General features: G+C 37.4%; 1 protein-coding gene and 2 non-coding genes across 3 annotated transcripts in view; 1 reads left to right on the top strand and 2 right to left on the bottom strand.

Moving 5' to 3' along the window:
• LOC120539818 (islet amyloid polypeptide) overlaps positions 1 to 5,161 on the bottom strand; it is a 6,367-nt gene extending 1,206 nt beyond the window's left edge. Inside the window, exons 1-3 of the mRNA XM_039770195.1 lie at positions 5,056 to 5,161; positions 3,735 to 3,847; positions 3,359 to 3,493 (exon numbers count right to left, since the gene is read on the bottom strand). Coding sequence (XP_039626129.1) covers positions 3,359 to 3,493; positions 3,735 to 3,814 — 215 coding nt within the window. The 5' untranslated portion in view covers positions 3,815 to 3,847; positions 5,056 to 5,161. The remainder of the gene's footprint in view (positions 1 to 3,358; positions 3,494 to 3,734; positions 3,848 to 5,055) is intronic.
• A 42,043-nt stretch (positions 5,162 to 47,204) lies between these two features.
• Positions 47,205 to 47,346, bottom strand: LOC120539851. The gene has a single exon (XR_005635707.1). It is a non-coding gene; the product is annotated as a U4 spliceosomal RNA (small nuclear RNA).
• Positions 47,347 to 71,685: 24,339 nt separating this feature from the next.
• LOC120539850 lies at positions 71,686 to 71,827 on the top strand. Its single transcript, XR_005635706.1, has one exon. It is a non-coding gene; the product is annotated as a U4 spliceosomal RNA (small nuclear RNA).
• Positions 71,828 to 72,089: the final 262 nt, after the last annotated feature.

Here is a 72,089-nt window from a genome sequence, read left to right as displayed (position 1 = left end):
TCTAAGTGCAGACTTATGGTTTGTTTATAGGAGCAGCAGTGCTTTTTTTCAACAGGAAAACTGAGATTTGCTGCATTCAGGCAATAACAAGAATCACAACAGCAGTCCTAAGTATCAGAGGTGGACAGAAGGTATATAATGTGCTCAAGGCAGCCAGGACCCAATACTGTCAAGTGACGACAGATGTTTAATAGTGACTATTGACTCCAAATGTGTGTCAGTCGACAAGGCAGATGATTTGTTTACCAGGAGAAAAGGTGTCTAGTAATGCAAAGCAAAAAGGAGAGATCTGAGGAAGTTTCAGAGGAATGATAGTAACGTTATTGTGTTAGGTGGGGTGCAAACAGTTACATGATATGTGTCATCATCTTTTACAATGGCAACAGATAAGGCACGTCTTATTTCTAAACATCTATGCATGCAAGTGTGTCTGTCTGTCTGTCTATCCGGCCCGGAAGTGCGAGGGTACAGCATCAAGCTCAAAGAAATCGACTTTGTCACCAAAGAGAAACTTGCTTAGCTGCTAATACACAAGCGAGGCGAGCACATCAGCAAATTGAAACCTCCAAGGAGAGACAAACTCGCTTAGCTGCTGACAGACAACAGAGGCAAGCACGTCAGCAAAACAAAACCACCGAGGAAAGAGAATCTCACTTAGCCGCTAATACACAAGTGAGGTGAGCACGTCTGCATAACGAACCCTCCGAGGACAGAGAAACACACTTAGCTGCTAATGCACAATCGATGCAATTGATTGATTGAAGTGCCAGAATCCATGGTTTCTAGGAGCCCGGGCTTACACAGCTAGTAATAATATAATTAAAAAAGTAGGAATATCAGTGGGTGTATGCATGAATGGCCCATGTAATGGACTGGCACCCTGTCTAGGCTTGGTTCTTGCATTAGGCACAATGCTGCTGGAATAGGCTCCTGTTGCTTGCAATTCGATTAAAGGGGTCTGAGAATGGTATGTATGATACATTAGAATCAGGGAACTATTTCACATGGTTTCCAGCTACCTTGAATTTCAAGAACCACTTGAAAATGTAGCAGATGAGCTCAAATTTCTTAAACATTTTCAGTTGACTGTGAAATTGTGTCTACAGACAACAGACAGGCAAAAATAACATATGAACATATACATGTCCATCCTTCCATTTTTTTTTTATCTCATTTACCTAGTTAAGGCAGATCCATTGCTGTTCACTGGTCAATTTATAATAAGTAACACACAAGTTTTTGAATGTTGGAGGAAAGCCAATATAGACATGAGGAGAACATGAAAGCTCCACACAGACAGTGCCTAACAGCACAGATCACTACTATGCCAACATAATGTTTATATAAACACTCATAACATTATATTGCATGTTTAAAGTTTATGATTTTCATTTTCTAGTTCTAGTTAATCAAAGATTTACATTGTTCTGGCATTCTTAGAGTGATGAAACTGTTAATAATTTATTAACAGAATTGCATTTATAGATGAGACAATACAATACTTGTGAGTAAGGGGTGAAGGCAATGAAGCTCACCGTTCTCACTAAGTAAACCTGCCGACTGTGCCTGCCTGCCTGCCTGCACTGTTTTCAGCATCTTCTACACCTACGTGAAATGTAGCACACTTGAACCATTCTGCTGGGTAGAGTGTCTCTTGTCTGCTTAAAGATTTTATACTTGGAGTGCAGTTCAGAACTAGACAATAATCATTTTACAATATAATATAACTTTTTCAAGCTGTACAAACTAATTCACATTCTTGGAAGAGCTGCAGCAGTAGCCATGAGGCAGGATAGGTCATACACAGGGTGTTTTATTTGATTTTATTAACTTATATATATTCATTAATTAATATATATAAATTAAAAAAAACACATTGAGCTTCTTAGAGAGAGAAAGAGAGATAATTGGGCGAGTGCTTAAAAGTTTTTATCATTATCATTTAGCTTTAAAGTATCAATGATATTGTTCTTAAAAACTACATAGTGTGACTTTAATCAAGTTTAAATAAAAGGTGGTTAAAAGTAAAAAGACTCAACAAGAAAAAAAGGTCTTATGGCAATATGACCAAATCAGATTCAAACAAATCAGATTTTATTGTCATGTGCAGTATGCACTGAAATGCTTAATAAAGTACTTAATTGCCCAACTCCAATGACTAAATAAAGAAACAATAATAATATATAACTTTATAGACTCAAAAATCCTAAATGTAATAATAATAATAATAATAATAATAATAAATAAATAAATTAATGTCCAGCTAGACTGAAAAGATAAAATGATTTTGATGCAAATCAAATGGGTTTGCATCTCAGGTCCTCCCTGTGTGGAGAGCGCTTTTGAGTAGTGAGAATAGCGCTATATAAATGTACAGAATTATTATTTTTTATTATTAAATTTCATTTATGATAATCTAAAACTAATAAATTGGTAACAGACAACTACAGGCAATGGAAGTATTTCATGAAGTAAAAACCACAGACAAAGGGATAAGTTGGCAATTTTTAATGCATAAAATAAAGCAGCAAGGAAGTAAAAATAAATGTTTTATTTGAGCATGCGTCTACTTATAGATCAGCTGTGAGTTAATAAGAGAGGGCAAGAAAAAATCTATTTTTATTTTAAGGTAATTTTAGTAATAATTAAAGCAGGCTCAGTAAGGCTATTGAGAATGACTATGTGTACGATAAACCTTGTTAGAGAAGGCTAGAGGAAGCATTTATCTTTTAATTAGAAACAACCACAGCAGATAAAGCTCATTAGGGAAATTATTATTTACATTTTTCTAGTGAAGGTAAATGAAAAGTATAAAACAACAAGATAAAAAACTGGCAAAAATAGCCATCCGTTATTGCAGAGGAAATGTATAATAGGCTGACCTTGTTAGAGAGGAATAGAGGAAATTAATCTCTTTCCATGAAAATACAAACTAAAAGATATATATACAGTATTTATTAAATTAAAGCACAAATTAAAAAGCTAAATATTTTTTATCGATTTAAAAACAACATATTAATCAAAGAAGTACAGTTACTTCACATTATAAATGTATTATTGTTATTTGATAAATTGATATTAAAACTAATATTAATATTATTAAAAACCGGTCACTGCCTTATTAAGGTAAAGTTTAGCTTTGTAATATGAACACATCACTTAATCTCCAAACCTTTTTATCCTAAAGTACATCATTACTAAGCTAAAGGAGATTGGCAAAGCAGTGAAATGATGCTAATTGAGTTCAATAAGCATTTCAATTAGTTACATCTAAGATATGCTATAGATCTGCTTTGGCATACAAAGAAGCCAGTAATTTTTGAGAATTAACAGAGAGGTAACAGTCAAGCTAACATACCTGGTTTCTGTGAATGGTTCCTTTACTGGAAATGCAGCAGAAAAACTGAGAAATGAATTTTTGGAAAAGCCAGGAAACAACCAGTTCTCCCTCTGTGGGTCTATATCCAATTGTTCCCTAGAAACAGTGGAGTATCTATAAAATGAGATAAAGAGAACCTATTATCTTCAAAAACAAGTGTGAAAAATTAAACCAGATGATAATACATTTTTGCTGACATTGTCTCAGCCAATCAAGTGAAGAGAGGATTAGTAGTTTTCTCTGTTTTCCACTGCAACCTACCTTTAACCAGACACTTGAATAGAACTTCACTGAATAAAGAAAGAAAGAAAGAAAGAAAGAAAGAAAGAAAGAAAGAAAGAAAGAACAAACTGACCTGTTTGTTGGTGCGGTGTTAAGACAGTTCAAAGCTACAGAGAGTAACATCAACAAAGTAGGGAGCTTCAAGCAGTACATTGTCTACTGAGTGTCCAGAGTAATTCTGCAGCTCTGCAAAGTAAAAGAAATGTAAAATAGAATATTTTTTGCAATACAATGTCATTCAGAGGTGCTTGTCCATTTTAGGGTTGTGGAGCATATACATTATCTATCTATCTATTATTTTAACCTTTGCAATATTAACTTAAATCAAGTTTCTAAATGATTTTAAGAAAAGATGCACAAAAGCTTGATTAAATACAAACACACCAAAAAATAATATAAATTCCAAAATAAACAAAAATATGAATTTACAAAATACTAAAAGCTTTAATATGTGATAGTATATATTTATAGTAGCATTGATGTACAACTGTAGCCCTCATCAGGACAAAAGGAATTAGAATGTCGTGATAATAAGAGAATTTTTCAAGAAAGCAAACATTCTGAGAAAGGTTCCTGCAAATATATTTTTCGTCAATTTTCTGTGCATGTTTTATCTATTGCACTGTTTCAGGGAGCTGGAGCTAATTTCAACAGTTAGAGGCACAAGGCAGGAACCAACCTTTGCTGAATGCCAGTGCATCATAGAGTAATTTATATATATATATATATATAAATATATATATATTTTCAGTTATTCTACTTAAATATTTCCTTTTTTCAGTCTTTAATCTTTTTTGCAGTTTTGCTGGAGATCAAATTATAGCTCAAATTTAGAGACATCATTTATTAATTTATGAAAATCATTTAACCAATTAATATTAAAAGGTTTAGTGTACTTAACTGCCAAAATGTTAGACATTCTTATTTTATTTTTTTAAGATCTATGTACACGTACATATTCCACTTTTATGTATATACCAATATGCATTTTGCATAGATTTCATGATTGTTTTTATATACAGTCACCAAGGTTTTACATGCACAATTTTAATCTTACTTTTTTTTACTCAGGTATGATGGCAAAAAAGAGAATTAGGACCAAAAAGGTTATTTTTAAAGGTGTATTATTTTAATTAACTTTTCAAATACATTGATCCATTTGTTTCATCTACAGTTAATAAATATATGTACATAATAAGAGACCCATGTTATTAATATAAATATTTGAACAGTTTATTTTCTTTCTCCTGATTTCAGTTTCCTATCCTCCCACCCCTTCTTTACAGATATATGAACACAGTAATGAAATGAGAAAGCAGGCAGCTGAGCAGTTTTGGCATGCATGTCTGCTCCAGCACAGAAGCAGATCCTCTCCAGATTCTTTCTTTACTTACTTGTTGTACTTCTGTGTGGAAGTGCAGCCAGACAGCTGATTCAGTTTGATTCTGCTGCAGGTCCCCCTGTGATGCTGCACTTGGCTCTGAATCTCATGTCTGGATATCAGTGTTGGTCTTATATATCTTTCACACTTTGAGCATTGGTGACATCACCCATTCCAAATATAGCTTGTTATTTGGATTTATATTGGTGGAGGTTGTGGCGAGAAGCAGGAGCCACATGGCAGGTCAATGCACATGTCACATTATCATGATTGCACATTAATATATCATCTCAAATGAGTGTGCGTGGAGGTGTTGTGCTTCCTCTTTCTGTCACTGAGTGACTGAGTGCTGACGACCACTGTGACGGACATGAGACTACCAGCAGAAGCTCTGAAACTGCTGCTTAATAGGTGAAATACAGTTTTTACTTTTAAATTTTCTGTGTTAACCCAAATGCCAGCAGTATACTTCTGTGATGGGGCCAAGGACTTTCATTTAAATGCAGTACACCATGACCAATGTTAAAATGTCTCTGTATAGCTATGTTTCCAGCTTCATTGTAAAGTTGAAGGATGGCACAGCAGTGCAATGAATACCACTGCAGTATTACAGCAGAAATGTTCATCATCCACCTGTTCTATGTGGATTTATGATGTCTTTTCAATGTTCTTGAGAGCTTTGTGCCTTAATCAAAACACAAGTTGTCAGGTTAAGGTGGAACCCTAAATGTGTATGTGGTGAGTGAGTGAGGGTGCATGCCTCAGTACAATTTAAGATGTAGTGTAACATCATGGTCTGTTCCTGATTTCTTTCTGTTGGGATAGTGTTTAGTCCTCTGCAAAACTGCACTGCAAAACGCAAACTCTGAAAATAGGTGGTTGGATGTATGTCAATATTAACATCTGGCTTTAAGCATTCTTACTGGCTTGCATTTTGAATACAATGATCTAAACCAGCGTTTCTCAGCCTTTAAGTATTTGCAACCCGAGTTCTTATAACAGTTTTAATCGCACCCCCGCTAACATTTTTTTGAAATGTAGATGAATATTTTATTATACCTACTTAACTTTTATCGACATTTATCTAACTCTATATTTATTGTTCTAGTATCAGAATGTAGTTTAAGTTAATTTGTTTTGGTTTCAACAGACTTTTTTTCATATTTTTGATTCTTGTTTTCTTTTTTTCACATCTTCGTGCCCCCCATTTTGTTACTTCGCGCCCCTCTAGGGGGGCCGCCCCACAGGTTGAGAACCACTGATCTAAACTATACGACATGTCACATAGCATACACACCTTTATTTCAATTCTTGTGTAGCATGTCTCTGTTTGGGATACAATGTGGAAAACCACACACCTCAGAACAAAAACTATATTTTGGATTTTGCTTTTCATTTCATGGACATTTCTCAGGCTATTTCAGTTCATAGACTTTTCACTGATTTTGATCATTGCTGTTCTTACGACTGTCTCAAGGGGTGAGCTCAGCTTAGGGTGGGAAAGGTGCCATTAAGTGATATGTGTTTGTTGTAAGAATGATAGAGCATTGTTCTGCAGAGTGATGGTGGCAGGGGGTGATGAAATAGCTACCCAACTGGTCTGCATGATTGTTGGTAAGGCTTGCTATTGGTACCCTTAGACTTAACACTAGCATCCTTAACATCGACTTTACCACCCGTATCCTCTTTATCTTTATAGTTATTAAGGGTGTTGAACTGGTGTCATATTTTGAGTAATGCATTTGGTCTTTCATTAATAAAAAAAAAGAATAATAATAATAAATTATTATTATTATTATTGTTACTATTATTATTATGTTTTACTTATATAGCACCTTTTCCATGCTCAAAGTGGTTCACAGAAATTCAGTATGAACAGCCGGGCATATGCAATAATACTTAAATAATACATAAATTTTGTGGAAAGTTTGAGTTGATACCGATGATAGCCAGGCAGTCTATATATATATATATATATATATATATATATATATATATATATATATATATATATATATATAGTTATGCCATGGATGACCTCAAGTCAAACTGACAGACCTCAAACTGGCAACTGGAAGGGTTACTGCAATCCAGAAGATTTGCTTTACATTTACTTTTTTGGCTAACACCTTTATCCAGGCCAGCTTATAACATTTATGATACAGGTGGTTACATTTCTTTTGGTTTTCCAACGGGCGCACAGGCAGGTCAAGTGATTTAACTCATAGCCAAACAGTGTCAGTAGCAGGATTTGAACCCACAACCTCAGGGTTTGAAGGCCAAAGCCTTATTCACTACACTGCACTGCCAGACTTTGACAGTGTTTAATGGAAATGGTATACCAATTGAATTGTTTCCTTTATTAATGAGGTATAATTACTAATAAAAACAATAATGGTCCACTGTATCAATGTACTGTTACTCTTTGTTACTTAATATCCCCAACAGTATCACTTGTGACATCTGATACACAAACAACAAAAACAACAATTTTAATAATTCTACTACTACTAATAATAATATATGAAATACTACTGCTCCTACTACCACTACTACTACTAACAATAATAAAAGTAATGTAAAATACACCAAAAACTACTACTACTGAATGTGCTTAATTAACTTATGTAGTGCAGTAAATACTGGTTCAAAATGAAGCTGAATATTTAGATACTTAAAAATTAATATCTGAATGTACCATGTAACCTTATGAATTTATCAAAACTTCATTTTGTCCTTCCAACAACAGCAATCAGGCATTAACTAAATCAGTAACGTTAGCTACCAATAAAGTTAACCAACAATTGAATTTAACCTGAGGTAATTGCTCTTTTTGTATGTTAGACTTGCTTGCATGGTGCTCTTCCACAATTTAGCGAATAACTAACTAGTAAGAACAAGAGCCTGTGTGTTGGTGAAAAGTACAAACATGTCCTCAATGCAACAACACTCAGAGCACCACATATGTTGACTAATATTAGCAGACTTTCACAATGTGTAGAGGTCCAGGGGTCTTTATGATGGTAATTAGTATTCCACAGCCATGTGTCAGCTAAGATATGTAACATCAGATAATATCTTGACATCAAAACTATAACACACAATGCTATTGTTTCTACACTTTTACTCCAGTAAACAGCTTTAGTGTAGTGGCACGGATGTAACGTCAGCTAGCTTACTGGAAAGTTGGAGAAATTTAGATTTCTAAACATAACTACATGCATGCGCTGCTTCTTCATGCTTTCATTTTTTTTTGTCTTTTCTGGGCTCCTGACTGTTGTTGACTTAAAACATTATGTGACAGGTGTCTGGTCACACTTACAGGTAATCTAACTTGGACACCATTTAAATATCCGACTATGCCACCCAGTTTTATTAAGAGACTGGGAACTCCTGAAATTTACTAATAATAGCACACAGGTTTCTTTAAATTGGGCGGTGAGTAAACACACAATGAACGACACAACAGTAATTTCAGGAAAAGCAACAGTAACTTCTCTTACACTAGACAATAATAAGTACATGAAAAAGATAAACTAACATAAACAAAATCTAACAATATCAAGAACTATTTCCTTTTTTTAAAAGGAAAACACACAGTCCACACTCTAAAAGTCTGTCAAGAACAGAATTGGAGGATACAACCTTTAGTGGTGCAGAGTCCAGTTTGTGCACTGTGTTACCCCAACACTTAATCGTTCAACTGTCCATGGATGCACTCTGTTCACCAGACACTCGTTTCATAACAGAAGTTTTGTCAAATCACTGAATTCCTGTCAGCGTCTCTTCGTTGTTCCTTTTTTTCTACTTTGGGCTCTTTGTGTTGCTGTGATCTAGGCATGCCTCATTTCTCGTCTGCCAGCTTTGTTCGGTCCTTTCATGCGGCTTCCCTCTCTCGTTGGACCAACAACTGGCCTCTCCTTGTGGAGCTGTCTCTTCCTCCCTGGAAGTAAGTGTTGCCATCCTTGTGCCTCACATCGTGCCAGCCACGTACCCTTGTCAGCCAGCGAGCCCCTGTGCTCTGTCCGAGTATCTTGGCAGTGTCCTCAGTAGACCGTCCCTCTCCTTGCCTTCTCCTGCCCAGAAGCTTAAATCTCCTTCAGTCCCTGCAATTATCAGTTCTAGACAATCAGATTAAACAATGGCACATCTAAATTTCCTGGGTTTAACAAAACTGAAAACACAAGTTAACAAAATGTATTGTTACCAACCATTAATTAGTACAGATCTGCTGATTAGCAACCAATATTGTCAGACATGCTAATTTCCAAGTCAGGTAAATACAGACATCCTCCAAGGAAGGAGCAGTTCTGTTATCACAACTTGGTATTGTTTGTAATCTCAACCAGCCAAAAACTTCAAAGTGGTGACTCCTTTGCATTACAGCAAATACCTACATCCTGCAGAAAGCCTTTTAACTTCTCACCCCCAGTCCCAATAATGGGTGCCTAATGGAACCCTCCAGTGTACAAAAAAAAGTCCCCCTCTGACAAATCTCTCTGCTTTTTAACAGAAAATTATCATAACAGCCGACTGTCAACAATGTAAATTTGATGATTCATGAAATATCAATAACTAATACATTCTAAGACTTCCAGAGCTCCACTCTAGTGAGGAGGTTGTTTTTGTACATTACACATCAGCAAGGTTATGCGATAAGAACTATGGTTTAAGACTGGGGTTAAGGGAGGGTTATCTGACTCAAATCAAGTAAACCAAGTGATAAAAACATGCAATCCAATTGGCTGTCCCATGAAGCTCCTGAACTGCAGTGGTGTGTGAAAAAATCGGTTTGATTATAGGCCTCATGCACAGTGCATGATGTGCATACAGGGCAGAGCAGCTCTGTTGTGATACAAACACAAATCATCTTGATCATTGGGACAGAGAGCGTAATCTAAGAAAAGGGCCAGAATGTCAGGGTGACTTAAATGCCATCATGAACAAATGGGTTTTAAGTTGTTTTTAGAAGAATGAATTGAATCAGCTGATCTCAATAACTTTGGGAGGTCATTCCTAAAGTTTGGGTACAATAGAGATGAAGGTTGTGTCTCCCACATAGCACAACAAGCATTTTGGGGCACAACAAGATTGCCAGAATCAGAGTACCTTAGTAGGTGAACAGGAGCACATTGAGAGAGGATGGTTCTGATGTAGTCCAATGTTTGACTATTTAAAGTTTTATGATTTATTAATCAAATTTTACATTTAATACTACAAGACGCAGGGAGCCAGTGAAGGTGGAGCAGGGTGGGTGATGATGCAGGTCTGTGTAAGCACTCTTACAGCAGTGTTTTAAACCAACTGAACCTGTGATAATAGACTGGAAAGGGCACCTGCCAGGAGGGAGTTACAGTAGTCGATGCAAGATGTAATAAAAGCACGGACAAGTTTCTTAGCATTTGAAAAGGAGATGAATGAGCGAACATGGGATATGTTACAGTGGTGGAAGTAAGAACTTTTTTAATGTGATGAATTAAAAATAACACCAAGATTTCTAGCGGAAGAAGAAAGTCTGATGACATTATCACTAAGAAGACTAAAAGCTCATGTTGTTAAGCGGAGCTTTAGTGCAAATAAGCCTGGCTTTGGCTTTGTTATAGATTAATTTTAAAGAGTTATTTTTCACCCTGGTTTAAATTTCACTGAGGCAAGTTGTGAGCTGTGAAAGCTCTAATGAACTTTCCCTTTTACCACTGAAATAGATCTAAGCATCTTCTACATAATAATAATAACCCAGTCTAAAGCTAGAAGTGATATGCTCAAGATGAAGCATGAAGATACAGAAGTGCAGCGGTCCGAGGACAGAGCCTTGAAATACTCCTTGTGTGGCTGGTGTTGAGGTGGACTTACTCTTGCCAAGACTAACAAACTTGCCTATCAGTGAGGTAGGACTTAAACCACTAGAGGGCAGTGCCCGAAATACCAGCATGTTCTCCATTCTAGACAGTAGATCATCATGCTTGACAGTATCAAATGCTGCTCTAAGATCTAACAGAATTAATATAGTGGTTTGTCTACATTCCGCTGCCATTAGCAAATCATTAGTTAGTCAAAACAGCAGGTTCACAACTGTGCAGTGCTCTGGAAGCAGATGGAAACAGCTTCATAAACTTATTACAAATTAAGTAATTGGTGAGTATGGAGGCCACAACACGCTCGACAACTGTAGACAAAAAAGGTAAGTGAAACAAAACCTAAAAATTGCTCAGATTGTCACCATCAAGACCAGACTTTGGGTTACAGAAGTGATTTTAAAAGTAGACGTCACAGAGCTTATGGCAAGGGGTATATTTATGATTGTCATAATACTGTAGTTGGGATTATGGCTTGAATGAAGGATTTGATAAGTGTAGTGGAGATGGGGTCCAGTGCAGACATATAGTAGGCCTCATCTTCTAAATTTTACCATGAGTGAAGAAACAGAGATCTGTGAGTCACTTTATTAAAATATTTTGACATGTATTTATTAATATTTTAATGCCTGTGTAAACAGGGATAGGAAACTGTAAAATTTGGGGTTTGGCCAGAACTGGTTGTTCTGCCTTTAATAAAAGTAACCAAAGAAGAATGGTGCAATCATGAACTTGATGTGAAAAAAAAAACAAAAAAAAACATTTCTTTCAGTCTCATAAATGCATGGGTATAATTCCACCATGGGGCGGAAAAAGAAATGGAGGTACTGAATGAAAGGGGGCTTATATGAGAAATAGTAAGGATTTCTGTTGAAATAGTTGAAACATGAAATGAGAATGTGATGAATTGAGAAATACTGAAGAAATGGAATGAAAAGAAAACATTATGACATGTGGCGGGCAACAGGTACATATTTTCCCGACATAAGGGCAGAACTAGTAACAGCTGAGGATGATGCATTTGCTACTTTACAATTTGTGGATAAAGTATTTGACGCCAGTGGGTATTGCCATAATGAACAAGTGTCAGAATATGCCGCACAGGTTAACAAGACAAGAAAAGGAAAGAAAATTTTGGGAAAATTATTGAAAGGGCATTTGATGTGTTATAAGAAACATCATGGAGGAAGGTACGATACAGTTTCAAAAAGAGAATAGTTGGTGAATCTATTAGTCAAATACTGCTATCTAATAAGATCTTAACAAATGAGTTATTTAGGCATAACAAAATTTGCAATGCACCAATGACACTTCAGAATAATGGCTTTTATATCTGTTTGTCATTTACTGAAATGTAAGAAGATACCAAGAACTGCTTGCTTCAGTATTAATAAGCAGCAAAGAATGCAGTTTAACATAGAAGTTGTCTATACGGCAGCTATCAGTCATCAACCATTGCTGAACTTGACCATAACAAAGGCTTAGTTTGTGTTGTCATAATAATAGATGTACTACGGTATAACAAACTCTTAAAATCTCTGGTCTCAAATGTTATCTAGGGTGGTCTGGAATTAAGTGATTATTATACAGTATATACTATCCTGTTTAGACATGTAGGGTAGAAATTAGTAGTTGGAGATGGTATTTCGGGCACTGCCTTCTAGTGGTTTAAACAAAAGTCTACCTTGTAGTAAGAAGAAACGGATAGAAAAATGTATGGGTGCTCAATGGAAATTAAGTGGGTCAAATTAAGTGATCTTTTGGTAAGAAGCATGAGGAAGAGTAAAAAGAAGCCTGTTTAGAAGCTAAAAACTTTGAAATTAAAACACAATAAAGCAGCTTTTCTCAACCTTTAAGTATTTGCGACCCGAGTTTTCATAACAGTTTTAATCGCGCCCCCCTAAGGTTTTTTTGAAAGGAGCCCACTAATACCAATTTGTTCTTTTTTTAATTAATGATATATCATAGATGCATATTTTATTATACCTACTTAACTTTTATCGACATTTATCTAACTCTATATTTATTTTTCTAGTATCAGAATGTAGTTTAAGTTAATTTGTTTTTGGTTTCAATAGATGTATTTTTCATATTTTTGATTCTTGTTTTCACATCTTCGTTGCCCCTCTTTATGTTACTTTGCGTCCCCCATAGTGGGACCTTTTTCTTAACTTTTATCGACATTTATTTAACTCTATATTTCTTTTACTAATATCAGAATGTAGTTTAAGTTAATTTGTTTTGGTGTCAATAGATGTATTTTTCATATTTTCGATTCTTGTTTTCTTTTTTTCACATTTTCGCACCCACCTTTTTGTTACTCCACGTCCCCCTAGGGGAGCCCGCCCCACAGGTTGAGAACCACTGATCTAAACTATACCACATGTCACATAGCATACACACCAAATAGATTGCTAGGATATATTAGAAGCATTGGTGAAACTGCATGGTGAACATGCTCAATATGGAGAACAAATGTGTTATAATTTGAGTAATTGAGAAAACTGAAGGACCTAACTGTTCTCACACATATTTATATAGGGGACAGGTTAAGGTTTCTGGTGATTGTATGTCCCTCAGGGGTTACCACTGTGTGCTAATACATTTTCTCTTCCTCCCTCTGTAGACCAGATGATTGGCAGCTATAACACCACTGACGTGACTTTCAGTGTCTGTCCACTTGGACCCACCTCTTCCTGCCAGAAAGACTTCAAACCTGACAATCTGCCATCTTGATGAAATTCTGTTATAAACTCATATCTGTGAAGATGTTTCTGCAATTGTGGAGTGTTTTCTTTGTTTAAAACCATTCAATCATATGGGGTTACCATGGTGATGCCCCTAAACTTTATCGCGACCTTTTCTATTCCCTTGTTACTGTGCACTCTCAAAATTGGAGAGGGAGTTGCAAAAACAGTGAATAAATCCATCACAATAAAAGCAAGGGACCCAACTGTACTTGTAAAGCAACAGTAAAAGGCTGACAGCTTCATTGTCAATGACAACTGAGGTGTTAATGAAGGAAACATTCTGCCAGAGAGCAACAGAGATATGCTCGATTCACATTACAAAAGTGCCAAGATTTGGGGGCTTCTGTCATTATACCTTTAATTTTTGTATCTTGAAGACGTATTCTTTTTCATTCTTCGAGTGTTATTAAAGTTGAAAGTTATATTAATTTGTATTTTCTCTGTCATTTCCTTTCCCACAGGTGCAACCATTTTAACTCCTCTGTTAGCAACGTGTCTTGTTTTCCCATCATCAAACGGGATTGAGCTTTTGAAATGGATTACCGCACCCATTCATTTGTTGGTCATTACATTTATGTTCATATCAATAAGCCACAGCTGGAGTACTTTGGGGATTTTCAATATTAGTTTGTGAAATTGCTATGAATTAACCTTCTGCATGTTAGTGAACCTCAGATATGAACAAATACAAGGCATACTTCCTCCCTAATATTGTTTTCACTTGCTTTTCTTTTCTTTTAATCTCAGAAATCTTCTATTGTCTTTCTTGAGTTTTAGTGAATACTTGATTCTTACCTTACAAATGTGTTAAAAAATCAGCCTGTTTTTCAGTCCTACCCCAACAAAGATACAGACTAAACTCTTTTGATGATTATGTGGTATCCTCCGATACTGGGAATATTAAAGTTGTTACATTCTGTGAAGGCAAATACAAACACACCCACACAGTCCTGTGTTCAAATAAAAAGTGTTTATTATAGACCTTGTTAACACAAGCACAAATTAAATTTTTTTCTCTCTTTCTTCTCTTCTCTCTACCACACTGCTCTCCTCCCATCAAATGTTGCCTTCCTTCCTCCCAGCTCCAACTCACCTGGACAGGGCAGCGCTGTTCCTTTTATTGAGGACCCGGGAGTTCTTCCGGTGTCATACAGAAGTTCCCAATAACAGGGAGTGCATCTTCCTGCAGCATCCTCTTGAGGCACCCATGGATCCCAGAAGGGCTGCATTACTGGATTACAATTCTTAACAATCCCTACTAGTGGCTGAATGGGCATCGATATCCAGGGCTACTGCCATCTAGTGTTATGGGGGAATTAACATCCCTTATAGACAATCCTTCCCTTTCATCCTGACTGGGGAAGGTAATACAAAAATGTCTGGTCAAGACATCTGTCCATCTGCCCTGGGCTTCCGTCCAGGTAAGGGATCTTCTTTTCGATTGGTTGGGATGTCAGTCCAGCCACTTGGGCAATCCCATTTGGGTATGGCACCTTTCTCTTTATTGGCTGGAATGCCTTTCTGTCCTCTTGAAGCCTCCCATATGGGTAAGGAACCATTCCCTCTCCTAGTTGGGATGCCCCGTCCATCCCTTGTGACACTTAACAACGTATAGTTTTAAGATTCATTCTACAATCCATACTTAAGAATGTAGTTAACTGGTATAGAAGATTACATTTCATACAAATAAATTACTTTAAATAAATGCTCAGATTCTTCTCATGACTCTGTTCTGCTTTTCTGTTTATTAGTTGCCATTACAATGTGGAATTCAGAAATATATCAAATTTTATTTGTATTTGTCACGTTCCAGACAAGTCGTTGAGAAAATAAGGGTCAACACCAGGCATGTACGATGGAGGAAACAAACATTCAGAGAACTGTTAAGATAAAAATTCATTATAAAACTTACAGCAATTTCCTTTTATTCACCTTCAAAATACTCTCCATGAGATGCAATCCACTCACCCCAGTGCTTCTTTTTGTTCCCCCAAATTAAAACTGAGACTAAAGAGAAGAACATTTTCTATCATGGAAGAATCCAAGACAAAATGCAGACATGTTAACAAAAGACAAAAAGAAGTGCTAGAAATGTTTTCAGGAATGGGAGAAGCGCTGGGGCTATATATATATATAGTGTAGCGGATGACTGGGGATCCTGCCCAGCCGGGACGCCTAGAAGCACTGGGAGAGGGACAATACCTCTTCTGGAGAATGAGAGGGCAGCCTCCCTGGTCTGCATTGGGGCCACGGGATCAGAGCTTAGAAGCTCAACCCTGTTGGGGCCCATGGCCACTGCCACGAGGCGCCTGAAGAACAATGGAGCTTTGGACTGCAGCATTTCTGCCAAACCAGGAAGTGCTGCCAGACCAGGAAACAGGTACACCCGGAGTGCTTCTGGGTGCCCATGCCGCACTTCTGCCATACCAGGAAGTGCTGCAAGAAGACCATCAGGGAGTGCCTGGAGCACATCTGGGTGCATTATAAAAGGGGCCTTCATTCGGGGAGCCGGAGTCTGGAGGCAGAGGACAGAGCTTGAGATTGGAGGAGTGAAGGTGGCAGAAGGAAAGAAAAGATAAGGAAAAAGATAGAAGGACTGTGAGCTGAGTTTATTGTGGTGGTTCGTGCACTGTGTGTTAAGAAGAAAGAAGGCAAAATAGGGTTGCGCTCCCACGCTCATGACCTGTGGCCCCACCGGAAACCAATGGGGCTGCCCTCTGTCAGCCTTGGGGAAAAACAGTCCTGAAAATACTCCCTCCCTCGGTCCTATCACACTCAGGGAGTCCCTGCCAGATAAGGGTTCTGGCCACCCACCACAATACATATATACATACACATACCTGTATATATACATTCAAACACACACACATATATATACAACAAAAAGGATAACAGTGATATGTCTTTCATTTCCTAGGAACATCTGAGTACTGAGGTGTTTTCTGAAGAAAGATTTTTAGTGAAGCATTATTTAGTTGTATGAAATTAAATCAGCTCTGAAAAACTATCTGTGCAAAAATTTGGGTACCCTTGTAATTTGCTGATTTGAATGCATGTAACTGCTCAATACTGATTACTTGCAACACCAAATTGGTTGGATTAGCTCGTTAAGCCTTGAACATCATAGACAGGTGTGTCCAATCATAAGAAAAGGTATTTAAGGTGGTCAATTGCAAGTTGTGCTTCCCTTTGACTCTCTTTGAAGAGTGGCAGCATGGGATCCTCAAAGCAACTCTCAAAAGATCTGAAAACAAAGATTATTCAGTATCATAGTTTAGGGGATGGCTACAAAAATCTATCTCAGAGGTTTAAACAGTCAGTTTCAACTGTAAGGAATGTAATCAGGAAATGGAAGGCCACAGGCACAGCTGCTGCTAAACCCAGGTCTGGCAGGCCAAGAAAAATACAGGAGCAGCATATGTGCAGGATTGTGAGAATGGTTACAGGCAACTCACAGATCACCTCCAAAGACCTGCAAAAACATCTTGCTGCAGATGGTGTATCTGCACATCATTCTACAATTCAGTGCAATTTGCACAAAGAACATCTGTATGGCAGGGTGATGAGAAAGAAGCCCTTTCTGCACTCACACCACAAACAGAGTCGCTTGTTGTATGCAAATACTCATTTAGACAAGCCAGATTCATTTTGGAACAAAGTGCTTTGGACTGATGAGACAAAAATTGAGTCATTTGGTCATAACACAAAGCACTTTGCATGCCGGAAGAAGAACACCGCATTCCAAGAAAAACACCTGCTGCCTAGTGTCAAATTTGGTGGAGGCTCCATCATGCTGTTGGGCTGTGTGGCTAGTTCAGGGACTGGGGGCCTTGTTAAAGTTGAGGGACGGATGAATTCAACCCAATATCAACAAATTCTTCAGGGTAATGTTCAAGCATCAGTCACAAAGTTGAAGTTACGCAGGGGTTGTATATTCCAATAAGACAATGACCCAAAAAAAAAGTTTGAAATCCACAAAGGCATTCATGCAGAGGGAGAAGTACAATGTTCTGGAATGGCCGTCACAGTCCCTGACTTGAATATTATCGAAAATCTATGGCATGATTTGTAGCAGGCCGTCCATGCTCGGCATCCATCAAATTTAACTGAACTGGAGAGATTTTGTATGAAGGAATGGTCAAAAATACCTCCATCCAGAATCCAGACACTCATCAAAGACTATAGGAGGCATCTAGAGGCTGTTATATTTGCAAAAGGAGGCTCAACTAAGGATTGATGTAATATCTCGGTTGGGGTGCCCAAATTTATGCTAATCCTATGTCTAATTTTGTTATGATGCATATTGCATATTTTCTGTTAATCCAATAAACTTAATGTCACTGCTGGAATACTACTGTTTCCATAAGGCATGTCATATATTAAAAAATGTAGATAGATAATAAATGTAGATAGATAATATGTCCCTCAAGTATCTGTGCCCAAGCAATTGCTTTTTTTAAATTATGCAAATTATCTAATTATCTAAATGATCCCTTGAACTCTGGGTCATCGATAGGCATGACCAGAATTACCTGTGCAATAAGGACACATCACAAAAGGAGGTACAGAGTAAAAGTGCTTAGTGCATTTATTTCTCAAAGTGTACAACGAACACAAAATGCAGTGCAGGTTGTCCATCCAAAATAAATCAATAAATAATCACAATAAAGCAGGAGTTGTTCCACTGAAGGTCAAAGTCAATAAATAAACAATAAAATGCCTATCTATTAAACAAGGTTAAAAACACTGCAGAATTTGTCCATTAAAATAACCACGAGCCACAGTGCTTCCACTCTAAAACCAGCACTTCTCTACTTACCCTTTAGGGGTCTCCATGGCCAGAGGGCTATGGAGCCACCAACGGGTTCAGTCAGCCTATAAAATGGGCTCGAGTTCCTGCCACCACCTCAGACATTCAGCAGTGAACCCCACTCCAAGCCTTGCTCCTCTCTCCTGCCACCAATCCTATTTGGAGCTGCAAGTTGCCCTTGCTCCTGTTGTGCTTGGTAGGAGTGACCTTTACCCCCAGAGTGCCAACTGCTTACTCCTTTTAGAACTGCATTCCTGATCACCTGCTTCCTCTACACAATAGCACTCATTCAGGAACGGGAAGAGGTCAAAACCAGAAAATCAAAAGAGGACCAAAATGTCAATAATTAAAGGGCAAATAAATAAAAGAACATTACGCTAGGCCTACTTGAAAGGAAACAAACTACCAATATGGAAGAGAAAAAATGTATATATTAGCATAAATAGCCATAAAAGTAATTAACAGCTTCTGAAACATTAGATTTAGCATAAAATAGAATGTCAAGCAAATAGTTATATACAAAAGCAGTCATATTGCATTATTTTTTAAGCTTGAAGCAGAATTACTAAATGTGAGAAAGGAAGGACAGGTAGAAAAAGACAATAATGCACAGAAACTGTCAAGGACAGGAGAAGGGGGGGTGTGTTCAACAAGTTAGGAATTTAAGAAACAGTGAAAAATGGCCTTGGTAGGCATGTAAGAAGCCAGCTGGAATAGTGAATCAGCAGAAGAACAGCAAAAGGCATTGCTATGAATGAGGTCAAGATGATGTAATGCATGAAAAATAAAATGAGTATATTCAGGCACTAGCATAAATAAATATAGAAAAATATATTAGAATTAACTTTAGTGCAGAAATTAAGGCAAGTCAAGCATGCCAAGCAAATGATTAAATAAGGGCATAAGCCATATTTCTTTTTAATTAAAGCTTAGCTTTGGGCATCAAATAAGCCAGCTTAAAGGCCTGAGAAAGAGGAAGTGATGAGAGGAAGCCCATAAATGGAAGAGAGGGAACGTCTGTACCGGCCTTGGTCAATAAAAAAATAAGGCAAAACAGAAACTGAAGATGGACAATAGACAGTAAAACACCGGAAGCCAACTGCAGGGAAAGTCAGGAGATAATGATGGTTCCCATGAGAACTCGAGGTATTGGCCAGACAGGTGCAGAAGGGAGTCAGAGAAAAACAGAAAATGAGCTAATTGAGCGAGGTCGGAGTGATAAGAAATTACTATATAAGTTTTGAATTCTGAACTGTTCGGGGCTCAATCTGATTTGGCCGAGTTGGGTTGAGTCCGTGTTGTTGTTTTATTGCAATAAAGCTATAAACTCTGTTTGCCTATCCTGAGTCCTAATAGCCTTTATTTTCAGGTAAGCCTCTTGGTGACAATTTTTCACTATGACACCGTTAATATGTTATTTGTTTTCAAAAAGGAATAGCCACTGAGAGATGCCAGCACACTGGTCATTGCCATATTTATAATGGAAGTACTGTAACATGACATCACGGCTGGCACCCAAAATTGACGGATGAGACATGAAAATATCAAAAATTACACATAGCAAAATCTGTTGAAAAAATAATACAGAAAAAATAATCTATAGAAACTAGTACTGCACGTTAGTATCTGCACATAATGCATTCAAACAAATATCACATTAAACAGGATAAAATTGATAACAAAGGACTTAAGAATCGTAATGGAGCCATGTCCACACCTAGACAGAGCACTGAATACATTAAAAATTTTAGGTTACATAGCCAAATGTGCAGAGTACAAGTTAAATAAAATTTGTTAAGCTATACAATGTATTAGTGAGTCTTCATCTGGAGTAGTGTGTGCAGTTTGGTATTTGTATAAAAATACACATACATGTACTAGAGAATATCCAGAGGATATTGTATGAACAACTTGACTAACTCTGGGACTACAGGGTATGAACCATGATCAAAAATTGAAATAATAGAATCTTTCAAAAAAATGTTTGACTGGATTAGTGTGGCATAGTGGTTAAGGTTTTGGACCTTAAGCCCTGATGTTGTGGGTTCAAATACTGCTGTGTGATCATGTGTAAGTCACTTGACTTGCCTGTGCATCACTTGGAAAAGCCTAAAGAACTGTAACCAAGTGTATCATATATTGTATAAATTGTATTGGATAAAGGCATCAGCCAAATAAGTAAATGTAAATAGGATCCAGCTATTACTTTAAAATGGGTCTTTCAACAAAAACACAGAAGTCCAGATGGTGGTTGGTTGGTTAAGGATACATTTTACACAAATATTACAATGTTTTTGTTGTAGAGAAAAGCCAAGCAAAATGACACCTTTTACTGGCTAACTAAAAAGATTACAATATGCAAGCTTTCGAGGCAACTCAGGCCCCTTCTTCAGGCAAGATGTAATGTTTTTGTTCAATCACAGAACCATAGATATGTGGAATAAATTACCAGGTATTGTGATATATAGTTGTACTTTGGGGACCTTGACTTGCTTGACTGTATGACATTTTGGAAAATTGAGGTGAATAGAGATTGATCTGCTTTGTTGGGCTGAATAGCCTATTCTCATCAAAACATGAAATATCATCCATTAAAAATCATCCCTACTGAAAAGCTTGGTTCAGCATTATTTTACACATGGTCCCCTGCTGCTTTTTATAGAAAAGAAACAGAACTGCCAAGGGTTTCTGACCCTTTAATTAGGACCTGCAGCTCAGGAACACACGAATAATGTGGACCACCAAAATGAAATCTTTTTAAAAATAAATTCAAATAACTGTTTACAAGTTGGAAGAAGAAGCTTTAATTTCATACCCATGGAGCCATGCAGTACAGGGAAGATAAATGCACAGTCTTTCAGATTCTTGTGAGTTACTGATAAAAGGGGCCTTAAGGCCAGGATGTTTCTATTCCTTGCTAGAGCCAGCAATTTTCTCTATGTACACATCAGCACAACTGAAACCTGGGCAAGCCTATGTCACAAATCAAACAGTCCTCCTTTACTCTTCACTTTGTATACCTCAGACTATAAATATAAAACCAGGTCATGTCACTTGCAAAAATTCTCAGATGATTCTGCACTTATGGAGTGTATTGATAAGGGGGGATGAAACAGAATATAAGATTCAGGTGGAAAACGTTATTTCTTGGTGCAAAGAGAATTGTCTGTAACTTATAATCAGCAAAAGCAAGGAAACAAGTTATTAAATGTTGCCGTACCAAAGGGCCTCTATGTCCAGCCACTATTTTTGGAATGGATGTAGAAGTAGTGCGCTCCCACAAGTACTTGGAGGTCCATATCAATGACAGGCTGGACTGATCTAGGAACACAGGGGAAGTATATAAGAAAGGGCATAGCAGGCTCTCCTTACTCAAGAGACTGTGTTCCTTTAGTGAGGGAACTGACATCCTTCACATCTTCTACAACTCTGTGATGGCCACTGTGATTTTCTGTGGTCTGGGCAGGTAACATCACTTCAAGAGAGGCCCACCAAATCAACAAGCTAATTAGGGCAGGTTTAGTTATGGGACACACTCTGGATGCCCTGGAGGTAGTAGCAGAGGAGTGAATTAAAACAAAAGAAACAAAACTGAGTGCCATTATTAACAATGCTGCACACACTCTCTCTGACACGCTAACACTGTGAACTTTCAGCCAAGACATCATTCAGCAGAAAAAACTTCTGGGGCTCCTTAATACCTTTAGTACTATGTCTGCATAATGCATCACTGTGACTTTGAATGTCAAATCAGAAGATTTCTGTTTAATTTTCCTTGTTTTTAGTCATTTTGGTGTGTGTTCAGACCAGTGTGTGTCTGTCTGTCTGTCTGTCTATCTATCTATCTACTGAGTAAAAAGTCTGTATTTTTCTTGTAAAAAGTCAAATTTCCCCCTTGGGACAAATAAAGTTCTATCTATCTATGCCCTAAACAAAATTGTATAAATTTCACTACTCCACACAAATTTTTTTCAACACTGCACATGCAAGACATTTTTTGTTTGCACACATATATGTTTTGTGTATCCAAATAAATTCAGAGGATAGGATTCTTAACTTGTTACCATCTAAGTTATAATACAAATTCAATAATTACGTGCTGTTATGATATGACATGACATACTGTACATTTTACTAACATTTACCAACAACCTTCTACCATTAGCACTCATTAAATAAGCCATAAGCACGGTAAGAATATATTGTAAAGCTTGGGTCACAAAGTTGCACAGAAGAGTTCAACAGGTTTTCCAAGGAAAAGAAACTTTGTATCTGGCAGAACAGCAATAAACACAATTCTTTTACAGAGGCGATCCGACCTTACAAGGGACAGCTGTCAAACTTGACGCATTGGCCTCGACTTCTGCTCAAAAGAACACAAAGCCTTCTTCATCAAGGGGGTCCAGTGGTCAGAGCAGAGGGAGTCTGGGAAATAGACAGTTAGACCTCAGGATGGCTGCAGCTCAGTGTTTTAAATGTTCATGGTCCTGCGCAAGGAGCATGTTGCGCGGCAAGCTGGCAGCTGATCCGGCAAAGAGGAGCTGTAAGAGCCATTGAAAAACTGTTTAAGAGGGGGTTACTGAAGGGCCACCACATCCCCCCGCAGCAGCGGTTACAATATGTAAATGATTTATATTATGTAAACATTAACACTGCTTTTATGAATACCATGCCAAATGATACATAATAAAAACAGATGCCTTGTATGATGCTCTGCAGATGTTAACACTTAGATCAACATTGAAAACTTACATTTCAACCCATCTTAAATGGGTAGCACTAGTAGTTAAATAAATAGTGTAGTTTTTTTCTCTGTAGGAGAGGGTTTCCAGCTGCTTAGTCTCACTGAAGACAGACATATAATTTAAACGTCTGTAGACAACCATGAATGAAGTTTACTTAAAACTGGGTGGGAACAATTATACAACTCACTGAGTGTTACATTTCTAAACCAATTCAGTGCTTCAATCCAGGGCCATAGTCTTTGTTGGACAACCACCGCAACAATGAAGACAAAAGAGCATTCTGTTGAAATGAGAAACAAAGGCATTAAAATGCACAAGACGGGAAATGGCTACCAAAAACATATCAAAGAGTTTGAATGTCCTGTTAGGCACTGTTGGATCCATCATCAGAAAGAGGAAGGTTCATCACAGCACCCAGACTCTTACAAGAACAGGCCTTCCATCAAAACTAAATATCATAGCAAGACGTTGACTAGAGAGAAAGGCTACTAAAAATCCAACCGTCACTCTCAGATGTCTGCAGTGCTCTTTGGCTGAAACTGGAGCGAAGGTGCATAGGTCGACAATTTCAACAACTCTCCATAAAACAGGCCTTTACAGGAGATTAGCAAGAAAGAAGCCATTCCTTAGAAAGTCCATATAAAAGCACGTACGGCATTTGCTACAAATACAGAGAAAGACCCAGTTAAGATAGGGAAGAGAGTTTTATGGTCAGATAGGACCAAAATAGAACTTTTTGTCCAGACTTTTAAGAGGTATGTGTGGCTTAAAACTAACATTGCCCATGCCTCAAGAAACACCATACCGAAAGTGGGAAATGGTTGTGGCAACATTGTGCTTTGGCAAATACTTTTCATTTGCTGGAACTGGAAATCTTATCTGAGTTGAAGGAACAATGGATGAACACAACTACTGTAAAATATTGCAGGAGAATTTGTTCCAGTCTGCTCTGAACTTACAGCTGAAGAGAAGATTATCTTTTAACATGACAATGACCTGACACTGGAATGGCTCAGAAACTGAGAGGTGAATGTTTTGGAGTGGTCAAGCAAAAGCCCTAATGTTAAACCTACTTAGAATCTGTGACACTGCTTGAAAACTGCTGTCTAGAGGTGCCATCCCACCAACCTATAGGATCTCTGTAAATTGTGCCAAGAAGAATGGGAAAAAATCACTTGTTAACAATGTGCAAAACTGGTACAAATTTACCCCAAAAAAATTAAGCCTGTTACTGCAGCAGAAGAGTTCTCAATAAAGTATTAATGTGTAGGGCTTGAATACTTATGCAAACACTAACTTTAAAGTTTTCAGTTAAATATATACAGAAATATGATTTATCCTGAATTTGGAAATGTCCTGATACAGTACAGTATAAGAGTTCACATTAAAAATACTGAATGAATAAATGTGTGAACAAACCTTTCGTAATGCAGAATATGATGAATTTCAAGTGCACTGAATATGTTTGCACGCCACAGTACTCAAGTGGGAGAAGAAGAAGGATAAAGGGAAAGAAAGTGAGTCAAAGAAGGTGAAAAGTTTGCATGTAAAATAGATATTAAACAGGATCCATGTATGCATTTTCTAAATCCACATTTTCCATTAAAGTGTTGGCAGTGAGCCAGTGTTATCCCAGTTGCATCATGTGCCAGGCAAGAACCAAACTTGTGTGGAATTCCAGACCCCCAAAGGCCACACCTAATGAGCTACTTGTACTGTTTCTTACACAATCAGTTCAGAGTTTGAATTCAATACACCCCAGTAGCCACCAGTAGCCAGGAAAATGTAACGCCTAAATACCAGATGTTGGCTGGTTTCTTCTCATCTGGGGAAAACTACAAGTGCATCATTAGCATAAAGAATTAATCCTTTAAGACTCTATTCTGCCCCAAAATTAGTAAAGGCAATTTGATCTAAATCACACACAAAATTAAAAAAACTAACTGGTTATTCAGTAGAGGTGGATTCAGTATAAAGCTTTGTCAGTCCCAAAACGATCAAATTGCACACATGCTAGAGTACAGTGACAAGCAGCCATTGATGATATCTTAGAGGAATGTGTGGTCTGCCATAATCAAAGATGGATGGTTCAAACAAATGAGCATCACATAGTGCAGCGTTTTTCAATCTTAAAGTATTTGCGACCAGAGTTTTCATAACAGTTTTAATCGCGCCCCCCCCTAACGTTTTTTGAAAGGAGCCCACTAATACCAATTTGTTCTTTTTTAATTAATGATATATCATAGATGGATATTTTTATTATACCTACTTAACTTTTATCGACATTTATCTAACTCTATATTTATTTTTCTAGTATCAGAATGTAGTTTAAGTTAATTTGTTTTGGTTTCAATAGATGTACTTTTCATATTTTTGATTCTTGTTTTCACATCTTCGTTGCCCCTCTTTATGTTACTTTGCGTCCCCCATAGTGGGGCCTTTTTCTTTTCTAAGGTTTTAAAATTCAAGCCAGTTGCATGACTAATTTTGGAATGCTTCCCATTTTAAGCACCTTAACATTATGTTTAAGTACAGCAGTCAAAAGCATTACATTTTTTAAACAAGAAAAAATGTTATTGTATGTATTAGAAATATGCAAATATCTAAACTTCAACATAAATACAGTAGAAAAAGTATAGTCTAGTGCCCACTGCTATACTGATGCACATTCAGCACATGTCCTGCATGTGACTTTTTTTGAAACAGTCACCAACACTCAGTCTGATGTTGCAGTCAGTAAAGTAAATGCATGTTTCTTTGCATACTTCTCCTATAATATTTTTCTGTTGCTTGGGCATAAGAGGGAAGAATGATGGTTTCTGATATGCACAATCAATGGATCCCATTAAATATTGTAGGCTACCACACCACAAGGCTTAGTGACTTCCAAATTTCATGAACGACAGTTGCTGCACTGTGAATGTGTTTCCTCACTGTATTTGATTATAATCATTCTGCCTTTTTGCCATGCACCTACTCGTACCATGGTGAACTTTCAGGAGACCATATTCACCAGGCATATCAATGCAGTTTGGTCATACAGTGCCATATACATCGGTTTAACTATCGATGCCAATATCTGATGACCAATTGTCATCATTATCACTTGAATCAACTAACAATTCACTTTCTGTTTATTCTAAAGCATGGATTTACAGCGTCTCAATTACATACCACCACTGTGATTTGGCTGAAGGATCCACCCTACACATAAATATTGATGATTTGATATAAATATTCATGATTTTTTGCAGCACAGTGTCATTTTACCCACTAGATGGCAGGAGAATACTGTTGTAAAAGTTATTTGGGCTTTGCACGGTAAAGCAGATTATTACATGTCACCCCAGTTCTGACACGTGCTTAATCGTAATTTCATAGAATTACATTTAGTGTTAACACCATGGAGATTAATATCTTTTTCCTGATTCTTCATTCTACCAACATTGTTTTTTACTTTTGCTTGTATGAATTTTATGCTTTGTGGACCTAGCCAATGCAATAGCTGTAATTCCCCTTCCAATTGCCCAGAGAGCAACATTGATGCACATCACTGTGTCTAAGAACAAGTCAATATAAATGGAAATCCCTTTGTCAGATAATCTTCAGTGTCATTTTTAAGCATTTACATGGAGTGTTCTGTGCTCCTATTGGACTCCAAGTGACTGAAGACATCAATGGCCTACATGCCTCACTATAAAACAAAAATAGAAAGCTTGCAGATAGAAATGAATGCAGGCCAGTCACCAGCAAGTGTTATGATAAGCAGCACATAAAACAGCAAGATGGTTTGAGGCCTCTAAAAGACCCATAAAACCAGCCTGCCCACAAAGTTCTGACACAGAGATAGTCTGATCTCCCAACTCCACAGGCAGGCTTCAGCCTAAATAGGCAGAACAAATGGAGAACAGGCTTTTAATGGTAATAATGACTACACACATATATCAAATATGTCCTTCAAGGTAGTGAAGCCGTAAAGAAAAAAAAAACACCTGGATTGGATGGACAATGTCAAAATCTTTAAAAATAAAGATATTTATTTGAATATCTGAAAAGAACAAAAATGGCAAGCAAGGGCAGAAACAAAGCAAAAGGGGCAATAAAAATCAAAACTCAAGCACAGAAGCATTTTAATCTAGAACCAGAAAGAATCAGTACTTACAATAATGCACTCCAGAATATCAATGAACTGCTAAAGGACCTGCTTCTCAGCTTCAAATACATGTTTTTGCCATAAAAAAAGAGTACTGCTAGTAATCTCAACTGACGACAGACATCCATTATATGTAATTACATTACATGTAACAGTTAATCAGGAAGCATAGTCGCTTTGAAAACCCACACAAATAGCTTCAGAAACTCCTTTCTTCCTAGTGCCAAATGGCTTTTAATAAGGAATATCGGCGAAAATGATTAAGGTTTGAGATGTATCCTGTAACAACTTTTGTGTAAATATTGTAATAAACAAAAGTCACTTCCACAATGGAAAAGTGTTGGGGACCATCCTTGTATAATGTACAACGGACAAAGAAAAACGATATAGCCAAAATAGAGATCAAAATACTTGTTCAGTACAAAGACAAAGACTGTTTACAGATGGAGGGTTTTTATACAGGAACAAAATGGTGGACGGAAATGTGTTGGCAGGAAATGACGGCAAAACAGGCAGACAGAAGCAACTTCCTTGAAAGGGACTGGAAGTGATGTAGTGGTAGATATGATGACATCTTCGGGCGACTGGAAGTGTCATCATTGGTCAGGGTCGGAAGCAACATCATCAGGAAATGCCGGAGTAAACGTTCGGACAGCCATCTTGGAACCCGGAAGTAAGGTAAGTGCATCAATTCTCTTCTTTTTGTCTGAAGAAACAGAGAGGCGTTAGTACAGCAGATTAACCCTTTGTCTCACGATATTTCACTCACCTCTGGGCTCGTTGACTTCCTGTTCGCACGTGTGTGACAATATGCATTATCAAACTGCCTTACCTTAACCTGTCTTGTCTGTGTTTGTTTAGTTTCATTTCATTGTGTTGTTATTAGATGCAACTGAGAAGGCACATTTCATGTTTTCTTGAGTAAACTTGACTAAATAAAGCAATCTTGAACCTTGAATGTTGTTCTACGTAAAGCATTGAACTAAAGTATATTCTTCATGCAGTTTGGAGGCAGTACAAATTACAAGTAAAAAGTTTCAGGGTAGGACCAGTAAGGAACTAGGGGAAGGGTATTCAGTTACAGTCTGGGGGAGTCCACAGTCGGTTTCAGTTTCTCATTCCAACCTCGTAATTAGAGGCCAGCATAAAAAATTATGAAACTTGGCAAGTAATTGATGTATCCCAGAGTTTCAAGCTTCACAAGGGACACAAACCCACTACCACTCCATTTCTTTCATTCTTCCAATACAAAAACTGTATAGGCTATATATGAATAAAGTTTTCAGAAAACAAAAATATACATATGTTTTGTGTTTTTCCCTTCTCTCTCATTTAATTCAAAATATTTTATTAACACACATACTTCATGATGCATGTAGAAAGGTTTAAATGGAAATATATTAGCTGAAGAGCTGTCATTTGCTCCTCATTATTAACTGATGGCTGGTTAGGAAAACGGGCAACAATTAAAATCTAAATGTAGTAATTTAACTCTAATAAAATCAATTAGAGGTGCCGAATTGTAAGAAGCAAGTTAACTAATACTAAGCCCCCAAAATATTGCTTTATTAGAAAATAAATAGCTTCTATATAAGAAACTGCTTAAAGCAGCCACTGCAGCCCTCCAGGACTATAACTGAGTATTCATCCCTGGACTAGGGATGAATAATTCAAAGATGTCAACATTTTTAAGTGGTGATACAAGATTATTTATTTAGTAAATACAGTTGGTTACACTTGTGTCAACTCTATTTGTCTCTGTACGTCTACTGTGTTAAATACCTTGAAATGAGAAACCTCTGACTTGTTTGAAATAACTAATACTGTTTTTGAAGAAACTCACCTCTGATGTTGAAGGCCTTTTAGCTGACTGACCCCAGAAACATGCTGTTAGCTGCTGTATATGTAAAGCTTTTAACCATTACTCCTGGCCAGAATATCAGGGCCAGTTGCTTCAGTTTGGTGATGCAGTGACAGACCTTCTGGGGCAACTCAGAGAAAAACTATAGAGATATGATTAATTCTGTCCAACTCACACACACTGAGATATAGTGACACACAATCTTTTTCTGTCTTTTGTGCCCTTATACTGTACAAAATACAGTGTCACTCACATTTTTCTGGGTCCATAGGTCAGGAAATACCATAGATAGTGCCACAAGCCTAAATATTTACATCCAGTAACATGAGAGATGATATCTACAGTGCCCTGTGACAGATGCTGTTCTCAAATGAATAATACTAGTATACTGTATCTGGTGTTGTATTTTTCATAAAACATTGCACATTTAGTAGAGATCATGATGATTCTCACCATTGCTCTACTTCTAAACTCAGAATTTTATCAAGAACCAAGAACTCCAGCCACAGTAGATTGCACACTTCAACAACAAATTCAACAAATTTCTCTTGAGGGCCCAAACATTAGCACTTTGATTCAATAAAAGCAGACCAGAAATGATGGATGTCCAGCAAATGGGCCTGTAGTCCACACTGTAAGAATTTCCGGGACCAAGACATAGTTTCTCTTTATTAGAAGAAAGTCAGGAACATGGGGTAAATCAAAAGAACACCAAGAAATGGGTGGTATGGATACTCTGAGTAACTGAGTACAGGTATTTATTAATACATTTTCCAGTTAAATGAAGGACATTTGTGCTAAATGTGCTTCCTGAACACATACCAGCCTTTTGGGAATTTAAAAAGGGTGTTCATTAAATATATGATAATGATTTTTCAGCATTCTCCTGCCATTTTAATCTTAAATTATAGGCACCAGTGCTCCTTGGCAATAGGCATAGCATTGAACCCCATGACAAAATAATTGCAAACCTGAATAACCAAGTATTAAATACTAGACATTTTTTGTTTGCTTAGAATAAGACATTTTTTCTTGACTTCTCATAATTTTCAGAAATTAGCATAAGTTAATGAAATAATCCAATTTAAGGCTGCCTCTTTCAGTTTTCCTGCACATACCTTAATATTTCATGGAGCTGTGATTATTATTTTAAAAACAGCCCCAGACAGGCAGAATAGCTCAATGTGCTCTGGCATCATCTGCTAAAATGCTTTCATTTTAACAGCTTTTGTCCACTTCCGAAACAACCCATTCTATTCACAAAAGCCTTTGTGACTGTTACTCAAAGTAATTATGAGTGCTGTTTATGTTATTATTAAACATCATTGAAATCTATGACTCTCCTTTGTAGCGTAGGAGGAGTGGTACAGAATCTAATGTGCAGCTCACTTATATAAAATAATTTATAAAAAATAATGATGCAAACAACCCTATGACCTACCTGTAAACTGCACTAATTTCACCCCTCTGTAGTCCCAATTGGAAATCTCTTAAAAAGTTAACTGAGAAGAACATACTAATAAAAATAAAACATCTTTCCAGACCTCAATGCAAAACCTCAATGAATCCTCAGATTAGGCCACTAAAACAAATGGTTTAATTCAACATATGAATATAGAAGGTTTTGACCAGAATGGATTTCAGTTCTGCATTTAACACAATCATACCAGGACTTCTTCATTACAAACTGCTTAGTATGAATGTGGACTATGCCACACATCTATGGCTCTCTGACTTTCTAGCTAACAGACATCAGACAGAGAAAACGGTAAGAAATTAGTCAGGGCCCCTGACCCTAAGCACTGGGTCCCCTCAAGGCGGTATTCCATCTACCTCTCCTCTCTTTTTCTCTGTCTACAACAATGACCACACCTACAGTGACCCATCTGTTAAACTGCTGAAGTTTGCTGATGGCACCACCCTGATTGGCCTGATAGATAGATAGATAGATAGATAGATAGATAGATAGATAGATAGATAGATAGATAGATAGATAGATAGATAGATAGATAGATAGATAGATAGATAGATAGATAGATAGATAGATAGATAGATAGATAGATAGATAGATAGATAGATAGATAGATAGATAGATAGATACTTTATTAATCCCAAGGGGAAATTCACATAATCCAGCAGCAGTATACTGATACAAAGAAACAATATTAAATTAAATAGTAATAAAAATGAAAAGAATTAAAATAAAATTAATGTTCGCATTTACTCCCCCGGGTGGAATTGAAGAGTCGCATAGTGTGGGGGAGGAACGATCTCCTCAATCTGTCAGTGGAACAGGACAGTGACAAAAGTCTGTCACTGAAGCTACTCCTCTGTCTGGAGATGACACAGTTAAGTGGATGCAGTGGATTCTCCATGATTGACAGGAGTTTGCTTAGTGCCCGTCGCTCTGCCACAGATGTTAAACTGTCCAACTTTAATCCTACAATGGAGCCTGCCTTCTTAACAAGTTTGTCCAGGCGTGAGGCGTCTTTCATCTTTATGCTGCCACCCCAGCACACCACCGCGTAGAAGAGGGCACCCGCCACAACCGTCTGGTAGAACATCTGCAGCATCTTACTGCAGATGTTGAAGGATGCCAACCTTCTCAGAAAGTATAGTCTGCTCTGAGCTTTCTTACATAGAGCATCAGTATTGGCAGTCCAGTCCAATTTGTCATCCAGCTGCACTCCCAGATATTTATAGGTATGCACCCTCTGCACACAGTCACCTCTGATGATCACAGGGTCCATGAGGGGCCTGGGCCTCCTAAAATCCACCACCAGCTCCTTGGTCTTGCTGGTGTTAAGGTGGAAGTGGTTTGAGTCGCACCATTTAACAAAGTCTTTGATTAACTTTCTGTACTCCTCCTCCTGCCCACTCCTGATGCAGCCCACAATAGCAGTGTCATCAATGATCACAGATGGGGATGAAGTGCTATATCGGAGGGAGGGGATCAGCTGTTTCGTTGGTGCTCCTTCAACAATTGTAAAACTCCTGAAAACATAAGCATAAGTGTAGATTTTAGGAGGCACTCCTCATCTCCAACACCCGATGTTATAAATTATGTCACTGTCACCATGGTGGAATCATTTATATTTCTTGGTACCAATGACACTCATAGTCTGAACTATGATGAAAACATAACTGCTCTTATCAAGAAAAGCTCAGCAGCATTTGTTTTTCTCTGTCAACTTAGAAAGTTTAACCTGTCCCATTCAGTGCTGGTACAGTTTTATAGAGCTGTTATTGAAAGCACCCTTAATTTATCCATAACAGTTCAGTATGGTAAGATATCTGCTTACTTGAAACATAATCTACAGCATTTCATTCGGACAGCAGAAAGGACCTCCATTGAGGTCTCGTATGCATCATGAGTCATGAAATGTGCTGAAAATATAACCAAAGACGTTATCGGTCACTAAATGTAACAAATACTAGACATATGAACAGTTTCTTTCTTACTTCAGTCACTATAGTTAAACATAGTCTCTCATTCATCTCAGCCTTTTCCTGATTTCTAAAACTCCTCCATCCAATCTATGTTTATCTTGTGTTTATTTACTTACTTACTGAAAATATTATTAGGTGAGAGTGCACTTCTACTATATTTTTTATATATTTCTGTTTTATATAATATATTTTTCACTACAACTGTGCATAATGCTGTAATAGTGCCATGTAATGTGTTGTTTAATTGTATTTACAGTGCTATGTGTATGAATATAACATCAACAGACATTCCTAGAAACTATGTGAGCCTGGCAATAAAGTTTATGTTTAAGTTCAAGATCTGATCTGAATATAGATAACACACTGTTGAATAACTTATTCCATGTTCTCTGGGAAACCTTCAAATGTATGTGCAATATTTACCCATAATCAGCTTCACACAGTATTCCAGAAGGGGCCTCACTACTGTGCCAAATATCTTAAGAATAACCTTTCTTGATTTGTACATTACAAATCAGGCGAAGTACCGTCCATCCTAGTAGCCATTCCAATTACATCTTATCTTAACCTTGGCAAGAACTTGCACAGGATCCCATTTCACTTCATCACACAAAGGCGATGAACCTGGGGCCTCCAAGTCTGTAAGTGTTATCTTATTCAGCTTAGCGACAAGAAACACCCTTCCTCTCAAATAAGAAAGTAGGTCTTTTTAACTGCAAATGAGATGCTTTCATGTTACACAGTGGCATGCTATCCCTAACTCTCTCAGCCTTGCCACACTCTCACTCTTCTGCACACTGTCTTAATGTGAATAGTGATGGGTACACATTACTCCCAAGTCTTTTGCATAAGGTGATAGCAGTAAAAGGCTCTTAAAGTTCATACATTGGTCTTCAGCGTGTATATTCTTTCCACTACTTTTCAAAGTTTTTGAATGAGAACTTCCCTTAATTTAAGATTCTCTATTTATTGAAGAATTAAGATTTTGAACTGTTGTCACACCCTCCTTAATTACCAGATTTTGACATCTTTCTCTTAATAAGATGAAGAAACACCTGTATGGCTGCCATTTTTACACAGAGAATGCTGTTTCTTTGGATTTAGCAAGGAGATTCGAAGTTCAAGCAAACTACTGACTGTGATTTTTGTGATCAGTTGTATGGAAGAGAGGCAGCCAAAAATGGTTGTGATATTTCCTAATATTGCTATTGCTGGGCTTATTATTGTGAGGTTTTACTGTATCTTTGTTTTATTACTGAATGTGAAGTGTGCATATGCTATTGTTTTTCCCAATCCAAATGAATGTTTTGTAAATTATGTACTTATGTTCTAGCTAGTGAACTAGTATAATGAAGTTATGACATTGAGTTGGATATCCTATACAATAACCACAAGTCAATATGCACATGTGGTTGAATAATGTGTTTTTTATATGACATTTCTCTAGTTTGGTTTTGGCTGATGGCAGCTTTGGGAGCCCAGTGTCTTGTCAGGTGCCCAAAAATGTGTGATCTTGTGGTCAGTCTCTAAATCAACCTGTTCCTCCTCCATGTTATCCTAGGTTGAAAATATCTCTGCAAGATAATCCAGGATTTACATTATTTCCTCTTTTAATAAGAAGGGATTCCTGACAAAACAAAAAGTATCCTTTATACAACATACAAGTAGCTCAAGAAGCCCCTCCTGGGCACACAGTCTATTAATTCCTGTCCAGTACCATCCAAAAGGCCCGTGTATATGGTTAGGTTCCTGTTGTAAATAAAAGTCAGGATCACATCCCAGGATTTCAGATACATACCAGCTCTGGCTTACAATATGGCTAGGATATTGATAAAGTCCGATTTGATGATGAAGGGGAAGGGTATAGCTAATAACATAGTTCTAGCCAATGAGCATTGCCTTTTATTTTCCCACATTTCCTCTTCAACCTCTTAGTCTTGGCAGAAGTCTTTGCAGGGTGTTACATAGAACCCAGTCAGGAGAATGTCATTTCCCAGGGCATTGCCATACCTAAAAGATCTGGAAGCAGATAACAGCTTCCCCATTGTCAGTGGCATTGAGGACTGATTTACCTGTGTATTTGACATCGTAGGTGTTAGGAATCGGTTATAACATGTCAGTGGTTGTTGGCAAACAGTGACTGCTGTAGTAGTCCTGGACCACTTTCATCATTTGAACTGCAAATCCCTTTAAAGATTAAACTTTTGATGAGGTTCTGCAAAAAGATCTATAACAAATGAAGAAATGATTTATGAAAATATAAAGAAGCATCAAAGTGTTAAAGACTTGCTGTATATACAAGTTATTATAATAATAAAATAAGTTATTAGAGTTACCAATAAATTAATTATCATTTAATGACATACCTTTTCAAATTTATATCCATTCATCCATCTATTATCCAACCCGCTATATCCTAACTACAGGGTCACGGGGGTCTGCTGGATCCAATTCCAGCCAACACAGAGCGCAAGGCAGGAAACAAACCCCAGGCAGGAAGCCAGCCCACCGCAGTTTTCAAATTTATATTAATTTATAATCTGTTAAGAATTATGTCATGTTTGTTAATGACTTTTAATTGAAAGTTCTTTTAAGTGTTACCAATATATTAACTTTCATTTAATATTTATACCTACTCAAATCTACATGAACTGATTATCTATTATACATTATATAATGTTTGTTATTGATGTAATGAGAATTATTATAAATTATAAAATGACAATCAGTTTCAGTTATTGCAATAATGGCCCCAAAGCACATGTCCATAAGGTGTGGTAACAAGACAACTGTCCCGACGTAAGATGGGTCATCAGAAGCTGTACAGAGGCTAAAAAAGATGGAAGGACAGTAGAAGATGTGAGAACTGAGGGCTGTGCACAAATGCTTCAAAAAACAAAGTAAAAAAAAAAAAAAAAAACAGCATCCTCAGATGCAAACCAGAGAAACAGCAGACTACCCAGGGCTGCAAGCACAGATCTAAAATATCAATTATTACTTATCATTATGTGATGCAGTAGTGATGACACCACTGCACTGTCCTCTAAGCAATAATGATTCAGCAGATTCCATTTTTGAATTGCATAACAGTGACTAAGGGTAGAAACTTTCAAATGAGCCAAATGCCAAAACTATTTTTTATCACCCCAGCATGCACTGTCTTTCTGTTGTTTGCATAAATGTTTAGAGAAAAATCTGCATCAAATACGTCAGAAAGAACATTAGTTCCAATCCTAGAACGCTATTACATAACACAAAGAGCAGGGCCTGACTCCTTTTATTACACTTACTGTACAGTAGAATATGCTGGACCAACATTCAGATTTTTTTCCTGCAGTCTCTCTAAATGGGTTATTTTAATTTTTCTTTTACTGCACACAAACAGTTTAGCGTACATTTAATACAGACAATGAGCAATTAGCCCTTATTACCCAATGGGGGGGGTGGCATGCTGAAGGGGTAAACACTACTCCTGTTACCCAAAACAATGACAGAATCCCAAAAGAAGAGCTTCTGTAATGTCTCTCTAAATAAAGACACCCTTCCCCGAGTTTCCACTTGTAAAACACAAAGAAGAAACCGGACACAAGAAATCTGAAAATATTAAGGACCATGCCAGGGCAGCACATGCAGTATGTTTGTAGCCATCACGTCAAATCTTATGAGTACATAAAGTTTACATAAAATTGATGCTGTGCTGAGCATTTTAGCTCAAATCACCTGGGTGTCCAACCAACAGAGAAATCAGCTTTTGATGGAGTTAACACATGAGAGTCTGCACTGATTGAAAAGAGCATGTCAGGTCCCTTCTGAATGAAACACAACTATGTGAGGACACCTGCTTGTGGTTAGTATGCATGACAAAATGTAACTGCAATGTGATTAAAAGATTTTTTTGACTGATAGCATAAATCCAAAGTTTAAAACTACATCAAATGTTGTATGTCTGAGCATTTCTTGTCATGAATGTAGTAACTCATACACAACATACAGGAAATAACTTTTGAAACAATATGAAAACAAATGATTGCTAGGTAAATACTGCAGTTCATTTATAGGATAACAGTTAATTTACCTTGTTTATTATCTTAGTACTATATCCATCCATCCATTTTCCAACCCGCTGAATCCGAACACAGGGTCACGGGGGTCTGCTGGAGCCAATCCCAGCCAACACAGGGCACAAGGCAGGAACTAATCCTGGGCAGGGTGCCAACCCACCGCAGTTATTACTATATGCTGAAGTCTATTAAAATGGAACAGACTTATGTTAAATATAAAAACTGTCTACATGTAATTATTAGCATACTGGGATAGGAAAGTTCACAAACTTGGCTAAGAAATTCCTCCACAAAAATCTTATAGCCCTTGTCCAGTTTGATGTTTTGGTGATGTGGTGCTTTTCAAAAAATACTTCTCATATTGCTAAAGTCGATTACTGGAAGTGAAACGAGACAGGGATTTTTAGGGTCCAGTGATGACTAGCTTAACAGAAAGTAGATTTACCTGTTGATGCATCACTTCCTGATTTCATGAAAAGGGCTAATTACAGAACAGGAAATGAAAGGTAAAACAGCCTAGCATTAGCAAAGCAAGGACCTGCTGCCATAACAATTCTAGGGAGAAACCCAACAGCTAACATCATACAGTATCTACTCAGTTTACATTGTTACTTGTTCCAGATTCGAAAGCCTTTGTTTTGTCTGTGTGTATGGTGTCCATTTTAGGGCATCCTCCTCTCTCTGACAAAACTCCATCCTTTCTACTACCTCTGCCAGAGCAGAATCTATGAATTTTGTCACAGGGTGGAAAGCAGACAGAGTTTTCCCACAGGGAGGAGGGAACTTTTGTCAAAGGTTGGGCTCCATTTTGGAAGAGGTAGTAGAACGGATGGAGTTTTGTTGGAAGGAAGAGGATGTCCTGAAATGGACACCATATGTGTGAATCTGATCAGTATCACATTCAGCAGGACATCAGTTTTCACTTTCACTTTAGGTGATTTCATTATCTTCAACAGATAATGAAAAGCACTGGGAAAACACTGCCTCTGAGTGCCAGAAACTAGTTACAGTCTTGCTCCTTGATGCCTAAAGTTGTTAGGTTCTTTCACACAATATATTTATGATGCCATAGAATGTTCCTGGTCTTATTTTCTTTTAAAGTTTAATGTTGGTAACAGAAATACTTAAATAACTAGAAAACACTCAGAATGCACATTTCAAGCATATCACTCTATAGGCATTAGGATCTCATTTTTTCTTTCTTAGGGGAAGCTGACTTTCAAAAATCCCAGTCATATGTTAGGAGCTCCATTCTTGCTTGTTGTCCCCCCCTGTCTATCGTTTGCCCTTAAAGTTGAAAATATGGTTCTAACAGGGCCTCTGTGTGCTTTTTTCAGGGTCGGTGGTCACCATGAAAAGGCTTGATATCATAATGTAGTGGGGTGGGCAAAGTTATTCCTGGAAGGCCACAGTGACTGCAGGTTTTTGTTCCAACCCAGTTGCTTAATAAGAAGCACTTATTGTTCAAGTAATATAACTGACTTTGCCCACCCCTGATGTAGGGGCTCAAACTTACACTGCATCTTCTAATGCTTCTTTATTTAAGAAGCCAGGCATATGTGAAAACACAACAGAATTTCTACCAACTAAAGGGCACCTGTACATTGCCTCTATAGCCATTAGAACTTATCAGTATGACCAAACTGGCTCTTTAGTTAGGCATATGTAGATGAATGCTAACTATACCTAATAAATGTGTTATATAGGGTAATATTAGCCTAGTTACTATATAGGATAACACCAACAGCTTCATTGTAGATCTTTACTCTTCTCCTTCTAATCTCAAGGTTTCACACTTGTTAATATAGCAACCTTACTCCCAGTGGCATGTTAGACTGACCATCAAGACCAACAGAACAATTCCCAGTGGACTACTCTGTACTGTCTGAACACAAGTGTGAGACAAGGCACATGAGAGAGCAAGACAGAAAGGAGAGATGTGATGTGATTGGCTCACACTGCCTCTTTAGCTCACCTGCCCAATCCCATGAATTTACTAACTCAAGGGCCATCATCCCACCATTGTAACTTGCCCGTGAAACGCAGATGACAAAAGAGATGGGAAAAGGTAAAAATGAGGAAATTGAAAAGAAATAAGGAAATAAATGTAAATCAGTCTAACAAGGGGCAGGGATATGACAGTAAATTAGCTAATTATTAATAAGGGACCACAGCAAGATATGCATGTAGAAGTGGTATTCTCAGCAGCATGTGTACTGTACTGTAACTACTTATGAAAGCCAAGACAGATTGTCAAATTATCAATATACTGCTGCTGGATTATGTGAATTTCCCCTTGGGATTAATAAAGTATCTATCTATCTATCACTCTCCGAGGACTGGCTCGTTTTATTGAGCCTCGACTGGAATGGAAGGGGCCATCTCTAGGCTCTGCAGCCGGGTCAGCTGCTCTCACTCAATGTCTTCTCGGAGCTGCAGATGGAAAAGAAGAGATAATGCCCACTCTTATTCCCAGAGTGTTATCGCTAACCTCGGTACGATCCATGAAGATGATCCCTGGGTGCACATGGGCAACAGTAGCAAGCAGTAAATTAAACTTTAGTAAGGACTGAAACCAAACCTTGTCAATGTGTTAGATGTGGTAATCAGTCTATCAGGCATTACCACTTTAAATGAAGGAAAATTCCTAAGAATAAACTAAAGTCAACTTTTACTGAACAAAAGTAATAGCATTTACCTATTTTAATCGTTGAAGTACGGGGTGCGCTTTCGCAATCATTTTAATTTTGTCTTCGGCAGGTTCACGCAGCGGTTACGCCAGCGACGGGTCAAGCGCGCCTCCAGATCAGACCTGCTGGATGGCGCGCACCTACTCCGTCATCAGTGCGGTTCTTTTTATAGCCACCTGCTAGGAAAAGGTGCGAAGCGTTTAAATTTGTGCATGCCTTAGAGTGAGAAGGGGATCCCAAAAAAAGTAACTTGTAGTGCGTATAGGGTCTTCCAACAGAAGCGCCCGTGCTCGCTCGGTCTCGAAGCCGCTAACCCTATGGATTGGGAAGAGCTCCTGCGCAGAATGTTCCTGCGTCAGTCGCAATTGGTGAAAGGGAGTAACGTCTCGCGGGATTGGCTAAAGATTTGTTCCCTGACTATAATAGGCACTTCCTGTCTCAAGGGGTTGTCCTTAGACTCGGTGGTGTGTAGAGTGAATTAATTTTGTGTACCAAACAGTGGCTTGGACTTATATTTGTAAATATTTTTTCTAGATATCCTCTAGTTGTAGTATTGTTTGATGGAGGTATCTTATAGTTTGGGTTTGTGGTGCACTTTATGTTTTTCGTGTAGGATATAGCGGGATGGATAATGACTGACTGACTGTATGTGTATATATATATATATATATATATATATATATATATATATATATATATATATATATATATATATATATATATATGTGTATTTTTTCCTTGTAAATATTTTTTGTGGAATTTTTGCTTTCCATTGTGTGTAGTTTCTTCTTGCTAATTTTCTTTCTTTATGAAAACTATAATTTTGTGTGTGTACATTATTATCTTTATGTTGCATTTTAGGAGTGCAAAATTCACTGTATATATGTATGAAAATTACTTTTATTATGTATATATGGCTCACTATTTTTTGATTGGGGCATTATTTTTGTGTTTTGGTGCACCTGTAAATAAAACCCACTTTTGTTTTAGAAATACCACCTTTTTGTGTCTGTGTCTCCATGTCTGAGTTCTCATAAGGCTGATCCCGGTCGGTCCCGAACTAGAAGAAGTTCTCAGTGTAGTCTGGTGCCAACCTTGCCACTGCACAGGGTGTCACAGATCAGAGCTGTTTGTTTTGTTTGGTGACATAGGCGACTGCCTAGGACACTGTCAACTTAGGGACACCATTTATAAAAGTTAATTCATGCTCCAGACACTGTGAGAGAGGGATGTGGAACTCTGATGATACTGAATGGGTGCTACTACCTACTGGGCCCTGCTTATAAAAGTAAAAATGTGCAAGCTCCTTAGACCAAGGGGCACACCCTCCTTAAAGTCAGAAGTATATTCACAAACAGGCACCCTTTGTGCTACTGAAGGGGCACACACACACAATACTAACTACACAATATGGACAACTAGGGGCGTCATCCGTCCACCCCATCTAGGGCTTTCAATGGGAGGTAGGCAAACAAAATGTCTGCTGGAGTAGTCGGCACAGGGCAGCATCTTCTCAGCCTGTGCTTTTATGTCTGTGTGTATAATGTGCTACTTTACTTAAAAATCAATAGGAGATGTTGTGAATTTCCCCTTTGGATTAATAAAGTATCTATCTATCTATCTATCTATCTATCTATCTATCTATCTAATGTGTATATGCAGTGAAGGTGAAGTGTGATGTCTAAGGACCAACCTTGGACAAGGCACCAGTACTACTGAAAGCATTATGCAAAAGTAAAGGTAATTTATGGTAATGTGTTATCATACCTTTACAAAGACTTTTGGATTCACACTCTGGCAAAGTTTGCTCAGTCATCAAAATTCTTCATTTCTCTCCTAGGTTTTATAGAACAGGCCCTCAAACTATCACTTTCAAATAAAGATCTTCAGTTTCAGTCACCTGTCATTTGCTCTGTCATATTCACATCACTATTTATAAAGAACCATGACTTGTAGTTTAACCAAATAGCCTTCCTAAACATCTAACAATTCTGTACACAGGCACCAATAGCTTTTCAGATTTCACATTCCTAACTGCTGTGATGTACAAGCCTCATAGAAGAGTTTACTAAGAAGAGCACCATCTACAGTATAACATGATTGCATCAGAATGGTATGTTTAATTTCCCATCTGTTATTCTTTTTTTCTTTCCCATTTGTCATTGCATGTCTTTGATCCCATGTTTTACATGTTTGACACAATAAAAGGCTCATTACACTTAGAACTCCTCCTCATTTGAGCTCTGTGACAGATAGGGGGCGCTGTCGTCCTAGACGCCAAACACCAGATAAAAGTTCAAATATAATTTTTATTTGAACAAATAAGTGCACAAAGCACCCTCCACTCCACTATTCTCATTAATACAAACAAATCCACAATAACAATAAATCCTCCACTCTCAGACGTGTTGCCACCCTGCCACCCAGCTCAGCTCGTCATCTGGTATCTCTCCCAGTCTTTTATAGCCCATGATCCAGAAGTGCTTCTGAACCCGCAGTCCATGTGACTTCTAGCACTTCCGGGTCAGATGAAAACTCCTCTTCTTCAACCCAGAAGCACGTCATTCCCTTTGTCCATATGACGCACTTCTGGGTTGTAGGCAAAATACGTATTGCTCCTCCCTGCAGCGCCTTCTAGCGGCCCCCATGGTATACAGCAGGGCTGTGGATAAAAACTCCATTGTCCATAATTCCCTGCTGGCATTCGGGGCACCTCCATGCTGCAGGGAGGGCTCCACCTGGCGGCCTGGGGGTATTGGCCAGGATGACTGGCCGGCCATATTCCACAACTCCCATGTACATTGTCTAAATCTAGCAAAACATTTCTTCCCAATAAACTTTCAAAAAATCATTGCCTTTTCACTTATGCTTATTACTTTGTAACTTAACCTTTTTTTGAGGAATTGGGGTAGTTGAAGAGATGAGAACACCAAAAAATGGGGAGGATAATATGATAAAAGTGCATTATTGGATTGACCTGCTTTTCAAAAACTTAACAGAAAAACAAAGTGATTGAGTTCATAGATCTGCTAACGTCAGATTCGCGGCAGACAGACAATTTTCAAGCAGCAGTGATATCACAGGTTAAAAGTCCCCTTAATGACACCATCTGTTGTTCAGAAAATCCTCTCACTGTAACTGTACCATGAGAGGTTTGAGGCTTCCTCTGAACTACACCTCTGCAAACTGAAGTGATGTTCGTAACTAACTCACAATGAGCAATCATTCAGAAAAACATGTCAGCACAGTTTATTCCACTTATGACTCATTCTATTGGAAATAACAGAAAAATCTGATTTTTCAGGTCTGGTTTCATATTTTTTATTTTTATAATTTTTAGAAAGTTAACTTAATAATATGTATAGAAAACCTAATTATCATCTGCGTTTTTCAACATTTATGATACTTCATCCTGTGGTAACTTTTTGGCAATGGATAATTCATAAAATCAGACCTATCACAGATTTTTTAAATCTACAAAGAAAAAGAAAAAAAGCAATGTACAATCCTTAAGGCACTATAGAAGCAGACATTTGAAATGGAAGGCAAAACAAAATAAGCTTTTCGTCTGCTGTTTGTTTATTCTCAAATTGACTCTTCTGCATCCATTGTACTAATTCTGATTTTAATGTAATGTCACCTCATGCTGTCAATCTGCTCCTACATATAATTGAACATGGTGGCATGGTGATTAGCACTGTTGTGTCACAGCTCCAGAATCCTATGCTTGAATCCTAGGATTGAGCACTGGCTGTAGTGTGTTTGCAAATTCTTTCCATGTCTGCATGGGTCTTCCTCTCAGTTTTTCAGTTTCTACTCCCAAATGCTAAAGACTTCATAGAATATTGGTTGGGCATTCTGCCATCAGTAAATCAGTGAATATGCCCAGTCATCTACTAGCACCGAATCTAGAACTTGTTTACACCTGATGCAGAATGGAGTGCTCCTGGGATAGACTGTGTCACCGTAAAAATGACTGAGCACATTTGATAACAGACAGATGGATGGAAGTAATTGATCATATGTTGAATGATCTTGCACTATACTTGCTCTTGCTACTTTGAATTCTGGTATTGTTTGCTCAAGTAATTGTGAATCTCTGAGGAGGAAGCAAAAATCATTTAGAAAGACTTGGACAAGCTTCATAACTGAGCAAACACTTGGAAAATGCACTTTAATGTAGAAAAGTACAAAGTGCCACTCATGGGCAAAAGGAATGTCAATTATTAATACAAGATTGCCAACACTATCCTACAGGAAGCAACCTCTTTAAAGGATTTAGGGTTTATTTTGACACAACATTGTTATCTTCTAATGTAAATGAGACAAGACAAGTAAAAAAAATTTGGGGAAGCACTTCAATAGTATAAATGCAAAATTGGAGGCTTTCAGCAAAAAAGTATATTGAGTATATTTTATACAGTACATAAAATGTATGTTGTCGTACCTTGCATAACTGAATAACCTTTATGGCACAATAACAATTCAATACATTTATGGTCACTACAGTATTTGGATTTAATAATTGTCATGTGGGAAAAGGCTGACTCTCATAAATAAGTAGAGCCAAATAATGCAGTCAAGGAGCTTTTAAATTCAGCTGTGTGAAAAATGATGGCTGTCTGATTAAATGCGATTTTAGTTCCCTCTCCTTTCTCTTTCTCAGATCGCACTTTGGAAGGACGTCGGTTTTGTCATTTTTATGAACAGTTCGAAAATGCCTTTCCACATTTTCCTTCTTTGGAATAGCAATAATAGATTGACAGATTGTGACATTGTGAGAAAAAAATCCTCTTCCAATTCCACATCCAGCCCATACCCTCCCCAAACAATTTTTTTTAAATCCCTTCTTTAGTCGATATAAATTGGAAGGCTAACTAGATGACAGCCGGAGTTTTGCAGTACCTCGCGCGTTTGATCGTGCATGCGGGATGACCAGTGTGTTAGAACAAAAGAGATCTCAGACTGGCCGCCCTGTATGTCAATCAAGTGGCAAATGCCATAGGGAGGATATATGATAGACTAATGTTTAAAAAAAAATTTTTTTAATGCAACACGATCTACCTGCACTACCTTTGTGATCTACCTGGTCTAAGTGTTCCCCGAACTAGAAGTTAATTGCTATGTGTTTCCTAAACATGCTTTCTCAGGAGCACACAGGCAGTATTCACCACACAGAATGCATTACATTCATAATAATAATAATCATATTACAGTTGCATACTTGATATCATTGTCATGATGAAATGCATTAAAGCGTGTATTAAACATGTGGGGGCACAGTAGCTCTGCAGCAGCAGTTCCAGCAAGCATCAAGTGCAAGGCAGGAACAATCCCAGGACGGTATAGCCGCTCCTCGCAGGGTGAATATGAGCACACACATACACTAGTAGAATCCATTTAGCATCACCAAATCCCCCATCCTGAATGCCTTTGGAAGTCAACATTTCAACTTTAATCTTAGCATAGACCTTTTTTTCTACACTGTGTCCCTATTTCTTTACTTGCTCTCTGTGGCTCCAATATGCTTCCGTGAGACACTCAAACAGTGGGTTGCGACCCACTTTTTCTTGTCGACTTTGATAACTGACCACTTCTTTTTTATTTCAGGCACTGTGAAGCTTTCTGAACTTGAACTTTTGAGTGCCTTCACCACTCTCTGCTACTCCACTAATTTCCTTTTGTTGCTTATACTACTCCTTAAGCCACCAAATATTATGTTTTTCCTTGCCTCCACTTCACTGAGCAGGACCTCAATTTTGCATTTGCTGAAATTCTTCTTTTTTGCATGTGCTTTTGCCATTGTCCTTTAACAATACACTGAATGGAAGGGGCTATGTTTATTGATTTGCATATTCAAATAGGTATAATTTTGGGAGGAGTTAGAGTGGGGCTGTAGGCGCACACACGTGTGTTAAAATTCACACTGATTGGGATTTATAAAGGGAAAGTGTGTAGAACTTTGCTTATGCACAGTTTTATGCATCTGAATATTTTTTATGCATACACACATTTCTGCTTTTGTCCATACGGTATACTTTAGTATGAATTCTATGCAGGGTGTTATACATAAGGCCCCTGGTTATTAATTTGATTCCAAACAATTAAATGTGACTCGTTCAAGAAATGTACTAGTTTATATATATTATTTTTTTCTTTAAAACCAACAATTCTTTTCCTTTTTGAAAACCCCATACCATAAATTGAATTACAAGATCCTTTTACCTTGAGTTGTTAAGTTTGAATTGTTCCTAGTAACTGTCTACAGTCTATATGATGATTTTACTACTTGTTAGATGTCTTTCTTATTCCTATGTCACTCCACTTTCAATTGTTATACATTAATTTTGTCTGTTATGTATTCTTAATTCTACTTTTAAAATATTCCTATATGGTACTTTAACTAATCAACAAACATCTGAAGAAGTTACATTTTCTTTCATGTTTCATTACATTTTCATATGTACTGTGACCACTGTGGAGAGCGACATTGAGCCTCAAATACCAGACACAACTAAATCAAAAACAGTTTAGAGAGATAATAAAAGTTTTGTATTACCCACAGACAGTTTCGCCAGATTTTTAATGATACCACAATGTATTGATAATAAAGCTCCTACTTTTCCAACTCTTTCCACTCCTCCATATAAATTTTCTTCCTTTGACTCCCAACTCTGACTCAGCTAGATGAAGTAGAATGCTCCTTTAATTTTTGACCTGGGAGCACTCCTGGTGTCATAGCATTGCATGCCAGAAGCACTTCCGAGTCATACTGAAGTTCCATAAAATAGAAAGGTCCATTTTTCAAAGTGCCCCCTGTGGTGCCCAAGGAGGCCAAGAGGGTGACCTTTCCATACTGCAATACCCAGGCAGTCCTGCAGGGGCAGATAGTGGGCTCCAACTAGGGAAGCACCACCACCTTTTGTGCTGGGGGAATGAACTATTCAAAGGTCCACTTCCCTTGCCCATCCATTATTGGGACAGAAAATGAGGACAACTCTAGCCATATTGTGTCTCCATTCTTGTGCTCCATCCATCTGCAGGACAGACTATCATTCCCATCCCCAGTCAGGATGCCAATCCATCCAGTCTGGCACTTGCAGTACACTATACATAAATCAATTTATCAATCCACTTCTTCAGATTTAGTCTGACACTGACTGGCTGACCATATGGGGCACACATACAGTCTCTTAACGGTTTGGGGTGGATTTGAGGACTGAAACCTGTCCCAGTAAGCACTGAGTGCAGGAACAGGACATAAATCCATCGCAGTGCGAACACATCCCAAAAACCGCTGAATATAATTAATGGTCTCCTCACTCAAGGAGACGTAGGGTGGGATGGAGCTTAGCCTCCCCGTGATACTACTGCTCAAGGCAGAACCTGACTTCTAAGTTTGTTTAATTTAATGACACTCTGCTTACATTCAATACATATGATATGCGCTCCAACATGGAGTCACTGCATGCATTTATTTCACTGTCCAACAGCATGTGTCTCATCATACAGCATATTTGTTTTAAGATGTAATAAAAGTTTCAGCGTACATTATGAAAGTTCCACAATACAGTATATGTATTAGGAAAAAAAATGAATACTCAACGAAAAATGGTTTATGTCAGAAACTGAGCCTTATACACTTTATACTCTACGTCCAAATGTGCACACTCACATAACAATCGCTATAGTAAATCAACCCGCATAAAAAAGACCCATGGACAGAAAATGCCAACATTTATGAGCTTCGAATAAATTTTTTCTAACTTTAGCTAAAACAATTTAAGTCTCCGAAGAGACTTTCAAAAATTGCTATAGCCGATTATATTTCAAACCGTCTATAGCGGGGTATTGGGAAAAGTTTTCAACTAGCAATAATCGCGCCTCAGATAAACTTCACTGGCTACGAAATTGCCTCTGCGCAAAGATAACCATGTTAAATTTCTCATCAAGGTAGGACTAATAAAGCCTCAAATGAGATATATGGTTTTCAAACAAAACAAATAACTATTTACTAAGATATATGGTTTTCAAACAAAAAAAATAACTATTTACTATGTGATTACTAATCTATATATTGCACTGTGCCTGTTACTGCAGGTTTCGACAACATGATTATCTGGATATGTTAAATTAGCAATTTTTATTCAGAGAGAGTAGGATATATCTGATTGTTTCCTATATAGGAAACCTAATTTGAATAGTAGACACGCCCTCAAACTATCACCTCTCCGCCCACTAACCCTCCTCCCTCCTCCTTCCTCCTGCCTCACTTCTCCGCCCCCTTTCCCCGGCTACTTCAAGCCGTAGGACATAGAAACAAAAAATGTAAGCAATCAGTCATTTTCTAACCGGTCTAGTGCTAAACAGGGATTTGGGGGTCAGCTGGAACCTATCCTAGCAAGCGAGTATTAACTTTCTGCTGGCGACTCGCCACACTACAAAGAGATGTAGGCATAGTACAATCTAACACAGTATTGGCAAACTCAATTTTTTTGAAAAAAAAAAAGAAAAAATTGTTACTGCCACATATTTTTACATCCAAGTCGAAAGAGATACACAGCCACGGTCTATATGTGGCCATTTTTGGAATACGAAATGAAACAGGAAAAACGTCAACAGCAACACACACAGAGGAGAAATTAGGATTGTAAGTTTGTGCTGCGCTACATGATTTCTGATCAATAGGTTTTAAAATGTAATGCAGCATTTTATTCTCTTTTTAAATCGATTCTGCACATTGTCTGAAGGATGAAAAGCTTGTGTCTGTGTAAAGTGACATGCAATATGCAGCCCAGAAACTGAGGTGTCAAATTGAATTTGGTGTTAATTGTGCAGAGACTGTCACTGCAACTTAAGAAAAACTGCAGTAAAGCAGCACCTCATCTGGAGGCATAAAGGATAAAAAGAGCATAAGGTTCTGTCTTCGTCTGTCTTATAAATATAAGTTCAGTACTGTGTTACTATCATACCCTAATGACTGACAGTAATTAGACGGTGACCTGGTTTCAGATATGGGTTGAAAGATCAAACATCCACATTGTGTATCATCAAACGAAGAGCAAACATTAAAGGAATTCAAGAAATTGGTATCTTCACACCTTGTGTATTTGGTTAGATTTCTGGTCTGGACTCAGTTTGCAAAGTCTGAGTAACAAGTAGATGCCAAACTGAATAGATTTTGTTGATTCTCAGCACAAATAGAGAATGCCACAGCCCTACTGTGCAGTGTCCATGCTGAGCGGTATGTATTATAAAACACAGATTCAATGAGTAAGTTATGTAGCAAGATAAACTTTTTGAAACTGTAATGTACCGTTCTGGAGATGTGTTTACACCAATGTGCTGCTGGAGTGTGGGAAGGCAGTGCCAGCTGTAGGAAAATCACACATGTGCAGCTTTGCCAGCAGTGGCATCCCTTTGGAGACAGCTGGGTGCTGGCTATGACTTGGCATCACATGGCAGAACTTCTGAAAAGCAACACCAGTCAACTGCAGGCAAATGTAGGATGTTTTTCTTTTCTTTTTTTCTTCTCTGATTCAAGCATGCCAGACTTCAGATTTCAGTTTAAAGGTCTTGTGTAGCAGTGTCATCACCTTATTTTTCTTACTTTTGCTTTCTTTAGGTCTTCATTCAGAATGACATCATATTTGTTATTCAATATACAGTTTCTTCTCTTTAAAATAATTACATTGTGAAATGCATATTTCCATGAAAAGGATATGCTTCATCGTATTTCTTTTTAATTTTCTATGTTGCATTATACTTTGTACGTTTTTGACCATTTAAATTTTTCTTTGCTCCTTTGTGCTTCTTACTTCGATTTTTAGTATGTCACCTATGTATTTAAATAACACCGGCCTTACTTTTCACTTCAGTCTTTTTCATTTTTGCTCTAATAGCAACAGAATACAGTTTGTTGCACTATTCATTCAACTGATAGTCCTTCTTGTTGACCTTTTTCGCAAAGCTGTTTGTGACTGGAAAGTAAAAGTAGCCTCCCAGTAGCATCACATGAGTCACCCGCCAACACATATAGGAGCAGATTGTTCCAGTATATTTAAGAGATGACATTATCAAGGTAAGGAGTTTATACTCTGAGCTGTATGTAGCATCAGTGTTAGCTTCTACAGTCAACTGAGTACATTTTGTGCTGATTTGTGATTTATTTAACACTTGTTTTTCTTTTTGCATTGTTTTGCTTGCAGATAGATAGATAGATAGATAGATAGATAGATAGATAGATAGATAGATAGATAGATAGATAGATAGATAGATAGATAGATAAGGAGTTTACCAAGCATAAGGATAGATAGATAGATAGATAGATAGATAGATAGATAGATAGATAGATAGATAGATAGATAGATAGATAGATAGATAGATAGATAGATAGATACCACTTTATTTGTCACAAAGGGGAAATTTAGCTTTTAATAGAACCTCAAGAAATGATACAAAAAAGAAAACCAGCAGCACCCCCACCACATTAAGCACATGCAAAACTTACAAAAAAAGATGAAAACTTCTAACTTAGCTAAAGACACAAGATCAGTCATAGTAACATATTATACAGTAAAGGCTTACTGCTGTAGGTATAAAGGAGTCCTAGAAGCTTTTCTTGACACATTTCCATCCATCTATTTTCTAAACGAACTTTATCCAAAGCTAGGCCATGGTGGGACTGGAGTGCATCCCAGCAAGCAAAGGCCACAAGGCAGGAACCATCTCTGGACAAGGCGCCAGTCCATTTCAGGGTGAACAAACACACACACACACACACATTAGGGCCAATATAGCATCACCAATCCACCTAAATGTCTTTGGGCTGTGGAAGTAATGCTGTGACCCATTTGAAGTGGGAAGCCAGAATTTTTACGTTTCTAGTCAGAAATTTTCAACTGTGATGCTCCCACTGGTATGTCAAGTCTAAATTTGTCTTATTTCAGATTATGATGTCAATCCAAAATATTGATTTACACCACACATTGCATTGTAGTATTATGCTGTTTATTAGCACTTATGTCTAGTTGTGATTCATTAAATCAATCGTACACAGAGTACTTTCTATCTTCTATCCGTGGACATGTTTCTATAGTGTTTAAATGTGCAAAATACCATGTAATTTGTTATTATCAACTGGTATTTATTCCAAAAAAGCAAGCATAACAAAAGTTTTCCTGGAGGCATCAATATTGGTTTTTCAAATGTTTTACTGGAACACAGTCAGCTTGGGTGTGATGTCATTCCCAACTCTAATATCCGAGGTAAATGAAATGCAGCACAATCCCATGTGGACACAGGGAAAACACAGAAACTCCACCAGAAGAAACGGGGATGTGAGCCCTGGCCTCCTTACTGTGAAACAGCAGAGCTACCACAGCATCACCCCTTTTGACACATTTATGCTGCATAATTTGTTGGCTGAAAGTCCTCAGTGTTAGTGTGCCAGAGAGGGGATGTGAAGAATTGTTCATGATGGCACTCAGTTGTGTTTTAATTCTCTCCTCCGCTACTACCTCCAGGTGTTCCAGTGTGTGAACACAGCTGTTAGTTATGAAAACAGTAGCACTGACAAAAAAATTTCAAATTTATACGCTTTCATCTTCTGTAGTGTTCTCAACCTGGAGATAAACCTTCCTGCTCTAATTTCCACTACAATTAAATTTCGGCTTCTACACCTCAACTACACACAATTGTTTTTGCCCCATTGTAACCTGGTTGCAAAGCAGAAAAGAACAATGGTAGGCTGGTGCTTCATAGACCCAGAGAGATGGGGGTCAAAACATGGTGGAAGAATTATCTCTATGAAGACTGCATGATCTTCCATTGTCTGAGTGACTTTATTTATTATTATTAATAACTGCACATCTACCAGACAAGGATGACATGATACATGTTGATTAACACAAGCAAGGAGGAATTTCACTGTACACTTTGCACATGACAATAACAATCCTCTAAACCCACTAAGGTCCTCTTATTCTGGTAATCTTGTTGTGTCCCACACTAATCTACACTCCATGGGTGACAGCAGGGCCTTCAGCTGTATAGCACCCAGACTCTGGAATGACCTACCGAAATTAATTAGATCAGCTGACTCCATGAATTCTTTTAAAAAACAACTCAAAACTCATCTGTTCAGGAAGGCTTTTAGCTCTACTTGACTTTATTCCTCTTCTCTCAGTTTAACTCTATGTCAAGACGCTCATGTGACCTGTGTGTATGTGCTAGACCATCAATTATGATGTCTCTTAGGCTTTTTTTCTCTGATTTTACCATCTTACTCTTCTTTATTTATTTATCTGGTTTAGTACAGTTAGTTGGTGAGGTGTTCCGGGCACGTCCAACCGGGAGGAGGCCCCGGGGAAGACCCAGGACATGCTGGAGGGACTCTGTCTCCCGGCTGGCCTGGGAACGCCTTGGGATTCTCCCGGAAGAGCTGGAAGAAGTGGCCGGGGAGAGGGAAGTCTGGGCCTCTCTGCTTAAGCTGCTGCCCCCGCAGCCCGACCTCGGATAAGCGGAAGAGGATGGATGGATGGTTTAGTACAATGCTATATACTGCATACCCTTAAACTCTGTAAAGTGCCTTGAGCATGGGAAAGGATCCATATAAATAAAATGTATTATTATTATTAAACCTAAGAACCCAGCACACTATATACGAAATTCCAAAATAGTATGGCTAAAACACCTTCAGCATAAACACAAAGTGTAATGTTAATGTTTAGCGCTGCATACTTCAATTTCAAAAGATGTGCATGTTATTTATAGATCCAAATTAGTATGTTGTGGACATACACATGAGGCTGCCTTGCAATGGATTCGTACCCCAATCATGGTTGGTTCCTGCTTTGCATTTCAACTTGTCTGGATTAGTCTCATGGGGCCAAACATGATATAAAATGAAAATACACATTTTATGGACAGCTCATTCAAAAGTGTGTAGCAAATAGCAGAGAAAGTCTGCACTGCAATGGCTACATCCACAAGGTTTCTTTCCAAAACACCCACCCCCAATTTCTCTAGCCTGTGTTTTTTAAGCTGCCATTGGGGTTTCAGGGAGAGAGCAAAATATACTGAACAAAAGACTTGACAATATGAGAAAATAAAAAGCTAAAATTGCTGTCATCCATTCAAGAGTTCAATAGTACAAGATAACTAAAGCTTAATAATTAATTTGCCTGCTGTAATGAGCACTGCAATAGAGGAGACAGACATACACACTCACACATACATACACATAGACCACTGCAGCTGCTGGGCTCCACCCATTTGAGAAGTGCCTCTGACTGCTACAATATCTTTCTGACATTTTAACTATTTCCTTAATATATAACATAACAACAGCAAACAAGAGTTAAATAAGCGTCTTGGTTTATGGATGCACAATGCGTTAAAATGCTGCTGCTGTTTTGCCATGGCATGTTTGCTTTTCTATAATGTTAAATTTCTTCAGTTATTCATTTAGAGATGCAGTCAGAAGGTGGATGCTGTACAGCCTCATCTGTGCATCGGCTGATGTGTTGATTCGGGTGTTTTGAGTATTGAAATCTGCATCTCCTGTGGCTCTTTGTTATCAGCTCTCTTAACAGCAGTCCCTTTGATGGAGTGTGACACACCGTTTATTTCAAATGCATCATTTGCAGTTTATATTTTCATGAAATTAGATGCCAATTCTTTCACACTTACATTGACTCCTACACTATTGTTGTAAGGCTGAACAACAGAGAGCACACACAGCCCCTGTGACAACATATCTTTCATGTTTACCATTCTTTTATTGATGCCATTGAATGCTAATGTAATAATCTAACGTTACAGAAAGGTTTTTCCCTTGCATCAGGTCATGTTTATTTTTAAAATGTGCAGACACACATTACTATGTCTAATAGGGATTTTTAGGAGTCTTTTTGACTGTAGACAGTTCATTGTAAACACAAGCTTGCTCTATGTCGGACCACGTTAGCGAGAGCAACTCTGATCTTTGCAGTTCTAAATCACTACCCCTACTTTGAGCTCCGCCTTCATTAAGCATTGGATTGGTTTAGAAATGTGACACTGAGTGAGCCATGTAAATGTTTCCACCTTGTTTTAGGCAAAATTCATTAATGGTTGTCATCTGCCTTCAGTGAGACTAGACTGGATAGATTCTGTGCCCTGTAACCCAGGACTGGAATAAGCTGTGATGATTGGTGGTATTAATTAAAATCCTTAAAATTATAGCAAAGCATTAAATTATAACAAGAAATGAATCAGTTTTTATTAAAAAGGCAAAAAAAAAAATACAGTAAATGAGTTGCCCATATGTGCTATTACATTTGCTTGAGTGAAGCAGTATCTTCCTTTCAGAATACACTATGGTGTGCTGTTCCACAATGCATACCATTTTTATATATCCCAAAAAGAAATAAACAACAGTTTGTGTACTTTTGTATAACAAATCAAAGTTTGCCAAAAAAAGAGAGGTTGGGGAGTAGGGGAACTGACAATTGAACCCGATGCATAGCAGCCGAGCTGGGCAATTTTCTTTTCCAGATTTACCTACTGCGATCTTGCAGCTTGGCTCTTTAAGTGCACTGACAGTTCTTTGTTACCATCTAGTGGTTGTAATTGGTCATTAAAGGCACTTTTTATAGAGCCACTTTTAATATGGGCAGAGTGAAAAAATCCACCCATGATCTTTTTATTCAAAAACACAGCCATAAAAATAAAAATAATAATAACAACAATCCATCCTTCAAGCAACAATCACTGTAATCATGCTAACAACTACACTCAATTTTACAATTCATAGTCGACTCACAAGCACCCATTTCAAATTTAGGATCACATAGGACCAGAACATATCCAGGCTGTGTAGTGGGACAAGGCAGGAGCCACATCCTAGACAGGATGCCAGTCAATTTATGGGCATCCTCACACACTCTTGCTTTTATTCCAATCTAGAGTCTCCAACTAACCCAACACCCATGTCTTTGTATTGTTGTATTAATAAAGCAGTTTTCAGGAATGCCCACACAACTAATAGCAGCTAAGTTGCTGCTTTTGGGACCTTCACCAGGACAAGCAATGGGAAAATAATTTGAGGTAAATAAAAATAACAATACTCTGTATATATTTGTGCTGAATACTGCATATGATGTGCATATTGCATAGCATTTGTGTGTTCAGCAAGTTTTCATGCTGTAAATGTGTACAATATAAAAATGTATTATATGTTACAAGGGCTAATTGACCCAGAGCAGGCCCCTTCCAAATGAATGAAAGGAAAAAAGGAGTATAAAAGTATAAAATACAATTATTTATTACTGCTGGTTATAAACCCATATCATTTTGATTGTTTTTTGGAAACCTTACAACAAACAACATTAACAAAGTGAAAACAGTTAAAAAACATAATTGAGTTATATACTAGTCACAATACTGCATACAAGTGATATAAAAATAAAGCAAAATATAAATATATGAAAAATACGAAAAACAAACTAAATGTTACCAAACACCCTAAAATAATCAGACATAAAGTTCAACATATAGGGTTAGACTATAATCTTATCGATAGTAAAAAAGCGAAAGAATGATCACAAAACACTCTTTAAAAGTTGAGACAAACAATATATTAATAACAATAGCATAAAAGCAGCAGTCAAAAAACTAGAAGAAAAGAACAGTTAGCGTGTCAAGAAGAAGAAGCTCTTGAAGTGTCTTATCGAATGACCACGCAACAAACTCTGTCACATTTCCAGTACCTGCTGGTCTTATACTAGCCCTTAATTGTTACTAATTAGTCCCACCTGGTACATTCCAAGAATGAATGTAAAATTTCACAATGGGCACAATTTGCAGCAGGTCTTCTGACTGAGGTTCAGATTGTAGCTCTATGTGTAAGTTTTTGTTTCTTTCTCATAATAGCCAGCATATAATGTTGATTAGTAACTTTAAAATGGGTAGGCATGTATAAATGTATCCTGACTTGTACCCAGTCAGCTCTTTGCAAACCTAAACTAGTGGTCCCAGCCATAAGATTGTCCTTTTTGCCATTAACTGTTGCATTGAGAGACACATGATGACGTCTCACAGCGCTTTGTAGTGAGTGGCGGTTCTCAAACTCAGTCCTGGGGACCTCTTGTGGCTGCAGGTTTATATTTCACCCAACCTCTGTTTATAATTGGGCTCCCAAGTAAGTTATTTCCCAGTTTCTGTGTTTTGGGGTTAATGTAGAAATTACAAAACTACTTTGTGAAATATTTTTAACAGAATTTTCATTTTGTTTTTTATACTGCATTTCAAGGTGGTCTTGTTGAGCGTTTAATTGTCATTATTAGGAATAATGGAAGGGAGCAAACTATACTGATAAAAGGCAACATAATAGGAAAACAAAAAAGAGAGTTAAGCATTTAAAGCTATAGCAAAAAGAAAAATATTTCTACATGTGTCATAAATGTAAAAATCATACTGCTGCGCTTATTTGAATGCTGAATAACAGAAGAGAACAACACTGGTTGTGGATTTGGTTGCAACTAAAACCTGCAGCCAAAAGTAACCCGCAGAGCTGAGTTTGGAAATCACTGCTTTAGAGCAAAGGGGTCCCCAACCCGTCGCTCGCGAGCTATCGGTAGCTCACAACCTTTTTCCAAGTAGGTCGCTAAGGGGTTAATGAATCCTACATAAATTTGAAAACTTGATTAGTCAAATCAGGGGTCGGCGATCTTTCCAAAAAAATCATATAACGATCCTTTAAGCACAAAATCACGATCCACAATCTGAATTGCAATCTAACTTTTCAATGTGGCATACACTTAAGAGAATATCCGGACTCAAACTTATCAAGACCTAAGTAACACTTAATTTTAAACATCAAGTTTAAAAATTTTCAAATAAAAAAATTAAATTGTTCTCTCGTTCGCTAGCTAACACTGCCGTTTCGCGGATCTCTGATTCGCGAAAATATATCGTAGTTCTCTCGTGAAAAGCGGACATACATACAGACATTGGATTTTATACCTCGTATATTATATATTTGAGAAAACCTTCAAAATAATGTGCAGTTAAAGTCTCAACAACATTCTCAGCATTTCTGAAGCTTAGAAGAGCCATAAGAGTATAAGAATCTTTACCAAGCAGCCCTGAAAATGTCGCTTTGTTTAGGTCTAGATAACCTCTGTGAGTCTGCCTTTTCTGGCATGAATGTCATGAAATCAAAGTTCAGAACAAGACTGACAGATGAACATTTAAAAGACTACATAAGAGTGAACTTAAGTGGCTACACTCCATCATACAACTCTCTTGCTGTCTCCATGCAGTGTCAGTCATCTCACTAAATAAAAAACACATCACACATGCAACTGGACATGTGAATACCCTTGTGAAGTGAAACAGTGACATGTAACAAAATGACAAATGAATAAGTAATATCAGTGTATTTGTAATTGAATTGTTTTGAGAGCATTCATGTTTTAATTCAACGGTATGAGATACACTAGAAAAAGCAAACACATATACAAAATGCACTTCCAGGTGAACTAAATATTTTTTGTGATGTTTTAATGCAAAATGTGAGTTGTGGACAACAACATTTTGTAAATGTTCAGGCAAAACAAGCGTATTCACTTTATTTGGGTTGCAATATGCTATGAGAATAAACGTTAGAAAACATGAGTTGCTCTCGAACATTTTCATTTTGTAAAAGTAGTTCTCAGGGGAAAAAAGGTTGTGGAGGCCCCTGTTTTAGAGAAAGTAAACTCTTCTTCCGGAGTGTCATTGACGCTGCAACTTTCCTGAGTAAATCGGAGGTAAAGACTTCAATTCCCACAATCCACTGCTTCTTTCTGTTACTCCGGTGGCTAAAGGAATCAAAAGTTATTCGTTCGATCTACATTTTCTGGTTTCAAAAACATCTGATAAGGGGTGCAACAAGTTGTTTTGAAGTGGTATGCGAGATTTATTTATTTTTTGCCCCGTAACGATGTACAAGTGGTTACGTGGCATTTTAAACGCTCATTCAGTGACCATGTTTGTTTTTCCATCCCACATGACACTATTCATCCATCCACATGACACTAGCGTTCAGTTAATGTACAACTAGGAGGTGTTACCGGGGAATGGCCAATAACAGGAGCGCAAATGGGTGGGGAGAGGGGGTGCGGAGGATGCATTTTATGGGGGTCCGTATTATCCTTTATCACTTATTGACAACGACTGTTCCACCTGCCGCGGCGGACTAAATTATAGCGGTCTTTGTTCAAGGGGGATCGGTCGTGGCTGACTATAAGCACATCAATTTGTCTTTGTCATTACCCGATTTGCGCGCTCAGGCGTATTGAAAGCCTAACGTGCCGTAAAGTGTTCACGCATGCGTTAAACAGATTGGGCTGTACCGTAAAGTGTGTGATGACGTAGCCTTTCAATACGCACGCAATAATAATTTAGTCCGCCGCGGTAGGGGTATACAGTATATATACAGTGCATCCAGAAAATATTCAAAATGGATTAAATTCATTTTTTTCCTCAGAATTCTACACACAACACCCCATAATGACAACGTGAAAAAAGTTTACTTGAGGTTTTGCAAATTTATTAAAAAAAAAATGAGAAATCACATGTACATAAGTATTCACAGCCTTTGCTCAATACTTTGTTGATGCACCTTTGGCAGCAATTACAGCCTCAAGTCTTTTTGAATATGATGCCACAAGCTTGGCACACCTATCCTTGGCCAGTTTCGCTCATTCCTCTTTGCAGCACCTCTCAAGCTCCATCAGGTTGGATGGGATGCGTCGGTGCACAGCCATTTTAAGATCTCTCCAGAGATGTTCAATCGGATTCAAGTCTGGGCTCTGACTGGGCCACTCAAGGACATTCACAGAGTTGTCCTGAAGCCACTCTTTTGATATCTTGGCTGTGTGCTTAGGGTTGTTGTCCTGCTGAAAGATGAACCGTCTCCCCAGTCTGAGGTCAAGAGCGCTCTGGAGCAGGTTTTCATCCAGGATGTCTCTGTACATTGCTGAAGTCATCTTTCCCTTTATCCTGACTAGTCTCCCAGTTCCTGCCGCTGAAAAACATCCCCATAGCATGATGCTACCATCACCATACTTCACTGTAGCAATGGTATTAGCCTGGTGATGAGCGGTGCCTGGTTTCCTCCAAACGTGACGCCTGGCATTCACACCAAAGAGTTCAATCTTTGTCTCATCAGACCAGAGAATTTTGTTTCTCATGGTCTGAGAGATCTTCAGGTGCCTTTTGGCAAACTCCAGGCAGGCTGCCACGTGCCTTTTACTAAGGAGTGGCTTCCGTCTGGCCACTCTACCATACAGGCCTGATTGGTGGATTGCTGCAGAGATTGTTGTCCTTCTGGAAGGTTTTCCTCTCTCCACAAAGGACCTCTGGAGCTCTGACAGAGTGACCATTGGGTTCTTGGTCACCTCCCTGACTAAGGCCCTTCTTCCCCGATCGCTCAGTTTAGATGGCCGGCCAGCTCTAGGAAGAGTCCTGGTGGTTTTGAACTTCTTCCACTTACAGATGATGGAGGCCACTGTGCTCATTGGGACCTTCAAAGCAGCAGAAATGATTCTGTAACCCTCCCTAGATTTGTGCCTCGAGACAATCCTGTCTTGGAGGTCTACAGACAATTCCTTTGACTTCATGCTTGGGTTGTGCTCTGACATGAACTGTCAACTGTGGGACCTTATATAGACAGGTGTGTGCCTTAACAAATCATGTCCAATCAACTGAATTTACCACATGTGGACTCCACTTAAGCTGCAGAAACATCTCAAGGATGATCAGAGGAAACAGGATGCACCTGAGCTCAATTTTGAGCTTCATAGCAAACGCTGTGAATACTTATGTACATGTGATTTCTCATTTTTTTTATTTTTAATAAATTTGCAAAAATCTCAAGTAAACTTTTTTTCATGTTGTCATTATGGGGTGTTTTGTGTAGAATTCTGAGGAAAAAAAGAATTTAATCCATTTTGGAATAAGGCTGTAACATAACAAAATGTGGAAAAAGTGATGCGCTGTGAATACTTTCCGGATGCGCTGTATATATATATGTTATGTAAAGTATGTAGTGTTTTTATTTTCCCACTCACGTAATAAATGATATAGTTTCCTTTCCGTTTTGATCTATTGTTGCAATTTCCCTCTTATGAGCAAATTGTGTTTGTTTAAAAATATCTTTAGACATTAATTATTATTAACTAGACATTAATCCCATTACAATAACGGGCACTAGAACAGTATTGCATAAAAATTATTAGGAACAGTCTATATTAAATAGCAAGGGACCTTGACCTCATTCTGTTTGTTGTCTTAATTTTTTTGTTAAAAATATTTTTGCAAGAAGCCTAAAGTAAAATATTAAAAATAAAATAGAAATGTATATGACAATACAGTAAGTATAATTAATATTGCCTTAGTGTAAAACTTTGTAACAATCTGTAATACACAATATCTGAAGAAGATATTTAGGAAAACGTTTTTATTTTTTTACCTCATGAAATTTTTCAATAAAATTTCATTATAGACAACACTTTTTGTAAATACTCTTGTTCAGGACCATCTACAACGTTGACAACAACATCTGTAAAACTTCTAACTCTTGATAATGCAACATATAACTGACCGTGGCTTAATACTAGTTCTGGCAAGTAAATGCCAACTTTTTCTAAGGTTTGCCCTTCAGCTTTATTAATTGTTATGGCAAAGGCTAATGTAACTGGAAATTGTCGCCTTCTTAAGGTAAAGGGTAAATTAGTAGAGGATGGAGCCAAATCAATACGGGGAATATTCTTACGCTCATTTTCTTTTTCTTCAATCGATCTATTTGCTCGTATTTTTCTTTGTCTTTCAGCCTTTCTTTTGTTGATGTTTACTTGCTGATTTGACCGCTTTTCCAGGAGATGTTGCTTATATAGGATTTGATTGTCTGTATCTTTTGTCCTACTTGACGTGTCCTTTTTTTGGGTGGCATGCTGTTAGTAGATAGTTAGTAAACATGCACGGGGCAGTATGTGTGGCGTCTGCCCAGCAACGGATTTTATGTGCGCGGCCGTGACTACCCAATCAGCACTCTCCCCAGCAATGCTGTCCTTTATTTGCTTATCATGCGCGGCCAAGGCTACGCCATTCACTGTGTGCCCAGCTTACAGTGTATGTGCGTCTACAGTATTTGTAATATATTTATTAGTAGTGATGTGTTTTTAATGTTATTTCAAGGCATCTCTGTAAACCCCCCGAGAAACCAACTTACCTATTAATATAATAAAACTGAACTGAATGTAACAGCTGTAAAATAAAATATTCTCCACTAACTGAGCAGAATTTAAACAGCATGAAATAGTTCAGTTTATGATGAACACCATGTGGACAGAGGGCAGTGATATTCTTTCTTACAAGTTTAATCAACATAACACACTGCTGTTTGTGTGCAGAATCCTCATCTCGTGTGAATGGTTTTATTCACCCATATTGATACAGAGCCAGCTCATTTGTATAACTTTTTTAAAAAAAGGAAATACAATACACTTTTTCATACATTTTTTATTGAATAAATAAATTATATGTTTAAAAATAGAAAAGTGAAATATCTATGAACAATGTTTGTCAAAAAAAAATTATGCACACAAATTTTATATATATATATTAGAAAATTCATTAATAATAAAAATGTCTAAAAAGGTAAATGCATTTAAATAGAACACAAATACAATGAAAATGGCCAACAATGGGGAGGATTTTGAAAACTATTAGGGAAAGGGAACACAAATATATTTACAGATGTTTAAAAAAAATGTTAGCCAAGGTTTTGAACAAAAAAGGAAAAATGCTATTTTAGCTTTATGAACAAGATACTGCTCAGAGTCAGAGTTATTATCCAGCAATATTCCATAAAAATGTGTTCTATTTAAACTGACATTTTTCCTGATCTGTCCCTTAACATTTGTTCACTAAAAATATTTCTATATCACCTTTGCTTGCAAGTGTAGCCCAAATTGCTCTACAAAAATATACAGTTACAAAGAAAATTGAAGGCTTTATAAAAGTAAATAAGAAGCAAATGGAGGGGTCCTTGTCCTTTGTTATAAATACACTGCCTGGTCAAATGGTCAGGGACAAAGACAAACTTGCGGCTTTCAAAGATGCTGGGGATAATAAACCTCTGGGGGTTTCAAGCCAAAGCACGCACAGCCCGCTCTGCACATCCCAGCATACATAATTATGGCCGTGTCACTCTAATCACAATTCCATTTTAGGACATCTTGTGAACTTTTCTTCTATCACAGGCAGTTGAAGTTGATGTAACAGACGGTGGAGACGCAGGGGGGCACTATTGCAATAAAGTGGAAAAAGATAACACAGAAAAACAGCATAAGTTATTGCCCAGTGCAGAGCTTATAAAGTGTACACAGTACCATTTCTAATCTATTACAACCAATGCAAGTAATTAAGAAAAAGCCAAATTAGAAAAGTGGGCTTGCTGAAGTTTTTCAAAATGTTTGATATTTGTAGCCTGACAGTTCTCTATTGGCAAAGCATTCCAGATTTTGTTGCATGAGTACAGAAAGCTGTCGGTTTTTATGGTTGATCTTGTAATAAAAAGCAAAGCAACATTTGAGAAAAGAAATGTTGGGAGCTGACCCTCCAAGATACAGGCAGGGTCTAAAATATGCCTTCTATATATTTAATAGAACCTTGAAATCAATTCTATGTGAGACAAGCAGTTAGTGCAATGAGACCGAGAAGAAAAAAAACCCAAAATAATAATAAAAATAATAATAATACATTTTATTTATATAGCACCTTTCCCATGCTCAAGGCACTTACAGAATATAAGAAAGAATGGCAGGGTATACAGTATATAGCATTGTACAAACCAAGTAAATAAATAAAGAAGATTAAGACAGTAAATTCAGAGAAAGCCTAACAGACAACATAATTGATGGTCTAGCACACACATACAGGTTACATGAGCATCTTGACAGAGAGGTAAACTGAGAGAAGAGGAATAAAGTCAGGTAGAGCTAAAAGCCTTCCTGAACAGATGAGTTTTGAGTTGTTTTTTAGAAGAATTCATGGAGTCAGCTGATCTGATTAATTTCAGTAGGTCATTCCAGAGTCTGGGCGCTATACAGCTGAAGGCCCTGTCACCCATGGAGTGTAGATTAGTGTGGGGCACAACAAGATTGCCAGAATCAGAGGACCTTAGTGAGCAGGCAGGCACATAGTGATGGAGAAGGTCACTGATGTAGTTTGGTGCAAGGTTATTTAAGGCTTTGTAGGTTATTAGTAGGATTTTATATTTGATTCTGTAAGACACAGGGAGCCAGTGAAGACGGAGCAGGATGGGTGTGATGTGCTTGCTGCTGCTGGTTTGAGTAAGGAGTCTTGCAGCTGAGTTTTGAATAAGCTGGAGCTGTGATATAATATTAGAAGGGGCACCTGCCAGCAGCGAGTTACAATAATCGATGCGGGATAAAAGCATGGACAAGTTTCTCAGCATTAGAAAAGGAGAGGAAAGAGCGAAATCGGGATATGTTACGGAGGTGAAAGTAAGAAAGTTTCTTAATGTGATTTATGTGGGCGGAATAAGAGAGGGAGGAATCAAAAATGACACCAAGATTCTTTGCAGTAGAGGCAGGTCTGATGAGATCACCGCCAAGATGGACTGGGAAGGAGCTCATTTTATTAAGTTGCATTTTAGTCCCAATTTGCAGGAGTTCAGTTTTGTTGCAATTTAATTTTAAAGAGTTCTGCTCCATCCAGGTTTTAATTTCACTAAGGCAGGTTGTGAGCTGAGAAAGCTCTGATGAAGTTCCACTTTTAACATTGAAGTAGAGTTGAGTATCATCTGCATAAAGATGATAACCCAGTCCATAACTACGAATAATATGGCCAAGGGGAAGCATATAAATACAGAAAGTAGAGGACCGAGGACAGAGCCCTGAGGAACTCCTTGTGTGACTGGTGCTGAGCTGGATCTGCTGTTGCCAAGACTAACAAACTCTTGCCTATCAGTCAGATAGGACTTGAACCACTGGAGGGCAGTGCCAGAGATACCCAGCATGTTCTCCATTCTGGACAGTAGAATGTCATGTCTGACAGTGTCAAATGCTGCACTGAGGTCTAATAGAATTAATATGCTGGTTTGTCCAGAGTCTGCTGCCATAAGCAAATCATTGGTTACCCGTAGCAGAGCAGTTTCACAGCTGTGCCGTGCCCTGAAACCAGATTGAAAGGGTTCCATCAAATTATTAGAGATTAAGTAATTGGTGAGCTGGGAGGCTACAACACGCTCAAGAGCTTTTGACAAGAAAGGTAAGTAGGAAATAGGCATGAAATTGTCAGCATCAAGACCATACTTTTTTAACATTGGGGTTACAGAAGCGATTTTAAAAGTGAGCAGCACAGAGCCAGTGTCAAGGGATGAGTTTATTATTGTTGTAGCAGTCGGGATTATGGCATGAAGGCAGGATTTAAGTAGTGTGCTGGGGATGGGGTCCAGTACACAAGTAGTCAGCCTCATCTTACAAAGCAGGTTATTAACAAACGCAGATGTGACTGGTGAGAACTTAGAGAAGGAGCTGGATGGAGTGGGAAAACAGGGAGAGATATAAACAGATGATGTATTTATGTTAGTTGAATTATTTAGATCTTTAATTTTGTTACGGAAAAAGTGGAGGAATTCCTCACAGACTTCAGTAGAAGAGGTAGTTGGGCCAGATGTGGGTTGGAGTAGTTTATTAACTACAGAGAAGAAAACCCTTGGGTTATAATGGCCACTTTCTATTATTCTGCCATAATGGGTGTTCTTAGCAGCAGTTAGTGCTTCTCTGTAAGCTCTTTGGTGGTCAGAGAAAACCTGGATATGCACGGTGAGGCCAGTCTTATGTGACATTCTCTCAAGGCGTCGGCCAGCTGCTTTCATAGATCACAATTCTGAATTACCAAGGAGCTGAACATTTAAAGGAAACCTCCTTATATTTTAAAGTCCAATACCTTGTGATCACTTGGCAAAGGCACGGCAGATCAGAGCAGAGGTTTAGATGGAGGATTCTATAAGAGCGGGCAGGAGGACCAGCCGCTTCTTCAACATGGCACACATCTCTCCGTCCTTCTTCTTTAACTGCTGCCCCATAACATGACCAGACTCTTCTACTTCACTGTAACTGTTAAAAACATAAACACAATAGATACACGATGTTTACTCACGGAGTTCAAACATTAATAAAATGTCCCCTTACTACTTCTTCTGCCTCCTTTCTTGGTTCACCTGTAGATCAATTATTACCAAAGTTAACCATCACAAATAGATAAAGTTCTGCTTAGAGTAAAGTCTAACTAATTATATTATTTTTAATTATTGTGGTTTTTTGTTGGATTTTTAAAGAACCTTAACTTAACTGTCATTATATGTAGCATCATTTTTTTTTTACTTTTACATTACGCATACAGTAGACATTGTTACAATCTCTGTATATCTGAACATCTAATGTGATGTGCTCAGGTGTCATTACTTACATGAAAACATCTTCATTTTTCTCTCCTGCCTTAGTTTTGTTTTAAGTTAAAATTAAGTCTTGGCTTTTTCAAAATCCATCAACAAAGCACAGTAACTTAAGAAAATAAATGTTATTTTGCAAAACAGAACAACATCCCCGATTTGTGACTGCTGGTACTGATGTGCCTCGTTCTCTGTGTTTGCAAAATTAAAAAGCCATGTCATTTACTGGACAGAGTGAGCAGACATAGAGGTCAGTATTCAAGGCAGCAAAATATTACAGATCAAATAATAAATATGGGGAGGCTTTGCAGGAATTATGCAGTAGTCTTACCTCTAGAAATACTGTAATAAATCTAACATGAACTGCGCCATCCCAAACTGGGAATCTTAAAAGCAGAAGAAAAGAACATCAAATTGTGTCTCAGAATTCGGGTACACTGGCATCTGTTGAGCCACATCTGTTGATACCACTGGGCATCCTGTAGGGTCAAGAAAAAAATACAATAAAGGAGCATTGTTTTTCTAACTGCAGCAATAAGAAATAAGTTATTTCTAAGGAGCAAGCCTTCTCCATTATATTCAGTTAAATGTATGTGTGTGTACTTCTCCTAAACCAACAGCTTAATTGATAAGCTAATGACAAATGACAACAGCAGGTGCCACATCAGATGCACACCACACTTCTCTGATGGTTTTGGACATAAATTTTAAAATTGCCTGTTTTGTGCCATATAAGTTTTTTCTACCAAACAAAGTTAAAGAAATCCATTTCAAAATTATGAATAAATAGTAGCCAACTAACAGATTAATTTATAACTATGACATTAATATATCCCCGAAATGTAGTTTAGGTACAAATGAAGACAAATCACCTCTCGCATTTCTTACTTCTGTTCCTATTCCAAAATGTTTCATAAAGATGTATTTCTGTTACTGTCTTAAATGACAAAACAATATGTCACTCTTTAATTCTTGTTATTCTTCTGTATACAATTTTGAAGACTAAATGTTAGAAAATGCAGTAACTGTGGTTTCCTTGCTTCGTAAATTTCCTATTCATAAGTGTAAATTTCAGAATGTTAGACCCTCTGTTACATCTTTCTGTGTGGACATTAATATGCTAGAAATAGCTTTAAAAATGGAAAACACACTAAAATAATTAAAACGTGTAACATTCTGAGCTGCTTCATTAACAATTTGTAACGCCATTATCTACATCCCTCTTTCTTGTAATAACTGAGTTGTTGCTATTCTCCAATGTAATTTAGCCTTCATCGATATACAGTATTGATGTAATCTGATATCAATATAATAAAAAATACTGATGGCTTTGGAGGGCACACTTTACACTGGTCGAGTGTCAGACGTGCACTTCTAATTCTATTCCTTAATTCGACACCTTGATTACATTGTTTTGCTTAATAATTAGCACAACGTTCACTCTTTAAGATAAAAAAATGTGGACAAATGTTAAAAGAAACACACCACCAAATGCTAATAGGGTGTTACGAAATAAATGACATACATCCATTAATCCATTGACCCAAACACGGAAAATGCTGTGATTTTTACAATTAAACCACAAGATTACGAAGTATTGAAACTAAAAATGATGTACTTACAAAAAGCTGTACATATCCATTATAAAGTTCACAGACACATGTCGCATTTCATTTCACTCCCTCTTCATTCGACTGGAGTTATATTTTTCAGGCGACACATCTTTCAAGATGTTATAAAATTCAAAAGTTGCCATCTTTTCCAGGAAGTAGTCCACTTACAAAGGGAGATAAACGACAACACAAAAATAACTCACAAGTACAAGTCAAACCTGACGAATGACGTGTGTCGTAAAACATTAGACATGCGCAGAACAAATCGGTATCTTTGTGCGCATGCACGCGCAAATCAGATAGGCACTGCAGATCGGGTAGCCACAGTCTCCAATGGGCATGGCCTTAAATATGCTGCTCAGTCGTTGAATTCTAGGTGTCCGGTACTACCACCGAGCTGACATATTCTGTATGCGTAAAGTTAGACATTAAAAACAAATCAAAAGAACGCCAGTTAATTATACACAGGTTGCTATTGATGATGCTTAGACAAGCCACATTCTTTTTCCGAGTACCTGTATATGTTATATGTTCCATTAGCTTTTCACTTATTAGAAAATTTGTTAATTTAAGAAAAAGGCTTTTCACTATCGACAGAATCCTTACTTACCTATGCTAGAATATGTTTTAGACGATCAAGCCCCATTAGCTGAAATATATTGAGAAATAAAATCTCTTTTTAAATCGTTAAGAACTAATAATAATAATGCATTTTATTTATATAGCACCTTTGCATGCACAAGGCACTTTAAGTAACTAATCATTAAATTATTCTGTTCAGTTTTATGCAGTCGCTGTTATTCATCAAACAAATCAGTCTCCTAAACGATTTTCAAAAATTGATGCAATCACATATTTTTCAAGTTGATTTGGGTATTAGGTGTAGTACTGTAAAATAAAGTTTTATTTTTAGAAATAAAAGAAAACTTACAGTAAGATGGAGATAATACTAATTTTGTATACTTGCACTTTATTTATATTTGAAATATTTTCTCTTATATTTTCTAATTTCAAAGTTTTTGATCAGATCCTCAAAACTAATCTTACCTTCTATACTTAATGGAGATAAGGCATCCAACCTCTTATTAGTATTTTATTATTACAATATATTTTTTATTATTTTTAATTTAATATGGGAACCCCTTTTTGAGGAACCTGGTTCAGCTGCACCCTTTGCAGTCCATGGTAAATCCAGCAATGGAAAATTTCTGCGGTCTCCATTTCCCTTGATGTCTAAGCACATGCTTATTTTGTTTAATGGTTAATCCAGCTGGTGTTTCAAACAGGAAAAAAAATCCAGTAAAATTTTAATTTATGGTTTGTGTAGCTTTTTTCCTAGCCATATGTTGCATTTCATGTTAAGCTGTAATTATAGAAAATTGCACTTACCTTAGAGTTTTAAATTAACATCATTTCTTTTTGAGAGTTAGGACTTTTGTGACTGCCAACTGTAAAATGACATCTAATCTGAATATGAAGAAACATCCCCACTTATTCAGACTTCTCCGAGTTCAATTAAATTCTTACTTGCATGTACTAATCAACCTGCAATATATTGCCACTCTCCAGTGCCATGATTGGTTGAAACATCTGTTTCCTTGCCTGAAAAAACAAGATGGATCCTGCTGCAGACCTGTGCAGCTCTGCAATTCAGTAGTTCCACTATTCAGCCAATTCGATTGCAGGTTTTTGTTACTTAAGTTGGTTTACTTGACTTGAGTAAGATAATCCTACCCAAAACCTAACCTTAATCATAGTGTAACTAGTTGTTATTACAGACATATAATATAAAGTGACAGCCTCCTGAATAGAGTAAAGCTCAGAGGTCCACAGCCAGAGTCTACTGGAAAAAATAGTATATTCATATAAGAAAATGACCTTTGTGGATTTTGTTTGTGCATTATTCATATATTAAAACTACAAAACCAAAGGTTAGTATGCTAAAACTGAAAATTAAAATGAAAATAGTTATGAGTGGCATAGCATATTTTTTGGATCAGTACTCAGAATAAACTAGAGCTCACCATTGTGATGCCTGTAGTTTAATTTTAATCTGGATTGTTTTTTTATTTGGTGCAAACGAGTAGCATGATAACCCCGGGTTCAGTTGAAATTCCAGGCCAGTCCATTTTACAACCTTGGTGGGTCTTGTAGTTGTTAATCAGTTTTCATTTCATTTTTAATCCACTGGCCATACCGCTCTGCATCACTTTCTGTGCATCAGCTTTATGTTTCCCATTACTTGGTGCACTTCTCAAGTGTCTGTTTCTCATTACCATTGCTTTGTGAACTATTTTTGTTTTCTGACAACAATTTTGTATTTTACTGACATTTCCCAGCATGCCACCGAAGTGCTTTTTATCTGATTTTATGATGGATTTGAATTGGCTCACCTAAGTTCTCACCTGACAGGTTTTTTTCTCTTTTTGTATTGTCTTTTTTATATTCTTTTTTTTCAGACTAATTAAATATTACTCTTTTAGGAATCCTTTTATCCTTATTTTTTGTGGAAAAGTTTAGGATTTAAAAACAATGCAAAGACAATAACAAAATGGCTAAACCACTCTTAATCATTTCCTATATTTATATATTTTTTTGAGTTCAGTTCTTCTTGTTTTGGAATGTTTCTTTGTGTGGAAGACACGTTCTGCTAGCATAAGTTATTTTTATTTCTCAGCAGAGATGTGTTTTCCATACGTTTTCTTTCACACATCTAATTGTCTACCATATTTGTTTTGCATATTTTACATTTTACAAAATAAAAATTATTGGGAAAATTGGTACGAATTAACTGGATTCACAAGACAAAATAATAAGGATGGAGTGCTTATCAAGACAAATGATAACAAATTATGAAATAAACCCAAGATAAACCCAATGAAGTATATAAGTTAAGTCTATATAATGCCCTATATAAGAACAAATTTAGAATGATTATAGGAAAAGTCAATAAAGATGTAAAATGTCTTAGAGAAAAATGCTATGAAAGCATGTCATGCTTTAAGAGGTTTTATTTTTTTAAAACGGTACCTTTAAAATACAGCCTGGATATTACAAATTTTGTAAAATATTTGATCTTTTTTTTTATACAGAACAGAGTTAAAAAAAAAATATGATATAATGCAAGCCAATGGCGACCAATGTTGTATAATGGTAAACAATGCGAAAACATCTGTGGGAAAAAAAAATCAAATCTCACATAATATGCAAAATAAATGCAATTTTTTGCTAAAATATTCTTAAATAGGCACTTCCGGAAAAACCAATGCACATTATAAACAAGAAATGAAAATCTTATGGGATAGAGTTTTTAAATTGAAGATCTGTATGTACTCCTCATTCCTTGTGTTTTCTGTTTATGATGTGCACTGTGTGTTGTACAGCATTGGTAAACATTGGACTGTGTCATATTTTTTTTCCTTTCTGCATAAAAACATGAGATTAGAAATGATCTTGGCCAAGTATCCAACAAATATATTTTGTTAGTGATATTTCTTTAAAGTTATTTAATGTGACAGTTTGCTAAGAAAATGAAAAATTCATACCAAGATACCAGTTTGTCCTTTTTTTGAGAGAAAAGGACAAACTGGATCTAATGAGGAGAGAACGGGAAGGTCCAGATGCCCAACTACATGAGAGAATAAGGATATCATATTCAGTAGTATGTGAAGCAAATGCGTTACAAGTCCTCAGTTGGCTTCTTTCTTAAATACACAGCAAATACTAGTGTTGTCTGCAACAGTAAAAAGAGGGTTCAGGGATGCTGCCCTTTGAGGCTGAGTTTCAAAGAAAAGGCCATATCTGAAACTAAAAACCAAAGGTTAATATGGGCGAAAGTTCGGAATCACCCAGAAATCCACAATCCAATCAGTGCATGTGTTATTCTGCCCATTTTAACCTATCCTTGTCACTGCTGCAGATGAACATTTTTGAAAACAAAGTTAAGTTTTACTCAATATGTCACTGGAGGTTTATTTCGGGGATTTTTCTGTATGTAAATCTTTTGAAAAACGTCTTCCTGCTTTGCTTTGTCCATCTTTGACTTTATTATTTTTAGGAAGTAACTGCCTCTTTATCTGTTCCTTTCTCTTCATATTTTTATTGTTTGCTTTATGTCACTATTAGTACATCACTTATCTACCTATTTTCCAATCGTGATCTTTCCATTACAGTATCTCCGTAAAATAAACAGCCATCGTTCGGACAAAAAATAAAAAATAAACACGCGATGATGTGCCAGTTCTCCCACAGGGGACGCTCACACACACTAGGCTCATTTACAACCATCAACACGACAGATATTATTCACAAGTGCTAATTAATACTGTTGATAATCAATTGTATTACAAATTAATAAACGTTTCAAGAAGAAAACATATACAAACAACTGTACTTTCTTTAAAATTGTGCAGCCATAAGCTATCTCCAGGAAATCATTCGATTAGTCACATGCTAAGTTGCTCGGTTAATTTTGGAATTCATTAATGCTTCTCTGGTACTTATTCCGTTTTATTCCCTCGCAATATTCAGTGTCTCCGATTCTTTTTAATTGTCGTGTTCGCTGCCTATCTGGGCCATTAATGCACAAGTAGCAAATCAGTGTTTTTACTCAACGAAGTGAAAAGTCAAGCAAAATGACACCTTTTATTGGCTAACTAAAAATATAACAATATGCAAGCTTTCGAGGCAAGATGGGGCCTGAGTTGCCTCGAAAGCTTGCATATTGTAATCTTTTTAGTTATCCAATAAAAGGTGTCATTTTGCTTGACTTTTCACTGCATTCATAATGGCTAACATGGTATAACACCCTAGTACTATATTCAAGGAAACGAAAGTCCCATTTCCTGCAACTACCTCTCGCTGCAGCACAAAGAGAGAACGAAGAAGTGTGTCGTGGGCGTGGCTGTCGGATTCAAATTAATCTTTCCCAGAATGCACCAATACATACTTAATTTAGTATATATTTGTTTCAACGAAAGCTGTGCGGCAATAAGTTAGAATTTTAATTGATAGTACACAGCTTAGTTTTATGTGTTAAAGTTCTCACTACCATCTGGCTTATTATGTCAATAATGTAGAAATGAACACCACAATTATAAAGCGTGTTTCTTGGCACTAGGGTTGTGCCGTTTTCAGTTTATCGTCAGCTTTGCGCAGAGGCAATATCGTAGCCAATGAGGTTTATCCGAGGCGCGATTTTTGCTAGTTGAAAACTTTACCCAATACCCCGCCACAGACGACTTGAAATATAGTCGGCTATGGCAATTTTTGCAAGTCTCTCAGGAGACTTAACAACCGTTGTCTAAAGAAAGAAATAGCAACAGCACATTCTCTTGCGGTTAAACGTAGAATTGCAGTAGTATTTTCTAATTTTAATATAGCTCGTTGACTGTGCTATTTTTTCAAACTGAAGTATTCCGTTGTTTTCTTTCGTTCTTTAATGTTACTTTATTCGTATTGTTTATTTTGTTATTTATCTAATTAACTTACTACCGTCGGTCCTGATCACCAATAATTAAATTTACTTTTATTTATTTTGTCATGCAAAA

The sequence above is a fragment of the Polypterus senegalus genome, chromosome 11, assembly GCF_016835505.1.
Source record: "Polypterus senegalus isolate Bchr_013 chromosome 11, ASM1683550v1, whole genome shotgun sequence".
Taxonomy (NCBI): Eukaryota; Metazoa; Chordata; class Cladistia; order Polypteriformes; family Polypteridae; genus Polypterus; species Polypterus senegalus.
Note: the sequence above shows the minus strand (reverse complement) of the source record. Positions and strands in the feature narration are given on the sequence as shown.